The 57,911-nt window shown below is 36.7% G+C and overlaps 2 protein-coding genes across 4 annotated transcripts; both read right to left on the reverse strand.

Annotated features, from left to right (window-relative positions):
- Positions 1 to 743: 743 nt before the first annotated feature.
- Positions 744 to 18,850, reverse strand: akt2l (v-akt murine thymoma viral oncogene homolog 2, like). Of its 3 annotated transcripts, none has more exons than XM_073829017.1 (14): positions 18,645 to 18,850; positions 16,755 to 16,846; positions 16,552 to 16,680; positions 16,365 to 16,476; positions 16,146 to 16,296; positions 15,933 to 16,064; positions 12,666 to 12,731; positions 12,509 to 12,577; positions 12,317 to 12,439; positions 10,894 to 11,022; positions 4,804 to 5,018; positions 3,319 to 3,406; positions 3,135 to 3,237; positions 744 to 1,119 (listed from the first exon to the last, which is right to left on the reverse strand). In XM_073829017.1, exons 2-14 carry the CDS (start codon positions 16,798 to 16,800, stop codon positions 1,040 to 1,042), a joined length of 1,443 nt encoding a protein of 480 aa, XP_073685118.1. In that variant the 5' UTR covers positions 16,801 to 16,846; positions 18,645 to 18,850; the 3' UTR covers positions 744 to 1,039. The 3 variants fall into 3 exon arrangements, with proteins under 3 accessions (XP_073685118.1, XP_073685119.1, XP_073685120.1); XM_073829018.1 differs by having other exon boundaries at positions 16,755 to 16,849; XM_073829019.1 differs by lacking the exon at positions 18,645 to 18,850 and adding an exon at positions 18,478 to 18,611.
- Positions 18,851 to 20,207: 1,357 nt separating this feature from the next.
- On the reverse strand, positions 20,208 to 41,762 carry vaspa (vasodilator stimulated phosphoprotein a). The gene is made up of 14 exons (XM_073829993.1): positions 41,650 to 41,762; positions 41,445 to 41,532; positions 32,264 to 32,435; positions 31,517 to 31,691; positions 28,252 to 28,321; positions 27,766 to 28,072; positions 25,726 to 25,868; positions 25,440 to 25,488; positions 25,101 to 25,134; positions 24,959 to 25,010; positions 21,176 to 21,244; positions 21,038 to 21,092; positions 20,894 to 20,951; positions 20,208 to 20,804 (listed from the first exon to the last, which is right to left on the reverse strand). Exons 2-14 carry the CDS (start codon positions 41,447 to 41,449, stop codon positions 20,767 to 20,769), a joined length of 1,227 nt encoding a protein of 408 aa, XP_073686094.1. The 5' UTR covers positions 41,450 to 41,532; positions 41,650 to 41,762; the 3' UTR covers positions 20,208 to 20,766.
- Between the last annotated feature and the right edge of the window lie 16,149 nt (positions 41,763 to 57,911).

The raw sequence follows: 57,911 nt of genomic DNA on the forward strand, positions 1-57,911 counted from the left end.
ATCGACCCTTGTGACTGGTTTTGTGGTCCAGGGTCACATATCTTTTGAAATGGAGCAGTTTATTGAACCTTGAAACAAAAACAGAAAAATATGAATTTGCTGCAAATACTGATATGATGAAATACTGAAAATCTATTTATCAGTGGTCGCTCTATATCTCCAATAATATGTCTCCGTAAGATTTGAAGATTGAAATGATCCAAACATATAATGCAATGCAATCCAATGATGATTGAGAGATGAACAAATAAACATTCCTCAAAAGATGTGAGATGTTTTGAAGGCTTGGGAAGATCCTTCCTCCATTGAGGAACAGTGAAAGTAGAGCTTCTGGAAACAAACGCTCCTCAAAAGATCCTGATGATCAGATTTGAGACTAAAAAATGAAGCCATGTGCATAGTAAATATGATACAGTAGCTTTATAGGTTTAATAAGCCAAAATATGAGACGTGAAATTGCTCTAGTTTTGTTTTGGCTGTTGTGGTTAATAAACGTGATGTGTTTAGTTTCTATTAAGATCAAACTGTTTACATCGGAAACAAAGATGATATACTATAGTGAATGATGCCAATTATTCTTTATAATCTTTGGCTGTTGTCATGTTTTTTATGAAACATTTAAGCCAATCAGATCAAGGGTTTTAGGGTGAAGAGATGAAGCAGATTTGAAGCTAAAACACAGGAGTATAATGAAAGGAGACATTGGTGATCACTGGTGCACTGAAGGCTCAGAGAATCTGAAGGACAGGCTGAAAGTCTTTAATGTTTGTAGATTGTTGCACTTCTAATCAAGACACTTAGTGTTTCTCTGTGACCTCGAGAGTGAAATCACATGCTGGACATCCTGACGTATGATTATGAGATGGTAATGACAGCAGTGTGTTGGGTTTTACATTCTGAGCACCGGAAGTTGATCGATACATTCATTGAGTGAGAGATCCATCTGTACACTGAAACACACTGACTTTAGCTTCATCTGCGCTGTCAGTCACTCAGAGTCCACCATGATGCATTATGGGACGGCCGTCAGCAGAGCCGGTCACTCTCGTATGCTGGCGGAGTAAGAGAACTGAGGGAAGTGAGCGCACGGCCCGGTGTCCTCCACATCCTGACGGCTCACTGAAACACAAGCACAGCACAGTCACACTTCAGTACTGCTCACTTTATCATGCACACAGCAAACAGGAGAGAGAGGCAGGGATCGACGCTTGCAAGAAGCATACTGCAAAACGTGCTTTAATCATTAAACTATTGCATTTGTTTGCAAAACATCTGCATTTGTTCATAAAACACGTTCGCAAAACATGTTTATTTGTAAAACAATTGCATTTGTTTGCAAAATATTTGCTTTTGTCCATATAAACATGTTTGCAAAACATGCGTTTATTCATAAAACATTTGTGTTCGTTTATAAAACATTTGCATTTGTTTGCAAAACATCTGCTTTTGTTCGTAAAACCTGCATTTATTTGTAAAAACCATTGCATTTGTTTGCAAAACATTTGCTTTTGTCCATAAAACATGTTTGCAAAACATGCATTTATTTGTAAAACAATTGCATTTGTTTGCGAAACATTTGCTTTTGTTCATAAAACATGTTTGCAAAATATGCATTTATTTGTAAAACAATTGCATTTGTTTGCAAAACATTTGCTTTTGTTCGTAAAACACGTTCGCAAAACATGTTTATTTGTAAAACAATTGCATTTGTTTGCAAAATATTTGCTTTTGTCCGTATAAACATGTTTGTAAAACATGCGTTTATTCACAAAACATTTGTGTTCGTTTATAAAACATTTGCATTTGTTTGCAAAACATCTGCTTTTGTTCGTAAAACCTGCATTTATTTGTAAAATAACTGCACTTGTTTGCGAAACGTGCATTCAATCATAAAACATTTGTGTTTGTTGACAAAACACTTGCATGTGTTTGCAAAGCATTTGCTTTTGTTCATAAAACATGCGTTTATTTGTAAAAACCATTGCATTTGTTTGCAAAACATTTGCTTTTGTCCATAAAACATGTTTGCAAAACATGCATTTATTTGTAAAACAATTGCATTTGTTTGCAAAACGTGCATTCATTCATAAAACATTTGCGGTCGTTTGCAAAACATTTGTATTTGTCCATAAAACATTTGCTTTTGTTCATAAAACATTTGCTTTTGTTCATAAAACATTTGCTTTTGTCCATAAAACATGTTTGCAAAACATGCATTTATTTGTAAAATAATTGAATTTGTTTGCAAAACATTTGCTTTTGTTCGTAAAACATGTTTGCAAAACATGCATTTATTCATAAAACAATTGCATTTGTTTGCAAAACGTGCATTCATTCATAAAACATTTGCATGTGTTTGCAAAACATTTGTATTTGTTCGTAAAACACTTGCTTTTGTCCATAAAACATTTGCTTTTGTTCGTAAAACATGTTTGCAAAACATGCATTTATTCATAAAATAATTGAATTTGTTTGCAAAACATTTGCTTTTGTTCGTAAAACATGTTTGCAAAACATGCATTTATTCATAAAACAATTGCATTTGTTTGCAAAACGTGCATTCATTCATAAAACATTTGCGTTCGTTTATAAAACATTTGCATTTGTTCATAAAACATTTGCTTTTGTCCATAAAACATGTTTGCAAAACATGCATTTATTCGTAAAACAATTGCATTTGTTTGAAAACGTGCATTCATTCATAAAACATTTGCGTTCGTTTATAAAACATTTGCATTTGTTCATAAAACATTTGCTTTTGTCCATAAAACATGTTTGCAAAACATGCATTTATTCGTAAAACAATTGCATTTGTTTGAAAACGTGCATTCATTCATAAAACATTTGCGTTCGTTTATAAAACATTTGCATTTGTTTGCAAAACATTTACTTTTGTCCGTAAAACAATTGCATTTGTTTGCAAAACGTGCATTCATTCATAAAACATTTGTGTTTGCAAAACGTTTGCGTTTGTTCATAAAACGTTTGCATTTGTTTGCAAAACGTGCATTCATTCATAAAACATTTGTGTTTGCAAAACGTTTGCGTTTGTTCATAAAACATTGTGCATTTATTTATAAAACATTTGCACGGTTTATGGATGCTACAGTTGTTTTCAGAACTGAGGGACTTACGCTTGTCTGGCGGTGTAACAGTGATGCTCTGCGCTGTGAACTCGTCATCAAAGTAGCGTGTGTCCGTCTCAGACGTCACCTGCGGTTTAAAGAGCGGCACCAGCTGCGGAACAAACCAGAAACCAGACGTCAGCACGACAACCTTCATACGAACTCTTCAACGCAAACTCACGATCAGAAGCACCTTCTTCAGCAGCACATCCTCCCAGTGAATACAGGTGAAGAACTTATGCCCCATCACTTCTCTGGCATCATCAGGACCGCCTCCGAGCCTGCAACCAATCAGAAGCGTTCACAATGTCACCTGATCACACCATCATGAGCTCCAGTCATATATACATTGCCTTGCAAAAGTATTCATACCCCTTCATTTTATTCACATTTTGTTTTGTTGCAGCATTATGTTAAACTGCTTTAAATGAGTTTTTGTCCACATCAGTTTACACTCCATACACCATAATAATGACAAAGCACAAACCAGATTTGCTAAATTTGACACATTTATTAAAAATAAAACGGTTAAATAAGCACTTTGCATAAGTATTCATACCTTTAACTCAGTCCATAGTTGAAGCAGCTTTCCAGCCTCAAGTGTTTTTGGGTCTGATGTGAGCATCTTTGCACATCTGCATTTGTCAATTATCTGCCATTCTTTGCCTCAGCTTTTCACCTCTCCATCTCTGTCAGCTTGGACATTTTCTAGAGTCCTAGTTGTTCCAGTCGTCTTCCATTATGGAGAATGCTTCTGTCAACCTTCAATGCAGCAGATTTGTTTCTGAACTCTTCTCTAGATCATCGCCTTAACGCAAGTCTGTCTCTGAGCTCTACAGGCAGTTATCTTGGTTTTTGCTCTGATCTGCATTTTCAGCTGTTAGACCTTTTCTGAGAGGTGTGTGTCTTTCTAAATCAGACTCATTCAAATGAATTTGCCACAGTTTAACTCCACTCCAAGTGTAGGAACATCTAGAAGCAATATGAATGCTCCTCAGATACATTTCGAGTGCCCCAGAAAAGGGTGTGAATACTTATGCAATGGGATCTTTTCAGTTTTTTATTTCTAATAAATTTGCAAAGTTGTTAAAAAACCTGTTTTGTGCTTTCACTGCAAAAAATGCTTTTCTTACTTAGATTTTTTTGTCTTTGTTTCCAGCCAAAATGTCTAAACATTCTTGAATCAGGAAGGATTTTCTAGACAAGTAAAAATTATTGTCTTGTTTTTAGTAAAAACAAGTCAAAATTAAGTGAGTTTTTGCTTAAAACAAGCAAAATAATCTGCCAATGGGGTAAGAAAAAAAAACTTATTTCAAGCAGACAACAAGATTATTTTTCTTACCCCACTGGCAGATTATTTTGCTTGTTTCAAGCAAAAACTCACCTAATTTTGACTTGTTTTTACTAAAAACAAGACAATAATTTTTACTTGTCTCCAAAATCCTTCCTGATTCAAGAATTTTTAGATATTTTGGCTGGAAACAAGACAAAGAATCTAAGTAAGAAAAGCATTTTTTGCAGTGTTGTCATTATTGTATGAGATGTAGATTAATGTGAAAAAAAAAAAAAAAGTAATTTAAAGCAGTTTAACAATGCTGCAACAAAACGTGAAAAAATGAAGGGGTATGAATACTTTTGCAAGGCACTATATATGTATATGATGAGATATGAAGCTGACCTCTGTTTGGGGTCTTTCCTCAGCAGGCCGGTCAGCAGCGCTTTGGCTTCGGGCGAGAGGTTCCTGGGGAAACGGATCTCCTCCATCACGATGAGCTCGAAGAGCCGCTCGTGGTCCTGATTGTAGAAAGGCAGGCGTCCGCACATCATCTCGTACATCACCACTCCCAGACCCCACCAGTCCACCGCACGACCGTAATCATTGTCCTCCAGCACCTGAACACACACACATCTGAATCAATTTTAAGGGGTAAAATGATCTGTTATCATCTACTCACCCTCATGTCATTCAAACCTTTATGACTTCGCTTAATCTTCAAAACACAAAAAAACTGATCGAGTCACAATTCATAGGGCTTCGATTCACAATAAAATTTGATGCGATTCGATGAACGATTTAATTCTGCATACAGTGTTTTCACAGGAGTAGTTAAATGCTTGCCCTAAATTCTTTATCTGCTTAGGGGGCAAATTACATGGTACTTCTTTTAGTCACAACGCTCCAAAAGTGTCTTCCAAATGAAGTGAGAGTCCACTTTTATTCATGTCTTTAAAAAGCGTTAAGACACACCTCTTTAAAGTTGCTCATGAGCATAATAGTTTGTGAAGTGTGTGCATTTTTGCATGTTTTTATTTGATTTATTTTTAATGTATTTGCTTTATATATATATTTTTTCTTTGTACTTATGTTTTATTTTCACATTTTTCTTTTGATTTGCTTATATTTGTTGAAACATTTAAAGTTTTTATTATTTTATATTGATGTTTTTTTTTTATATATATATATATATATATATATTTGTTTTATGCCTGTGAAGCACTTTGAGTTGCATTTATGTATGAAAAGTGCTATACAAATAAATTGTTATTATTATGATTATTATTATTATTATTATTATTATTACACTGCAGTCTTTATGGAGTCATAGAATGAGGGCAAAAAAACAAACAAACAAAAGCACATTTGTCCACTGTTAGATGTTAGTTTAATGATGCTATGGTATGACATATAGCGCATGTAGAAATGTACCCTAGTGAAAAGTAATATTTAAAATACATTTATTTCAAACTAAGTATAGTTCAAATCTATTAAAATATTTACTGATATATCCCTCTAGACTTTGATATAAAAATTATAATTAAACTTTATTTGGAGTACTACATTTGCACAATGCACATTTCTTCATAAAATGTGTTTTAATGTCACTATTGCATTGCCTTTGAATAAAAAAAAGGTCTTTAAATGCAAGATATTAAAGGTGTACATGAAATATACTTGCAATAGTTCCACTTTAGCACAATCAAATATACTTCAGCTCATTTAGCACTATATTTTCCAATTTAGCACACTTTATGCCAGTTTTGTTTAGGCTACTAAAAGTACAATCGCAGGGTATTTATTATTTATTAAGAACATGAATATGTATATTTATTTGCAGTGTTGGAGAAAGTTACTTTTAAAAGTAATGCATTACAATATTGAGTTAGTCCCTAAAAAAAGTAACTAATTACGTTACTTAGTTACTTTTTATGGAAAGTAATGCGTTACGTTACTTTTGCATTACTTAAATCTGGGCAGGGCTTGCTTGTTTGTTTTTAATATAAAAATGTCTATTTTTGTCAAATGTAAAAGCCTTTTCACACCAAAAAGAGAACAGTAAATTGGCGTCTGTACAAAAGACCGCAGAAGAACAAATGTCAACTCTTCAGCAATAAAAAAAAGTTAAACAAATGTTCGATTATCTTAAGTAATTTTTGTTTATTAGTCTGGATGAATTGATCATCGAAGGTCGGCAGCAAAGACATCAGTTCATAAAATGGGATTAAATACATAAAGGATATTTGTATTATTTAACATATTTAATTATTGCAGGCTTGCGTTGAATTTCACAGTTTTTATTCATTTTGAGGAATACTGTATTTGTTAATTTAGTAAGTGAGATAATTTTTTTGCATGTTCACATTTATTCTAGAACTAACGTAACATCTTACTCACAATTTCTCTCAACATGGGGAGCTTTTAATCAATAAATGGGGAAAAAGTAACTGGCTTTTTATTTGAAAAAGTAACTCAGATATTTTCTTGTCAATTAAAAAGCAATGCGTTACTTCACTAGTTACTTGGAAAAAGTAATATTTTTACATAACTTGCGTTACTTGTAATGCATTACCCCCAACACAGTTTATTTGTAGTATAATTAGCATAAAATACGTTTCAAATACATTTTATTTCTCTCTAGGGTAGCTTATGTACGCCAAGATTCAAAAAAGGCCTTAAAAGTAGGCTATTGTGTAGCATACTGTAAATGTATAGGGTAACATTTTATATCACACCTTGCATGATGTGAGCTACCTTGTCTTATTTTCATAAAATAAAATGCTACAGAATTTAAACTTTTCCTTTCTATCTGCAAATGATGATTCTAATGATGTATTATACAAATGCAACTTCTATGCATCTGATTGACATAAATCTCACGGTTATTTTAACCGTTTCCTTTGTACTTTCAGTTTCACGACTAAGTTAAAAAGTCATTTATCATTCAATGGAATTGTGCATATGCTTTTAGACTCTTACATTGTTTTTGCTCTGTCCAACTGCTCAGGTAATGTCAATGGTATGAGAGCCACTGAAAAAATACAGAAAAGTAAAAGTACTTTAATAGAACAACTACTTCTAGCAGTACTGGCCACAAGTACTAAGAAGAGATGACACTTTGGCTGCTCAAGCCTCAAATAAATATGTCAGTGAGACGCTAAATGAAGCGTGTGAAGGAGAGATGTGAGGAAATAAACAACGCTGTTCAAGGTCACCATTAATTCAAGCTTGTAGTATTTAATGTGTATATTTTGAAGCACTGAATCGCTATAGAAAATCACAATTTATTTGATTTTTAGTGTTTTAAATCAATTACTTTGATGCAGATTGATGCATATGCATCGTCAGGTTTTATAATCAAAGCATCGAGAAAACGAGTGAATCATTACACCTCGACAAAGAAAGTATGTTTTGAGAGGTTTCTGTCCTTCCATTGAAAGTCCAAATATGAAGGGACATAAAAACACCCAAGAAGGTTATAAAGGTTGCGTAAAACAAATTCATATAAACTGAATGGTTCAATCGAAAGTCTTGTGAGGAGACACAAGTCTAAATTTGTCCTTACGTCTGAGTAAATAAGCTTTCCATTGATATATTGTTTGTAAGAATAGGACAATGTTTGTCTGAGATAGAAGTATTTGAAAACCTGGAATCTGAGGGTGCAAAAAAATCTAAATACTGAGAAAATCACCTTTAAAGTTGTCCAAATGAAGCTCTTAGCAATGGATCTTACTAATCAAAAATCAAGTTTTTATATATTTATGGTAGAAATTTTACAAAATATCTTCATGGAACATCATCTTTACTTAATATGCTAATGATTTTGGAATAAAAGAAAAATTTATCATTTTGACCTATACAATGTATTTTTAGCTATTGCTACAAATATATCCGTGCTACTTAAAAGTCCACTGAAGTGCCTTGAAACACGCAGCGTTATTCTATGTGGTGACGTAATTTTAACTGAAACAAAAACATATCGCCCAGCCCCGCCCACTTCTTTTGACTAGCCAATAGCGGTCCATTTATATCTGCTCGGGCCAGAGCCGTTGAGCTGGGTAAAGCTGCATTTGTAAGCTTATGACAGCAAGAGTCTAATAAATTACCCCATAGATTTAATATGAAACTCTTGTTAAAACAAAATAGTGATCATAATCATGCTGAGGCATATGATCTTAGCCGCAGATTCAGCGTCTATTTATAGTGTAGGGGGCGGGACACTACGGACTCTAGAGAGCAGCTGATTGGTCAGAACGTTTGATGAGAAGCTGAAGTGCACGGTGATATCATCAAAATCGTTGATTCATATTGGCGGAAGTGACGAGACTGTAAGTTTTGAATGCCCATATCTTGTAAACGCGAATTTTGTCGTTGTTTTGAAGCACACTAGCTTATAGATAACCTTAAGGCTAATATATTCATACTAATAGCCAAAAAACTTTAATTTTGATTTCATGGGGACTTTAAGGCTGTTTTTGTGCTCCAGGGTCACATATAATATGTAAATAAAATGATAAATCAAATCTTTTTGATTTGTAAGGAAAAAATTCGTAATTTTAATTTTGAAGATCGACCAAAGTCAGGTTTGGAATGACATGAACATGAGTAAATAATAATAATCTGTGATAATTTTAATAATAATCATTTTAACCCTTGTGCATTGTTTCAATTTACAACCTTTCGTTATGTTTCGTGGCTGAAAACAGCCACTACTTTAAACTGCTGTAAAAATGTATCAGATAAATATTTTTTTCAATTTTTTTTGCATAAATCTATTAATCAACCTCAGTTCTGCTCAAAAATACTAAATGTTTAAAAAAAATCAGGATTTTAACTCTTTAATTGCCAAATTCCTAAATGATGTCACTGATTTTGGAAAAAAAAACCCACAAAATTACTAATTTTCAATATAAAAGGTAATTGTGGCCTGGATTTTTTTTTACCTTTTTAACAGTCTTGGACATGTGAAAGATTAGTAAGAAGATTGGCTTTCATGCATTGTTAGTTTTGGCGCAGCATCTGATTTTCTTTTTTTATCCCTCATTTATTGTTTGTGGCTGTTTTTGCCCCATTGACTTCCATTATAACCACATTTTTTGATTGCAAAGCCATGACACCATATAATGCTGAATTCTTGATTGTTTGTGGTTTTCCCTGTTGGGAAGGGGTCAAATTTGTAAATTGTACTGTTGATTATCAGTTGGCCCCATTAACCCTTTAGATAGGCCTTTGCAAAAAAAAGCTTAGTTTTACATAGAGTTCTATGGAGTTTAACGGCATATCATAGTGTGCGTGTGTGTATGTGTGTGTGAGCGTGTGTGAGTGTGTGAAAGTGTGTGAAAGTGTATGAGAGTGTGTGTGAGTGTGTGTGAGTGTGAGAGAGACCTCTGTGCACCTTGATACATCTCAGAAAATCAAAAAAAGCACTTCAGCTCTCAGAACTATATGGTAAACAAATGCATAAATATACTTTCTTTATTTTTGTTTACTCCATGTCGTTCTTAGAGCTGAGGTGCTTATTTTGATTTTCTCAGGGGTATCAAGGTGCACAAAGGTCTCTCTCACACTTTCACACACTTTCACTCACTTTCACACACTCACACACACACACACACACACATACACACACGCACACTATGATATGCCGTTAAACTCCATAGAACTCTATGTAAAACTAAGCTTTTTTTTGCAAAGGCCTATCTAAAGTGTTAATGGGGCCAACTGATAATCAACAGCACAATTTACAAATTTGACCCCTTCCCAACAGGGAAAAACACAAACAATCAAGAATTCAGCATTATATGGTGTCATGGCTTTGCAATCAAAAAATGTGGTTATAATGGAAGTCAATGGGGCAAAAACAGCCACAAACAATAAATGAGGGATAAAAAAAGAAAATCAGATGCTGCGCCAAAACTAACAATGCATGAAAGCCAATGTTCTTACTAATCTTTCACATGTCCAAGACTGTTAAAAAGGTAAAAAAAAATCCAGGCCACAATTACCTTTTATATTAAAAATTAGTAATCTCGTGGGGTTTTTTTCCCAAATCAGTGACATCATTTAGGAATTTGGCAATTAAAGAGTTAAAATCCTGATTTTTTTTTTTAAACATTTAGTATTTTTGAGCAGGACTGAGGTTGATTAATAGATTTATGCAAAAAAAATTGAAAAAATATTTATCTGATACATTTTTACAGCAGTTTAAAGTAGTGGCTGTTTTCAGCCACGAAACATAACGAAAGGGTAGTAAATTTGCCCACAGTGTACTGTTGAGTTTTTGAAAAATTTCAAAGCATTTTCCCAAAATATGTATCAAAATAAGATTAGTCACCAAAAATCATTCCATTTGCTTTAACAGAGAAAAAGATGTGGCCAAATTAAGACTCAACAGCACCCCTCAGTGGACGAAAACGTCCCTAACAACACATAAGGGTTAAATTGCCCCTTTAAGTCATCTTGAGGGCCAGGGGCCACTGGGTCGTTCAGTACCTCCGGTGCAAGGTATTCTGGGGTTCCACAGAACGTCCTCATGGTGGCCTCATCTGTGATTCCCTCCTTACAGAGACCAAAGTCTGTGATTTTGATATGTCCGTCTTTATCCAGCATGAGGTTCTCCAGCTGAGTGGACAGAAAACACGATCATCATCAACACAAACCGCAGCTTCACTAAACTGAATGAATACTGATCTGAATAACAACACTGTTGTCTTCCATATAACTGCTTTACTGCTGGTTCATGTGACTTTATACTACATTTTAAACACAATCTTGTCATTATTATTATTATTTTTTGATCAATTTTGCAAACGAACATGGTTCCAATCAAGAAATGTTCCAAAACAAAAATTCACAGATAATTTACTCACCCCGTTGTCATCAAAGATGTTTATGTCTTTCTTTCTTCAGTTTTGAGGAAAACATTTCAGGATTTCTCTCCATATAGTGGACTTCTATGGTGCCCTGAGTTTGAACTTCCAAAATGCAGTTTAATGCAGCTTCAAAGGACTCTAAACGATCCCAGCCGAGGAAGAAGGGTCTTATCTAGCAAAATTATCCATTATTTTCTAAAAAAATGTACAATTTATATACGTTTTAACCTCAAACGCTGGTCTTGTCTAGCTCTGCGATGCATACTCCGGATCTAAACAGTTAGGGTATGTTGAAAAACTCTCATTTCATTTTCTCACTAACTTCAAAATCGTTCTACATCGCTGCAGAAGTACCGACCCAGTGTTTACCAAGTGAATGCAAAAGAAAAGTCAAACACCTTTTACAAAAAAAGGTAAAACAGCGATTTAGAATGATTTTGAAGATAGAGGAGAAAATTAGTTTTTCGACATACCATAACTGTCTTGAACCAAAGTACACACAGAGCTAGACAAGATGAGCATTTAAGGTTAAAAAAAGTATATGAATTTTTTTTTTTTTTTTTTTTTTAAATAACCAATCGTTTTACTAGGTAATCATTTAGAGTCCTTTAAAGCTGCATTTGGAAGTTCAAACTCACGGGCACCATAGAAGTCCACTATATTAAGAAAAACATTTTCCTCAAAAAACAATTTCTTTACGACTGAAGAAAAAAAGACACAAGCATCTTGGATGACAAGGGTGTGAGTAAATTATCTGTACATTTTTGTTCTGGAAGTGAACTTCTCATTTAAGCAGTAGTGATTCACTACAGAATGAACCCATGGTTTTTGAACGAATAGAGTGAGTCAATGATTCAGTGACTCATTCATAAAGACAACTGCTTCATTTCTGAATGAATCAGATGTTTAAATTAATCAGGTGACTGAATGATTTAATGACTCACTCATTAAGACAGTGACTCTGTCATTGAAAAAAAAAGGAATTCAGACAGTTTATGCACTAAAAAACTGATGAAGCAAACAGTTGTTAGTGTGCGTCTGACCTTCAGGTCCCTGTAGACGACATTCTGTGAGTGCAGATAGTCGAGAGCGGAGACGATCTCAGCGCCGTAGAAGCGCGCTCTGTCCTCAGAGAAGACACGCTCACGGGACAGATGGAAGAACAGCTGTGGATGAAAGACACATCAGAACCACACAAGAGAAAACAGCAGTGTGTGACTGAAACACTCTCATACCTCACCACCGTTTGCATACTCCATCACAAAACACAGCCGGTCAGGGGTCTGGAAGGCGTACTTAAGAGTCTGGAACACAACAGAAGACAGTCAAACATATACAGACGTATTCATACATGTGTGACACACACACACACACACACACACACACACTGACCGTCAGGAAAGGGTGTCTAGTGTTCTGCAGAACTCGACTCTCTGTGACTGTATGTGCAACTTCATCCTAAAAACACACACACGTTAAAAACACAGATCAACCAAACTTCAGGTTTATTTGCTTTTATAACTGTACTGCCTTAATGGCTTGATTTTTTTTACTGTTTAATAAAAAAAATCTGCATCAAAAGGTTTGCGAACCCAGTGCGAAGCTCAGATCCAAATCAAATGATTTGCCGCTCAAAAGTCCCGAACTGAATCAACCATTTTTACGAAATCCGCGCAGAAGTCCTGAATTGAATCAAATGATTCACAAACCCGCTCTGAAGCTCCGATCTAAATCAAAAGATTTGTGAACCCACTCCAAAGTTTAAAATTTAAATCAAACGACATTCCGACTTCACTCTCGAGACATTGCGACTTCACTCTCGAGACATTCCGACTTCACTCTCGAGACATTCCGACTTCACTCTCGAGACATTCCGACTTCACTCTCGAGACATTCCGACTTCACTCTCGAGACATTCCGACTTCACTCTCGAGACATTCCGACTTCACTCTCGAGACATTGCGACTTCACTCTCGAGACATTGCGACTTCACTCTCGAGACATGCCGACTTCACTCTCGAGACATTGCGACTTCACTCTCGAGACATTGCGACTTCACTCTCGAGACATTGCGACTTCACTCTCGAGACATTGCGACTTCACTCTCGAGACATTGCGACTTTACTCTCGAGACATTGCGACTTCACTCTCGAGACATGCCGACTTCACTCTCGAGACATTGCGACTTCACTCTCGAGACATTGCGACTTCACTCTCGAGACATTGCGACTTCACTCTCGAGACATTGCGACTTCACTCTCGAGACATTGCGACTTCACTCTCGAGACATTGCGACTTCACTCTCGAGACATTGCGACTTCACTCTCGAGACATTCCGACTTCACTCTCGAGACATTGCGACTTCACTCTCGAGACATTGCGACTTCACTCTCGAGACATTCCGACCTCACTCTCGAGACATTCCGACCTCACTCTCGAGACATTCCGACCTCACTCTCGAGACATTCCGACTTCACTCTCGAGACATTCCGACTTCACTCTCGAGACATTGCGACTTCACTCTCGAGACATTGCGACTTCACTCTCGAGACATTCCGACCTCACTCTCGAGACATTCCGACTTCACTCTCGAGACATTCCGACTTCACTCTCGAGACATTGCGACTTCACTCTCGAGACATTCCGACTTCACTCTCGAGACATTGCGACTTCACTCTCGAGACATTGCGACTTCACTCTCGAGACATTGCGACTTCACTCTCGAGACATTCCGACTTCACTCTCGAGACATTCCGACTTCACTCTCGAGACATTGCGACTTCACTCTCGAGACATTGCGACTTCACTCTCGAGACATTCCGACCTCACTCTCGAGACATTCCGACCTCACTCTCGAGACATTCCGACCTCACTCTCGAGACATTCCGACTTCACTCTCGAGACATTGCGACTTCACTCTCGAGACATTCCGACTTTACTCTCGAGACATTGCGACTTCACTCTCGAGACATTGCGACTTCACTCTCGAGACATTCCGACTTCACTCTCGAGACATTGCGACTTCACTCTCGAGACATTGCGACTTCACTCTCGAGACATTGCGACTTCACTCTCGAGACATTCCGACTTTACTCTCGAGACATTCCGACTTCACTCTCGAGACATTCCGACTTCACTCTCGAGACATTGCGACTTCACTCTCGAGACATTGCGACTTCACTCTCGAGACATTGCGACTTCACTCTCGAGACATTCCGACTTCACTCTCGAGACATTCCGACTTCACTCTCGAGACATTGCGACTTCACTCTCGAGACATTGCGACTTCACTCTCGAGACATTCCGACTTCACTCTCGAGACATTCCGACTTCACTCTCGAGACATTCCGACTTCACTCTCGAGACATTCCGACTTCACTCTCGAGACATTCCGACTTCACTCTCGAGACATTGCGACTTCACTCTCGAGACATTGCGACTTCACTCTCGAGACATTGCGACTTCACTCTCGAGACATGCCGACTTCACTCTCGAGACATTGCGACTTCACTCTCGAGACATTGCGACTTCACTCTCGAGACATTGCGACTTCACTCTCGAGACATTGCGACTTCACTCTCGAGACATTGCGACTTTACTCTCGAGACATTGCGACTTCACTCTCGAGACATGCCGACTTCACTCTCGAGACATTGCGACTTCACTCTCGAGACATTGCGACTTCACTCTCGAGACATTGCGACTTCACTCTCGAGACATTGCGACTTCACTCTCGAGACATTGCGACTTCACTCTCGAGACATTGCGACTTCACTCTCGAGACATTGCGACTTCACTCTCGAGACATTCCGACTTCACTCTCGAGACATTGCGACTTCACTCTCGAGACATTGCGACTTCACTCTCGAGACATTCCGACCTCACTCTCGAGACATTCCGACCTCACTCTCGAGACATTCCGACCTCACTCTCGAGACATTCCGACTTCACTCTCGAGACATTCCGACTTCACTCTCGAGACATTGCGACTTCACTCTCGAGACATTGCGACTTCACTCTCGAGACATTCCGACCTCACTCTCGAGACATTCCGACTTCACTCTCGAGACATTCCGACTTCACTCTCGAGACATTGCGACTTCACTCTCGAGACATTCCGACTTCACTCTCGAGACATTGCGACTTCACTCTCGAGACATTGCGACTTCACTCTCGAGACATTGCGACTTCACTCTCGAGACATTCCGACTTCACTCTCGAGACATTCCGACTTCACTCTCGAGACATTGCGACTTCACTCTCGAGACATTGCGACTTCACTCTCGAGACATTCCGACCTCACTCTCGAGACATTCCGACCTCACTCTCGAGACATTCCGACCTCACTCTCGAGACATTCCGACTTCACTCTCGAGACATTGCGACTTCACTCTCGAGACATTCCGACTTTACTCTCGAGACATTGCGACTTCACTCTCGAGACATTGCGACTTCACTCTCGAGACATTCCGACTTCACTCTCGAGACATTGCGACTTCACTCTCGAGACATTGCGACTTCACTCTCGAGACATTGCGACTTCACTCTCGAGACATTCCGACTTTACTCTCGAGACATTCCGACTTCACTCTCGAGACATTCCGACTTCACTCTCGAGACATTCCGACTTAGTAAAGAGGTTAGTAAAGAGTCTGTCACCTTAGCAATGATGACTTCTTTCCGCAGGATCTTCATGGCGTAGTACATCCCCGAGGCCTTCTCTCGCACCAGAATCACCTTCCCAAACGTGCCTTTACCCAGCAGCTTCAGGTAATCAAAGTCATTCATCGTCTGAAAGCACAAACCATCATCAGCAGTGCAAACCAATGATTGATTTCTACGCTTGTAACAGTAATAATCAGACAGACGCACCACTCTAGCGCTGTTTTTAGCCAGAGCCACCTCCATGTCCTCCAGACCGCTGAGGTCCCCAGGTGAGCTGTACTTGATGTCCATTGGTTCATCTGCTTCCCGTGCCTGCAGCCCATTGGCCACGGCCTGGATCGCACACATCCACTCGTCCCTTCAGACAGAGACAGCAGTCAGACTGAGCTACAGTGATCAGAAGTGTGTGTTGGAGCTCAGGTTCACCTCTCGTCGCTGCTCTCCACGTGGAAGGTTCTCTCGATGACGCTCGTCCACTGCAGGCAGCGGATCATGAATGTGTTTGGTCGCGGACGCTCGGTCTTCATCAGCTGACACTCTGGAAACACATGGCCCGTTCACACACACAATCATGCGCATTTATCACAGCTTCAGCGTCTCCAGCAGCACTCACCTTCCACTGAGAAGTTATTGAGCGGAGCCGAGTTCTGATCCGTCAGCTCGGGCTTCTCCTTGTAGCCCATGAAGGAGCCGTCACTCTTCAGGATGAAGTAACGCGGCCTCCATGTCTTTATGTACTCACCTGTGTGTCACAAACACACATATCAGTGACATGACATCACATGCCACAGCTAAACACGTAGGAATCTGCTGTACCTCGTTTGTAGAGCCAGCCTTCCTTCACCACACTGACGTCCGTCATGATGGGCGGGGCTTGAGGATGATTGACAAACGGCACCCTTCAACTACTGCTGAACCAAAACATTTATTGTCAAATGCTTTCATTTACAGGAGATACCAGGTAAACTGCTAACATGTGGCATGCATTTTTTATTTTAGGGGAGACACTGCAGGCAAAAAGCACCTGTCCAACAACCATTTTTGGTTGTTCATAAAGCGTTTTTTCAGACTAGTGGAAAGAAAACATCGAAGTGTTTGTTTTATAGCACTTTATCTATTTGTGTCAATAGATTTCATATACAATCCATATTTTTAAAGGCAATGTGTTTTTTCTCCTACACTGAGCCATAAATCTCCACTTCAGTAGCACTTACACACATCACACTTTACATTTTTATTCCTGTCTATATCCTGAAGGTTCATATATAATTAGCTTGATTTTATACAAGATTTTATTCCTCAAAAAACTGTGAAAAATATATTGTTTTCTGCCTTTTTGAAAAAAAGTTTAAACTTAGAAAATATTATTTAAAAAATTGGTTTATATTATTGTCAGAATATTTAATGTCTTTTTTTATTTAAAAAAAACTATTTAAAAAGAGTTTACACTTAGAAAATATGGTTAAAAAATTGGTTTATGTTATTGTCAGAATATTTAATCTTTTTTTATATAAAAATCTCTAAAAGAGTGTGCACTTAGAAAATATATAAAAAATGGTTTAAATTTTCTGAGAATATTTAATCTCTTGTTTTTTATTTAAAAACTTTTTTAGAGTTTAAACTTAGAAAATGTTATTTTAAAAACTGGTTTGTAATATTGTAAGATAATTTAATCTTTTTTTTTATTAAAAAAAACTTTTTAAAAGAGAATATGATTTTTTTTAATTTGGTTTAGATTATTGTCAAAATATTTAATCTTGTTTTACTTTTTAAAAGAGTTTACACTTAGAAGATATTATTTAAAAAAATTGGGTCATATTATAGTTAGAATATTTAATTTAATTTATATATATAAAAAAACATTTTTAAAAAGTTTTCAATTAGACTTGGTTAAATGGTTTATATTATTGTCAGAATATTTTTTATTTATTTATTTTTTTAAAAACCTTGAGTTTAAACCTAGAAAATATTTAAAAAATGGTTTATAATATTGTTAGAATATTTAGTCTTTCTTATTAAAAAAATTTTTTTTAGAGTTTAAACTTATTATTATCTAAAATATTATTTTAAAAATTGGTTTATATTATTCCCAGAATAATTAATCTCTAACATTTACTTTGGCTTGACCAGAACATTATTTTTTAATTAAAATCGAACTTTCCAAAAGAGTTCAAACTCACAGAAATACTATAGTATTACAAAAAGGTACAGAGGTGTTGTCATATGGCAATATCATGGTACTTTGACACATACCATGGTACTGAAAGATCACCATATTCAAATACTAAGATATTTACAAGGCACTTCACAGAATATCACGTTACTGGCACGGTAAATGAGCAAACACCATGATATTACCATAGTACGGTTAAAAAAACATGGCTTTCAAGACTAGGCAATGTAAACTTCATAACTGAGTTAAAACACATGTAATCATGTCATGAAAGGGTTTGTGCTCAAAATCGCCAGATGAAGGTTTAGTTTAGTTTAGTTTAGTCGTGTGAAGCTGGTAACGTTAGTTGAAGCTAAGCTAACTTACCTGAACAAACTAACACAACATGAACTTTGAGCTTCAGCGAGCAAACCGACTTCAACAGTCACGCACCGAACACTCGCTCTTTTTCTGATATTACCAACACATTATCTCTGATTTTACCGTCAAACACACCGGTTAAATGAGGTAATTTAGTGATTTATCCAAACTACCTGTTTACTGTCAGTGTTGAGCAGTTCTTTAGCACACAAACTGTCGGTTAACCATCGCTCCGCTCGTATTGTGATCAAACACGAGCACTTTGACGGCTGTCTCGCCTCATTTGTCGCGTCCTGATCCGGATTGAGTGAAAATTCAACACGCTTTTGCACGACTGACTCTCGTGTTCAGAGTTCACCAGCAGCACACTTCGCTTCACGGCGCGTGACGTCACCGCGCCCCGCCCCCCGCGCGCGTGCTGATCTCCGGTCAGTCGAGGGCGCGCGTCCCCGCTGCGGCTGTAATGAGAAAGAGGCGGAGACACTGATCCGGGATCAGCCTGAGGCTCCAACGCCTTCAAACAGGCCGAACGGCTTTATTTGCACTTTCAAGCGCTGCATAGCGGATCTCTTACTGTAAAACAACGCATCATACACACACTTTCCACTCATAAAAAGCACTTTGGTGGTACCATGGTAATACTACAGTACTTTTCTGTTAATGACATACAAAAAAACACATTAATACATAGTTCCTCATTCACATTCAGACTTTCAGAACAGCTGTGCATCCCTGAGACTCACATCTGGATCATCTTCAATCATATTATAGTACATGATTTAACAAACTCAGGGGTTTTCAATCTCCTAATGTGCCACGGACCGTTAGCATTTAGAAGGCAGCAATACATGTATATTAAAAAAAAAAACTATTATAAATATGCACAATTTGTTTAAATTTTAAATGTATTTTGTAGTTTTTTTATTTTATTCAAATCGATTTTCATTTGCATTTTTTGCTCACTAGAATACTGTGCTGTAGATTTATTTTACATGTGTAAATCAATTTTAAAAAAATGTATCTTAAAAATGATTTTTAAATCTATTTTATTTTTAAACAAATTTATTTTAATAATTGTTTTATTTTATTCAAATGATTTGTTTTTTAAATCAGCCTATTTTTATTCAAATTGTCAATTTTTTATTTTAATTTTTTGTTTTTAAATAATTTTAATGTAATTATTCAAATTAATAATTTTAATTTATTTTTAACATCTCTTTAATACTGTACTGTAGATTTATTTCACTTTTTATTTCACTTAAATTTTTATATATTTTTTTCATTTAAATTTGTAATTTTATTACTAATTTATTTTAGTTATTTTTATAAATTATTTATTTTAAACAAATTTATTTAAATACATTTTTTTAAATTATTCATTTTGTAAAATCACATTTTATTTTATTTTAATTATTTGTTTTTAAAATCATTTTATTGTAATTATTCAAATTACTAATTGTATTTAATTTTAATTTTTTAATGATAGAATTTTTTACAGTAGATTTATTTCACTTACATTTTTAAATAAATGTATTTTTATCAACCGTTTATTTTATTTAAATTAGTAATTTGTAAACCAATTTTAAAAAATAATTTGATTAATTTTTAAATCACTTTATTTTAATCAACTTTATGAATTATTTATATTTAAACAAATGTATTTTAATCAATTTTTATTTTATTCAAATGATTTATTTTTTTAAATCATTTTTTTTAAACAAATTTTAAATCACATTTTTAATTTATTCAAATTGTTTGTTTTAAAATCATTTTAATTTAATTATTCAATTGATTTATTTTAATTTATTTAACCTTATTTTCCATATTTACGTATTTTAACACCATTTCGCAACGTTCCATTGTGGGTTGCAGGACCCGGTTTGAAAACCCCTGCCTGTCAAACATGGTTTACATAACAGTGCATGATAAATAATCTGCAATTACACATAATCCCATGTATTCTGATCATTACTGACGTAAACAACTAACTAGTGACACCGTTTCTAGATGCAAGTGGTACATGTAAGAGCACTACATGTAAACAGATGAGATTAAAACACAAATGCAACAGACAGATGAAACGCTCCACACAGCAGCGGACCAGAAACATATTAATATTCAGTAATCTTCATTAATATTCACAAAGAAGAGAAGTGAAGGCAGCTACGAGAGTAAAAGCGAGTGTGTCGGGGCAGGAGAGAGTTTCTTGCATCTTGAAGCGTGTGCACATGAGAAGGAAGCAACATGTGTTTGTGGTTCTGTGCAGACATTTGCGCAGATCTTCCTGATCCACAGCTACCCCGTATTGATCTTCTGCAGCTCCTCCAGCAGAGCTGTGGATGAAGCACAACAATGGCAGTGTCAGAGCGGGAACACATCACTGCATTTCTGTGAAGAAGAACGGAGGAAGCACACGACTGACCCCCGATGATCTCCTCCTTCACTTTCTGCAGCTCCTTGCGCATCTCCTCCAGAATGTCCTGCGATCAGACAGTAGTGTTTTAGATGAGGTGTGTGTGTTTAGAGCAGGAGTGTGTGTGTGTGTTTGTGTGACGATGTTGCTGACCTGTTTGAATTTTTCCATGTCTGTGGAGTCTCCTGTGCTGCTGCCGGGCCTCGTCCTGCAGGAAGAAACCAAACACATAGATCTTCAGCAGGCAGATGCTCAGAAGAGCAGAAATCACTGAACAGAAGTGTGACGTACCTGCTCAACGGAGCCGCGGTCGCAGGAGACACCGGGCTCTTGTCCTGACTCTTAGACGCTGAATTCACCCTGTTCAAAATCATTATTGTTAAACAAAACTAGAGCTATTAAAACATGCTTGTTAACTGACATAAAGTTAACATTTTCTATATTAAAAAGCTATTTAAAAAATAAACAAAAATGTAAAAATATTACCTGGCAACTTATTGTACAACTGAGTTTTAGTGGCACGTAGAGTAAAGTCGAAATACTACAAGAGTAAAGTCGGAATACTACGAGAGTAAAGTCGGAATACTACGAGAATACAGTCGGAATACTATGAGAGTAAAGTCGGAATGCTACGAGAATAAAGTCGGAATATTACGAGAATACAGTCAGAATACTATGAGAGTAAAGTCGAAATACTACAAGAGTAAAGTCGGAATACTACGAGAGTAAAGTCGGAATACTACAAGAGTAAAGTCGGAATACTACGAGAGTAAAGTCGGAATACTAGAGTAAAGTCGGAATACTACGAGAGTAAAGTCGGAATACTACAAGAGTAAAGTCGGAATACTAGAGTAAAGTCGGAATACTACGAGAGTAAAGTCGGAATACTACAAGAGTAAAGTCGGAATACTACGAGAGTAAAGTCGGAATACTAGAGTAAAGTCGGAATACTACGAGAGTAAAGTCAGAATACTACAAGAGTAAAGTCGGAATACTACGAGAGTAAAGTCGGAATACTACAAGAGTAAAGTCGGAATACTACGAGAGTAAAGTCGGAATACTACAAGAGTAAAGTCGGAATACTACGAGAGTAAAGTCGGAATACTAGAGTAAAGTCGGAATACTACGAGAGTAAAGTCGGAATACTACAAGAGTAAAGTCGGAATACTACGAGAGTAAAGTCGGAATACTACAAGAGTAAAGTCGGAATACTACAAGAGTAAAGTCGGAATACTACGAGAGTTAAGTCGGAATACTACGAGAATAAAGTCGGAATACTAGAGTAAAGTCGGAATACTACGAGAGTAAAGTCGAAATACTACGAGAGTAAAGTCGGAATACTACGAGAGTAAAGTCAGGAATACTACGAGAGTAAAGTCGAAATACTACGAGAATACAGTCGGAATACTACGAGAGTTAAGTCGGAATACTACGAGAGTTAAGTCGGAATACTACAAGAGTAAAGTCGGAATACTACAAGAGTAAAGTCGGAATACTACAAGAGTAAAGTCGGAATACTACGAGAGTAAAGTCGAAATACTACGAGAATACAGTCGGAATACTACGAGAGTTAAGTCGGAATACTACGAGAGTAAAGTCGAAATACTACAAGAGTAAAGTCGGAATACTACGAGAGTAAAGTCAGAATACTACGAGAGTAAAGTCGGAATACTACGAGAGTAAAGTCGGAATACTACGAGAGTAAAGTCGGAATACTACAAGAGTAAAGTCGGAATACTACAAGAGTAAAGTCGTAATACTACGAGAGTTAAGTCGGAATACTACGAGAGTAAAGTCGAAATACTACGAGAGTAAAGTCGGAATATTACGGGAATAAAGTCGAAATACTAGGAGAGTAAAGTCGGAATACTACGAGAGTAAAGTCGAAATACTACGAGAATACAGTCGGAATACTACGAGAGTTAAGTCGGAATACTACGAGAGTAAAGTCGGAATACTACAAGAGTAAAGTCGTAATACTACGAGAGTTAAGTCGGAATACTACGAGAGTAAAGTCGAAATACTACGAGAGTAAAGTCGGAATACTGCGAGAGTAAAGTCGTAATACTACGAGAGTTAAGTCGGAATACTACGAGAGTAAAGTCGAAATACTACGAGAATAAAGTCGGAATATTACGAGAATAAAGTCGAAATACTAGGAGAGTAAAGTCGGAATACTACGAGAGTAAAGTCGGAATACTACGAGAGTAAAGTCGAAATACTACGAGAATACTGTCGGAATACTACGAGAGTAAAGTCGGAATACTACGAGAGTAAAGTCGGAATACTACGAGAGTAAAGTCGAAATACTACGAGAATACAGTCGGAATACTACGAGAGTTAAGTCGGAATACTACGAGAGTAAAGTCGAAATACTACGAGAGTAAAGTCGGAATACTACGAGAGTAAAGTCGGAATACTACAAGAGTAAAGTCGTAATACTACGAGAGTTAAGTCGGAATACTACGAGAGTAAAGTCGAAATACTACGAGAGTAAAGTCGGAATACTACGAGAGTAAAGTCGGAATACTACGAGAGTAAGGTCGAAATACTACGAGAGTAAAGTCTGAATACTACGAGAGTAAAGTCGGAATACTACGAGAGTAAAGTCGGAATACTACGCGAGTAAAGTTGAAATACTACGAGAGTAAAGTCGGAATACTACGAGAGTAAAGTCGAAATACTACGCGAGTAAAGTCGGAATACTACGAGAGTAAAGTCGGAATACTACGAGAGTAAAGTCGGAATACTACGAGAGTAAAGTCGGAATACTACGCGAGTAAAGTTGAAATACTACGAGAGTAAAGTCGGAATACTACGAGAGTAAAGTCGAAATACTACGCGAGTAAAGTCGGAATACTACGAGAGTAAAGTCGGAATACTACGAGAGTAAAGTCGGAATACTACGAGAGTAAAGTCGGAATACTACGCGAGTAAAGTTGAAATACTACGAGAGTAAAGTCGGAATACTACAAGAGTAAAGTCGGAATACTACGCGAGTAAAGTCGGAATACTACGAGAGTAAAGTCGAAATACTACGCGAGTAAAGTCTGAATACTACGCGAGTAAAGTCGGAATACTACGAGAGTAAAGTCGGAATACTACAAGAGTAAAGTCGGAATACTACGAGAGTAAAGTCGGAATACTACGAGAGTAAAGTCGGAATACTACGAGAGTAAAGTCGGAATACTACAAGAGTAAAGTCGTAATACTACGAGAGTTAAGTCGGAATACTACGAGAGTAAAGTCTGAATACTACGCGAGTAAAGTCGGAATACTACGAGAGTAAAGTCTGAATACTACGAGAGTAAAGTCGAAATTTTATGAGAATAAAGTCTCAATGTTTAGAGAAGACATTATTATTTCCAAGCATACTGTCCCTGTGAGTATGACTTTGTATGATTTTTGCTAATAATTCCACGTATATTAGTAGTGTACTAAAAAGGGTAAAATAAGAGAGCTGGTGCCCCCCAAAGGAATGTCTATTGGCTGTGTGAGGTGAATAAAAAGCTGTTCCTGCTCAGTCTGTTAATAAATATCAGATTCTTGATATTAAGCTGTTTCTGAGAGTCCTTAAAATGGACTCTTCCTCATCCCAGTAAGATGATGCAACCGCTCGGATACAACAATATTCAAATAAATTCCGGTGACCTGGAAACTTCTCCTGGTGATCTCAATCTTGGCCTTTGTATGTGCAATATAAACTATACTCTCAAAATATTAGAATTTTAATTTTAACAATTTAAATTCTCAAAACATTTTGACATTATTCTCGAAATATAATTTTATTCTAGTTATTCTATACTTTATTCTAGTAGTACTTCGACTTTATTCTTGAAAATATAACAACTTTAATCTTGTAATCTTTAAAAAAAAAATCAAATGGCACTAAAATGCTGTAGAATAGTAAAACTGTTTAGAATATTTTTTTAAAAGTAATAGAAATGACAAAAGCACATAAACAAACAACTAAGATGAAAATAAAAACTGAAAATATAAAAGTGTTTAAGTGTAAAACACCCCTGTCTGAATCACACAGCAGGTTTATGGAAGCGTCAATCATCCTGTTTTTACCGTGACACAGACGACGGTTTCTCCCAGGGCTTCTTCACCACGTCTGATTTGTCTGAATGAGAAACATGCAGAGCATTTGAGGTCATGATGTTTCACCGTAAACAGGAAGTGCAGTGAGATGATGAAGTGATTTGACTCTCACCTGCAGCTTTGGAGTCACTGTTCACAGAATCAGCCTGAGAACAAAGAGAGAGAGCAGAGAGAAATTAGATGAACCTTCAGACACATTTTTATTAACTCACACACACTGATATTCCTATCATTATGGGTTCATTCCATAGGCGTAATGGTTTTTCTACTGTACAAACTGTATTTTCTATGTATTACATTTTAAAAACACTATGTTCTGTGTGATTTATAAGCTTGTTTTTTTTTCCAAAATTGACTGGTATTACTATACTTGTGGGGAAATTTGGTCCTCATAATGTTGGGTATAGCAGTACAGACACACACACACACACACACAGAGAGAGAGACTCACGCTGCTTGTTTCTTCCTTCTTGACCACTGGACTGTCAGAAACTTTTCTTCTGTAACACACACAGAAGAAGATGTTGAGCTGCTGTAGTGTTGCTCCAGCAGCATCAGTTTCAGATTGACTCAAAACGACACATAAGCAACTGGAGAAGAATTTTAGATGGCTGCTTCCTGTTTAAGCGAATGGTTTCAGACTAAATTTATGTATATGCATTTATGAATCTACGTATACGTATATATATTTCTACTGAGGAGCAAACATCATATGATCATGGTAGTGTTAAACTGACCGTCGAGCGAGAATTGCACTCATTTCTCCCATCAGTCCTCCACCTCCACCACCGCCGCCGCCTCCTCCTCCTCCTCCTCCTCCTCCTCCTCCTCCTCCTCCTGTGCTGGCAGGAGCTGCAGGAGCTGCTGACCCACTGTCCTCCTGCACACACACGCACAGTCATGAAAAGTCATGCAAATTTATTGGTTAGAGTAAACATTAGATAAAATATATTACAAGAAATTAGACATAAAATATATAAAATATGACAAATATGTGACCCTGGACCACAAAACCAGTCTTAAGTCGCTGGGGTATATTTGTAGCAATAGCCAAAAATACATTGCATGGGTCAAAATTTTTGATTTTTCTTTTATGCCAAAAATCATTAAGAAATTAAGTAAAGTTCATGTTCCATGAAGATTTTTTGTAAAATTCCTACTGTAAACATACCAAAATGTAATTTTTGATTACAAAAGCTTATTTATTGAGCTTTCATATGATGTATAAATCTCAGTTTTGTCAAATTTAACCTTATGACTGGTTTTGTGGTCCAGGGTCACATATAATAAAATCTAATAATACATATACATATATATATATATATATATATATAAAGATGCACTAAAATGTACAAGATTTCTTTGCCGATTCCAATATCTGATTATCAAGAATCATCTGCCGACACCAATACCAATAGCCAATTGTCCAGAATGATTTCTGCTGATACCGGCTGCCAATAGCCAATTATCCCAAATATTTTTTGCAGATACCGATATCCATTAATTTAAAGTGATATCTCCCAAAACCAGCTGCCAGTTATAAAGAATAATATCTGCAGATACCGACATCCGCTTATTTAAAATATCTGCCGATACCAACACCAATAGCCAATTATCCAGAATGATTTCTGCTAATACCGATATACGATTATCCAGAATGATATCTGCCGATACAACTGCTGATTATTTAGAATAATATCTGCCAATTCCAACAGACAATTATCTAGAATGATATCTACTGGTACCAATAGCCAATTATCCTAAACAATATTTTTCCTATACCAATATCTGATTATTTAGAATGATATCTCCCGATAACGGCTGCCAATTATCCAGAATGATATCTGCCGATACCAATTTCGGATTATTTAGATTGATATCTGGCGATACCAATACCAATAACCAATTATCCAGAATGATTTCTGCCAATACCACTAGCTGATTATGAAGAATGATATCTGCCGATACTGGTTGCCGATTATTTAGAATGATATCTGCCAAAACCAATGTCAATTATAAATTATGATATCTACCGATACAGATATCCGCTTATTTAAAATATCTGCCGGTAATAATACCGATATCCAATTATCCAGAATGATTCTGGATTTCTGCTGTTACAGATATCCAATTATTTAGAATGATAGCTACCAATACCGGCTGCCAATTATCGGGAATGTTATCAGCTGATACCATTTTCGAGTTATTTAGAAGGAAATCTGCTGAAACAATGCCAATAGCCAATTATCCAGAATGATTTCTGCTGATACCGATATCTGATTAGCCAGAATGATAACTGCAGATACAACTGCTGATTATCTACAAATAATATCTGCCGATACCTATATCCGATAATTTAGAATGAATATCTGTCAATAGTGATTGCCAATAATCAAACATGAAATTTGCCGATATCAGCTGCTAATTATCCAGAATCATATCTGCAGATACCGATATCCACTTATTTAGAATGATATCTGTCAATACCAATACCAATGGCCAATTATCTAGAATGATTTTTGCAGATACCAGTTATTTAGAATATTTGCCAATACCAGTGCCAACAGTCAATTATCCAGAATGATTTCTGACGATACTGATATCCGATTATTTACAATGTTATCTGTAGATACTGGCTGCCAATTAGCCAGAAAGAACCTACTCACCTGTCAATCAAGCACTACAACACAGGAAAGCTTAAAAAAACATGCATCTCATTAACCATCAGATGATCATGATCAATAAAGCTCGACTTGACTTGGCTTGATGTGACTGACCTTGGCCACTTTGCGTAGTTTAGCTCCAGCAAGCGCCGCGGCCAGACCTCCATCCTCACCTCCTCCTAACCCTCCTCCTCCTCCTCCTCCTCCTCCACCTGAGGGTGGGGGTGGAGGGGCCGGTGGGCCTCCTCCTGATGGAGGTGGTGGTGGTGGGGGAGGTGGAGGTCCTGGAGCAGGTGGAGGTCCGGGAGGAGGAGGAGGTGCAGAGGTGGGACCGGGAGCAGGAGGAGGAACAGGAGGCGGGGCCGGAGCAGCAGATGCCTGTCTTTCTCTCTCCTGTCTCTCTCTTTCTTGCTGCTCCTGCCTGTGGAGACACACAGTTACACTTTCACTTCCATAACATCATACATTTCACAGCTAAACAGGATGTTTGTTTCTCAGGATTCACAGATGAATAGATAGTTCAATAGAAGAAAAACTAAAAGTAAAAGTAAATCAGGGTTGATTTTCATGTCATGATGAAGATGAAGATGATGGTCGTACCTCCTCTTCTGCTCTATCTCCTCAGCGCTCGGGCCGTTCTGAGGTGGTCGAGGAGGAGGAGGACACGCGCCTGTGAAGACAAACCAAAAACTCTCAACATTCAGGTTACACTTAACATTCTGACAACGCTTAAAAACACTTAAAACTGTTGGATAACACTTAAAACACTTTAAACTATCTGATAACACTTAAGAACACTTAAAACTGTCTGAAAACACTTAAAACACTAAACTGTTTGATATCACTTACTTAAACACTTCAAAACTGTCTGATAACACTTAAGAACACTTTAAAATGGTCTGTCAACACTTAAAAACAGTTAGAATGGTCTGATAAAACATTTAAAAACACTAAACTGTCTGATAACACTTAAAACACTTAAAACTGTCGGATAACACTTAAAAACACTTTAAACTGTCTGATAACACTTAAAACACTTTAAACTGGCTGATAACACTTAAGAACACTTTAAACTGGCTGATAACACTTAAGAACACTTTAAACTGTCTGATAACACTTAAGAACACTTCAAACTGTCTGATAACACTTAAAACACTTTAAACTGGCTGATAACACTTAAAACACTTTAAACTGGCTGATAACACTTAAGAACACTTTAAACTGTCTGATAACACTTAAAACACTTTAAACTGGCTGATAACACTTAAAACACTTTAAACTGGCTGATAACACTTAAGAACACTTTAAACTGGCTGATAACACTTAAGAACACTTTAAACTGCTGATAACACTTAAGAACACTTTAAACTGTCTGATAACACTTAAGAACACTTTAAACTGCTGATAACACTTAAGAACACTTTAAACTGTCTGATAACACTTAAAAACACTGAACTGTCTGATAACACTTAAAACACTTTAAACTGTCTGATAACACTTAAAACACTTTAAACTGGCTGATAACACTTAAGAACACTTTAAACTGGCTGATAACACTTAAGAACACTTTAAACTGGCTGATAACACTTAAGAACACTTTAAACTGGCTGATAACACTTAAAACACTTTAAACTGGCTGATAACACTTAAGAACACTTTAAACTGGCTGATAACACTTAAGAACACTTTAAACTGTCTGATAACACTTAAAAACACTGAACTGTCTGATAACACTTAAAACACTTTAAACTGGCTGATAACACTTAAGAACACTTTAAACTGGCTGATAACACTTAAGAACACTTTAAACTGTCTGATAACACTTAAGAACACTTCAAACTGTCTGATAACACTTAAAAACACTGAACTGTCTGATAACACGTAAGAACACTTCAAACTGTCTGATAACACTTAAAAACACTGAACTGTCTGATAACACTTAAAACACTTTAAACTGGCTGATAACACTTAAGAACACTTCAAACTGGCTGATAACACTTAAAAACACTGAACTGTCTGATAACACTTAAAACACTTTAAACTGGCTGATAACACTTAAAACACTTTAAACTGGCTGATAACACTTAAGAACACTTTAAACTGGCTGATAACACTTAAAACACTTCAAACTGTCTGATAACACTTAAAAACACTAAACTGTCTGATAACACTTAAAACACTTCAAACTGTCGGATAACACGTAAGGACACTTTAAACTGTCTGATAACACTTAAAAACACTGAACTGTCTGATAACACTTAAAACACTTTAAACTGTCTGATAACACTTAAGAACACTTTAAACTGGCTGATAACACTTAAGAACACTTTAAACTGGCTGATAACACTTAAGAACACTTTAAACTGTCTGATAACACTTAAAACACTGAACTGTCACTTTAAACTGTCTGATAACACTTAAGAACACTTTAAACTGGCTGATAACACTTAAAAACACTTAGAATGGTCTGATAAAACATTTAAAAACACTAAACTGTCTGATAACACTTAAAACACTTCAAACTGTCGGATAACACTTAAAAACACTTTAAACTTTCTGATAACACTTAAAACACTTTAAACTGGCTGATAACACTTAAGAACACTTTAAACTGGCTGATAACACTTAAGAACACTTTAAACTGGCTGATAACACTTAACACTTCAAACTGTCGGATAACACTTAAAAACACTTAGAATGGTCTGATAAAACATTTAAAAACACTAAACTGTCTGATAACACTTAAAACACTTCAAACTGTCGGATAACACGTAAGGACACTTTAAACTGGCTGATAACACTTAAGAACACTTTAAACTGTCTGATAACACTTAAAAACACTTAACTGTCTGATAACACTTAAAACACTAAACTGTCCGATAACACTTAAGAACACGTAAGAACACTTTAAATTGTCTGATAACACTTAAAAACACTTAACTGTCTGATGGTCCCCACATTTGGACCAGCCCTCTGAACAATGCCAGAGACGTATTTTGAAAATGTAGTTTTAAATATATGTTTTACTTCTATCATGTCTGTATTTGATAATAAAGGTTGGCTTTCAAACTAAAATGTCCCTTAGTTATTAACATAGCCTTGGTTGTGCATCTTTTTCTTCTACACTTTTTTCTTCCACTCAACTTTCTGTTAACATGCTTGGATACAGCACTCTGTGAACGGTTAGCTTCTTTAGTAATGAATGTTTGTGGCTTACCCTCCTTGTGAAGGGTGTCAATGATTGTCTTCTGAACAACTGTCAAATCAGCAGTCTTCCCCATGATTGCGTAGCCTAGTCAACCAAACTGAGACCATTTTGATGGCTCAGGAAACATTTGCAGGTATTTTGAGATGATTAGCTGATTGGCATTCACCATATTCTAATTTGTTGAGATTGTGAATTGGTGGGAGAGCCAAATCATCACAATTAAAAGAACCAAAGACTTAAACCACTTCAGTCTGTGTGCATTAAATTTAATACACAAGTTTCTAATTTATTGAGATGCACCTGTATATCTTTTGAAAATAATTATCATTTGTGTGGTGCATAACAAAATAATATACTATTCTAGCATTAAAAGGAATAATAAATACAGGTAAAATCATAAAATAATAATAATAATAATACTAGTAGTCAGTCCAGCCCATGGAATTTCCTTTTATAAACCGACCCGGCCACCCCTCAAAGAAAAGAAAATGATGTGATCCTCTCAGAAAAAAGTTTGGGGACCCCTGCTTTAAAGCCTTCTTTCTCTTACTTTTTAGTTTTATTGCATTCTGTTTTCTGAAGGTTTGTTCATATATCATTCACACTGATTTATTTTTTTCTTCAAAACATGTTTTTTTTACTCTAAAGAACTCTCACCGGTGTCTCCGCTGAGCATGTCTAGAGCGTGCATCATGCCGCTGGCAAACTGAGCCGCGTCGTCTTTACTGCCGAAGTTCAGACCCCAGACCTGCCGCGCGTCCCGCCACTGGTGAAACGTAGGAGTCGCCTGGTTGTATTTGATCCCGCGGACCAGAGGACAGTTGATGACCACCTGAGAGACACATGGATGTTGAACATCATCAAAACACACTAGATCAAACAACACTTGTGGAAACCAGCAGCTTTGGCCATAAAACGAGGGCTGAGTGAGTTGATGAATAAATATATATTCTCAGAGAGACATAAATAATAGCAGTTATGTAGACTTCACTCATGTTTATATTCTCATCTCTGAAACATAGGTCAGAATCTATCGAATGCAGTAGAATGATCATCTCATGAACTGTCCATTGAATCGATTGCTGCGTGTCTGTTTGTGGTATTGTGCAGTAGACGATTTACAGGAAACGAAAAACAATTCAGAAGCTGTGAGACTGAAACGTCTCTGAGATAAACCACTGAGATCTGTGGCTGCTGGGACGGCACACAACACGCCGCTTTCCCATGATGCCCAGCAATCACATTCACACCAATGACAAAATCCTTCACACGTTCCAGAACAAACACATACACACACACTTCCTCTGTGGCTTCACACATACAAACACACACACGCTTATCTTCTGATGATCGTCTAAATTCGTCTCAGACTTTAAAGAGAGTTTTTAATATCTGCTGAGTTACCTGCTGATCGGCCTGTTGTTTGCGTCCCACCACCCTGAAGCTGTTGTTACTGGGGTTCTGGAAGATGTGAACCCTGCTGACCGCCTGAGCACCAGAACCGGCCGGTAACCAGCGCTTACTGCCATCATCGTACATCATGACGGTGGCCCGCGCCTGACAGATGCTCTGCTCACTGCAAAACACCACAAGAAAATCACACACCGTATAGAGACTTCAGCCAGCACACCTGCAACATGAACATGCTGAAAAATGATCCACCTGGTTAGGTTACACACTGCAAACTGTGATCTTCTTCAATATGTATTTATCCATACATTTACTGGAGATGCATGAAGTGAGTTTATGATTAAAACAATAACAAATATCTTGGGACAGAAAATAAACTTAATTCCAAGGCAAAACAAGATTTTTTTAACCACACTGTCTGATAACATTTAATAACACCCAAAACATTTAAAAACTGTCTGATAATACTTAAAAACACTTAAAACTGTTGGATATCACTTAAAAACCCATAAGAGTGTCTTTTTTAAAGTGTATGAGAAAACTCTTACAACACTAAATAATAATACTATACTAAATACTAAAACACTTAAAATACTTAAAACGGTCTGTTAACACTTAAAACTGTTGGAAAACACTTAAAAACCATAAGGAATGTCTTTTTTACGTGTCTTAAAAACTTAAAAACTCTTATAACACTTTAAAAATATCTGATAATACTAAAACACTTAAAATACTTAAAATGGTCTGTTAACACTTACTTAAAACACAACTGTCTGTTAACACTTTAAACTGTTTGATAACAATTAAAAACAATTAAAACTGTCGGATAGCACTTAAGAACACTTAAAAACGGTCTGTTAACACATTTACAAACACTTAAAACTGTCTGATAACACTTAAAACCACTTAAAACTGTCTGATAACACTTAAAACCACTTTAAACTGTCTGATAACACTTAGGAACACTTATTTAAAAACACTTAAAAACACAAAACGGTCTGATAACACTTAAAAACACTTTAAACTTAAGAACAATTAAAAGTGCTCTTTTAACACTTATTTAAAAACACTTAAAACTGTCTGATAACACTAAAGAACACTTAAAAACATTCTGTTAACACATTTACAAACACTTAAAACTATCTGATAACACTTAAAACCACTTTAAACTGTCTGATATTACTTAAAACTGTCTGATAACACTTTAAACTGTTTGATAACAATTAAAAACACTTAAAACTGTTGGATAGCACTTAAGAACACTTAAAAACGGTATGTTAACACATTTACAAACACTTAAAACTGTCTGATAACACTTAGGAACACTTATTTAAAAACACTTAAAAACACAAAACGGTCTGATAACACTTAAAAACACTTTAAACTTAAGAACAATTAAAAGTGCTCTTTTAACACTTATTTAAAAACACTTAAAACTGTCTGATAACACTTAAAACCACTTTAAACTGTCTGATGTTACTTAAAACTGTCTGATAACACTTTAAACTGTCTAGTGGTCTGTTATTACTTACTTTAAAACACTTTAAACGGTCTGATAAGACTTAAGAACGCTTAAATGTGGTCTGTTATTGCTTACTTTAAAACACTTTAAACTTTCTGTTAACACATTTACAAACACTTAAAACTGTTTGATAACACTTAAAAACACTTAAGAACGCTTAAGAACGGCCTGTTATTACTTACTTTAAAACACTTAAAACTGTCTGATAACACTTAAGAACGCTTAAAAGCAGTCCGTTATCACTTACTTTAAAACACTTAAAACTTCTGGATAACACTTAAGAACACGTGGCTAATACAGTTTTTCTGAATTGCTAAAAACATTTTTTGAAAGCATCACTCATTTTCTCAAAACCTTAAACACAAATACAAATGTTCGAACTAAATTCACAGAACCCCTGACTCTTCCGGCAAAATCAAACAATCGCTCCAAAACCATTTCACCTGTACTCAAAACCAAACAAAGCTTTCAAATCATACACACATTAGTCAATACTGTATGCACTACAGATCATTCATTAGACACTACATCAAAAAATGGAGAGCACAGTGTCAAGTGCATGTAGTTAAAAAAACAAGAATGTTTACTGTATATAGTAATTATTTTGCAAGAAAAAAAGATAAATAAACACACACTCAAAACACATACACAGACTCGAATTCTGAATTATTGTGTAAACGATGACAGCCGTGTTGCAGTTGTGCTTAACGTTTGGTTTCTTGTGTTTAGGGTTTTGCATCACAAGTTCATCACAGAGCAAACTGTGTCTTTGTGAGTGAGACTGTGTTTAGAGTTTTCCAAAAAGATCTGCAAACAGTGTCTAAACTGCCTGAACTGATTTAAGGTTTTGCAGAAAGAGTGATTTATTTGACTAATTGGTTTAGGCGATTCAGAATTTGGTTCAGAAAATGGCGTTCAGTGTTTTAGTGAGTGTGAAAAACTGTAAGAGAACAACTGTGCAGTTTTATTTGTCACCATTTGAGCTGTTGATAAAAATATAAAGCTGATGGTCGAAAGAGAAGAGATGTGAAACAGCAGCACGTTCACACATATAGAAACTGATCACGCTCTGTAAACACACGCATGCGCTCCGACACGCTGGTAATGCGCAGAAGTGAATGTGTGTGAGAAAGAGAGAGGATGTGGGAAACCTCGTCTGTCCTCCTGTGCAACACTCTCAGTTAAACAACGTAACACAATACTTGACTTCCGCTCAAATACGACAGCTTCACCTCCGATCAGAATGACTAACAATCAACCCCCCTGAAAACAAGACAATCACATCTGTATCTGACTGAGAGTCGCTCCGATTACAGTAAAGATGCACAAACAGCCGTCCACTAAACACCAGCTGAATCAAACCCACTGAGACTCAAACGAGATGTTCAAAAAGAGAAAAGATCCTTGATGTTTTGTTTTTGGGGTCACTCTATGTTATAAAGAACCATTCGCCGAATACGGACTTTAAATGTGTTGAGAAGAGGAAGTGAGAGTAATAAGAGATAGCATGAGGAAGCAGATGAGCAGAAGTGCAGCTGAATAGAGGCCTGAGACGAGTCATTGACCTGATGCTCAGATCAGACTCCAGAAGACAGAAAGACATCGGTCATGGCAGATCAATCACACGACACTAACCGGATCACAACCAGACAAAAGGAAACATTCTGGCAAGGTTTTTAAGGTTACAAACAAACGTTTTTTCAGTAATGTTAATAGAATGTTTGTTCAGTGTTACACATTCTTTAATAATGTTATTAAAACATCTGCACACACACAAAAAAACATTATATTTATACTTCATTAATGAATTTTTTTTTCGAAATGCTCTAGTTGAACATTTTTTAAATGTTACTGTTTCAGAACATTCAAAATTAAATGTAACATTCATAAAATGTTTGGAAAATGACTAAATGTAACCATAGTTGGATTAAAAAAAGTACTTAATTACTAGTTACTAATTACATCTTCAAAAGTGTAATTAGATTGCTGTACAAATTACAAATTACAACTACATAAAAAGTAAAAGTAATTAAATTACAGTAACTGATTACTTAGTAACTAGATAAAAAGTTTGTGGTTGACTTGAGAAAGCCTAGCTTGAAAGTTTAAAGCAGCTGTAAAAGCCTATAGTTTTAAACTTTAAATAGATTAGATGATTAGCATGTTGCTAACGTGATTTTAATGTAGTTATCATGATTCTAACATTTTTCTAGCATGTTTAGTATGTTTCTAGCATGATTAGCATGTTACTAGCATTTCGTTAGCAAGTTTCTAGTATGATTAGCAGTTGCTAGCATGTTTCTAGCATGATTAGCAAGTTGTTAGCATGTGGCTAGCATGTTTCTAGCATTATTAAAATGTTACTTGCATTATTAGCATATCATTAACGATTGCTAGTATGTTTCTAGCATGATTAGTAAATTATTAGCATGTTTCTAACATGTTTAGCAAGTTACTAGCATGTCATTAGCATGATTAGAATGCAGTTAGCATGATTCTAACATTTTTCTAGCATGTTTAGTGTTTCTAACATGATTAGCATGTTACTAGCATTTCGTTAGCATGTTTCTAGCATGATTAGCAAATTATTAGCATGTTTATAACATGTTTAGCAAGTTACTAGCATGTCATTAGCACGATTAGAATGCAGTTAGCATGATTCTAGCAAATTTTTCTAGCATGTTTAGTATGTTTCTAGCATGATTAGCATTTTACTAGCATTTCGTTAACATGTTTCTAGCTTGATTAGCAAGTTGTTAACATGTGGCTAGCATGTTTCTAGCATTATTAAAATGTTTCCTGCATTATTAGCATATCATTAGCAAATTATTAGCATGTTTCTAACATGTTTAGCAAGTTACTAGCATGTCATTAGCATTTTTCTAACATGTTAGCTAGCATGGTTCTAGCATATTTAGCAAGTTTGAAGCATGTTTCTAGCATGATTAGCAAATTACTAGCATGTTTTCAGTATGATTAGCAAGTTGCTAACATGTTTCCAGCATGATTAGCAAGTTTCTAGCATGTTTCTGGCATGATTAGCAAGTTGCTAACATGTCTAACATGTCACTAGCATGATTAGCAAGTTACTAGCATGATTCTAGCATGATTAGCAAGCTACTAGCATGTTGCTATCATGATTAACATGTTACTAGAATGAATAGCAAGTTACTAGCATGATTCTAGCATGATAAGCAAGCTGCTAGCATGTTACTATCATGATTAATGTTACTATCATGATTAGCAAGTTGCTAGCATGACTGAAAAGTTACTATCATGTTTCTAGCATGATTAGCAAGCTACTAGCATGTTGCTAGCATGATTAGCAAGTTACTAGCATGATTCTAGCATGATTAGCATGATTCTAGCATGATTATCAAGTTACTAGCATGATTGTTGTTGCTAGGCTAGGCTAAATAGTTAAATAGATTAGAAATAGTTGATAGAAGGGAAGATTAATTTAGTCTCAAGGGATTTTTGGGAGTTTACATTTGAATTTTGACAGTTGGAGTTTGAATTTTGACAGTTGGAGTTTGAATTTTGACAGTTGGAGTTTGAATAGTGTTGATCATTTGAACATTCCGTCAATGTAAGTCTATGGGATTTTGATGATTTTTAATCTGCAATTTAATAAAAACTATAAGTGGGTCAGTCTGAAAAGATAGAGCACACTAAGTGAGATCAGTCTGAAGAATAAAAAGCTTTAGTAGCAGATCAGATCTTTCTCAAACCAACCTAACTAGTTACACCCAACACTTACTGTAACACTCACATAACCAGGAAACATTGAAGAAAGTTCAGAGAACATTCAGAAATAACATTTCCGTAACTTAATTTAGGTTATAAACATTACTAAAACACTAAAATGTCTGGTTTTCTTTTTGTGATTGTAACATTATTCGAAAGTTTGCTAAATGTTTCCTATAACATTCTACTAAGTTTATATTCACCCAAAATATAATGTTATTTGAATGTTTAGTTTTAATATTCCAAGAACCTTAAAATGAGACAATGTTGTTTGTTAGCTTGATAAATACTCAGCACTTTCTAGACTTCCGGATTACATTTCTTCATTGGGTTTCTCTTGATTTCATGAATCTTAAAACTCTGTTTCAGATTATTTATTAAAGTTGATGCAAACGAACATTCAGGCTCAGAGATCAGCAGTACCTCCAGAGATGTGTTTCTGTCTAAGACAGCACAAAGGTAAACGGGAAGCGTCTGACGACTGACTGTGAAGCTCACGCTCATCTACAGACAGATTCAAACACAAACTACTCCCTCACGACAGATCAACATCTCATGGAACAAACACTGACTCACCACTGACACTTCTACATCTGATCAATAATTAAACACACGTATACTAAATGAGGACATGCACTTCTACTAGTTCTTATACAGCTATAATACTGTAATCAAACTAACTCTACACTGTCAAAAGTTTACAGTGACTTAAACTTAAAAACCTAAGTTCAGCAGCTGCCTTAAATGTTTAAGTTAAAACAGCTTAAAACTACAAGTCATTTTAACTTATTACAATAAAAATGAGTTGATATTATATGTGGGTTTAAATGACTTAAGTTGATTTAACTTAAAATTTTAAGGCAGCCGCTAAACTTAAGTTGAAACTGGCAAAAACATTTTACAGTGTATCAGAAATCTCAAACTAAAAAATGTATTAATTTATTTACCATTATATACAGTTTATTCAAAATATGGTGAAGTACACGGTAAAATTGTATTGCAATCACATCAGATACACTGTAAAAAGTTTTCACCGGTTTCAACTTAAAAAACTTAAGTTTAGCAGCTGCCTTAAAATTTTAAGCTACATCAACTTAAGTCATTTCAACTCACAAGTTAAATCAACTAATGTTTATTGTAATAAGTTCAAATGACTTGTAGTTTTAAGCCGATTCAACCTAAAATTTTAAGTTATATCATCTTAAGTCATTTCCACTCACAAGTTAAATCAACTCATTTTTATTGTAATAACTTAAAATGACTTGTGTTTTAAGCCGATTTAACCTAAAATTTTAAGTTATATCATCTTAAGTCATTTCAACTCACAAGTTAAATCAACTCATTTTTATTGTAATAACTTAAAATGACTTGTGTTTTAAGCCGATTTAACCTAAAATTTTAAGTTATATCATCTTAAGTCATTTCAACTCACAAGTTAAATCAACTAATGTTTATTGTAATAAGTTAAAATGACTTGTAGCTTTAAGCCGATTCAACCTAAAATTTTAAGTTATATCATCTTAAGTCATTTCAACTCACAAGTTAAATCAACTAATGTTTATTGTAATAACTTAAAATGACTTGTGTTTTAAGCCGATTTAACCTAAAATTTTAAGTTATATCATCTTAAGTCATTTCAACTCACAAGTTAAAGCAACTAATGTTTATTGTAATAAGTTAAAATGACTTGTAGCTTTAAGCCGATTTAACCTAAAATTTTAAGTTATATCATCTTAAGTCATTTCAACTCACAAGTTAAATCAACTAATGTTTATTGTAATAAGTTAAAATGACTTGTAGCTTTAAGCCGATTTAACCTAAAATTTTAAGTTATATCATCTTAAGTCATTTCAACTCACAAGTTAAATCAACTAATGTTTATTGTAATAAGTTAAAATGACTTGTAGCTTTAAGCCGATTTAACCTAAAATTTTAAGTTATATCATCTTAAGTCATTTCAACTCACAAGTTAAATCAACTAATGTTTATTGTAATAAGTTAAAATGACTTGTAGCTTTAAGCCGATTCAACCTAAAATTTTAAGTTATATCATCTTAAGTCATTTCAACTCACAAGTTAAATCAACTAATGTTTATTGTAATAACTTAAAATGACTTGTGTTTTAAGCCGATTTAACCTAAAATTTTAAGTTATATCATCTTAAGTCATTTCAACTCACAAGTTAAAGCAACTAATGTTTATTGTAATAAGTTCAAATGACTTGTAGTTTTAAGCTGATTCAACCTAAAATTTTAAGTTATATCATCTTAAGTCATTTCAACTCACAAGTTAAATCAACTCATTTTTATTGCAATAACTTAAAATGACTTGTAGTTTTAAGCTGATTTAACTTAAAAATTTAAGGCGGCTGCTAAACTTACGTTTTTTAAGTTGAAACTGGTGAAAACTTTTACAGTGCATCTCTGACACATATATCATGTTACTGAGTGATTATCATATTCACATACTATAGTAGTTAAAAGGTAATCCAAGATACTTCCTTCCTTTGATATTTCCGTGGTACAGTGCGCAGAAAGACATTTTAGAAACTTCTTGTTTTCTTAGAATGTTCATGGAGTACAAATTACATCATTAGAATTATTTTTAAATGTTTTTTCCTCTGCATTTTTAAGTAGCACGGGTGTATTTCTAGCAAAATGATCAATTTTACTTTTATGCCAAAAATCACTAGGATATTAAAGATGTTTTATGAAGATATTTTGTAAATTTCCTACCAATATGTAATTTTTTATTAGTAATATGCATTGCAAAGAACTTCATTTGGACAACTTTAAAGTTGATTTTCTCAATATTGAGATTTTTTTGCACCCTCATATTGCCATTTTTCAAATAGTTGCATCTCAGCCAAATATTGTCCTACACTCTTAAAAATAAAGGTGCTTTAAAAGGTTCTTCACAGCGATGCCATAGAAGAACCGTTTTTGGTTCCACAAAGAACCATTCAGTCAAAGGTTCTCTAAAGAACCATCTCTTTCTTACCTTTTTATAATCTGAAGATGTTTCTTTGTGGAACCATTTAGACTAAAAAGGTTCTCCAGGGTCACATATATCTAATATTTATAAGGTAAGAACGTTCCATAACCATTATTTCAGAACGTTTTGTCCTAACATTCATATAACGTAAGTGAAAGTTGTGAGAATGTTTCATAATTGATTTGGCAACACTAACACTGCTGTGTTCCTGTTTCTCACTGAAGCTGCTACTGTACTGCAATCTGTACTGTATACAGCGCTATAGAAATAAACGTGACTTTACTTATGCGTTATGTGATTATTATATCTGTGTGCATGTGTGTGTGTTCAGAATTATAATTCACACAATCAAATAGTAAACTAGCAGGAAGAGCAGAGTTAGTTCACTCGAGTGTGAGTTTGCTGCTTCACTTCCTCAATGCTGGAGAATGAAGCAGGAAGCAGATGAAAGTCAAACTGTGTCAGAAATTCAATAATTCGTGATCATTCAATTGAACTCACTCACAGGCTGGACACTGAATCCAGAGAGTTCACTAAAACACATCATTATATATAAATTCTCATCTGTGTCATTTTTCTAAGCTGGACAAACTCCTCTCGATTACAAATTAATGAACCTCTGAGCTTGAATTAATGAACTGAACGATGCTTATATGAAGAGATCAGCAGTCTCTTGAGTTCTAATGAAAAACACACAACTGCGCTAAAGTTTAGAAGTTAGAAACATCTCAAATACAGAAAGTTTCTTCTGTAGTTCACAAATACAGTTCAGACGCTAAATCGACTTAATAACAGCTCATATTTGCACTAAACACGCAAGTCATCAGGTATACATCAGAATGAAGATTTAATGACACTCACAAGAGTTTATGAAACAGAATTCGGATGAAATATGCTATAGTTTTCACTCACCCCATTATGGATGGAGCTCGATCTCACCCGCGCTGCTGATGAAGATACCAGAGAGAAACCGAACATCCGCTGAACATCAAACAGTTTCCTGGTTTCAAAGAGGGAAACACAATCAAACACTTCAAGAACGGCTAAACAATAACGCATCATCTAAGAATGAAACACAAGAATGGCTGAGTAACAAATGAGATCTGGAATGACTGACAGGAGCGAGGCTGAAGAGCATCTCCAGAGGTTCAATCCTGCAGCTCAGCTTTTGCGCGTTCTGGATGTTGAACGCACGAGAACACGCACACACTCACGCGCGCACAAGCACACACACCTGACGATATCAGCTTAATAATAAACAGCGGAAGTGAAATGAGGGAGACATTAATAAGCAGTTCTGAGTCCTTCAGAATTAGCACAGCCAATGAAATATGTTTAAAAACGTTTTTCTGAATGTTTTCTTGACAGTCGTTTAAAACGTCTATTAAAAACCTTCCATTCCGTAACTTTGCAAACATGAGAACGTTACTTTTGAATGAAATAAGTAATGACATTTCAAAAAATGTTTCTGAAATAAAACGTTCCATTAAGGATATATAATTCATGTTTTATACTGTTTTGAGAACACGAAAGTCTGATCAATTTGAACGGAGGATTACTTGTTAACTTTAACTATAACTTTGAGAGAACCTTGGCGGAACGTTCTGAGAACGTTCTCTGTCAGCTGTGAGGATTGACAGTCAGGGATCAATACAGTCTTCTAATCTAGACCTCTATTAGTCATCAAATAACCAGATGAACTGAGAGCTTTTTTTTATTCGAGCTCTTTGCTGACCTCTTGTGGATGTTTTGTGGAATTGTCACTTTACTAAGCAATAAACGGATCTGGATGCTGGTTTTAGCTGGTGTATGCTGGTCCTTTGCTGGTTTATGCTGGTCCTTGACCAGCAACATGACCAGCATAAACCAGCAAAGGACCAGCATACACCAGCTAAAACCAGCATCCTAGCACCAAAACCTACCTAACCAGCATATGCTGTTTTTTTCAGCAGGGCTTGTAGAGATCCAACATTTATAAAGCAGCCCAGATGACAAAAACATGTCCTAAGAACGTTTTGACTCATGAAAACGAGATTTGAGTCATGAAAACAATTTTAAAATGTTTTTTTTTTTTACTTTTGTTATACGCGAATAAACTACCCATTCCATTTTAGCAAGAGTGTAGGTTTGATTCTGGCATTGGTGGGTACATAACGGCAGACAACAGACATTTAATAGTTTAATAGTTTATTGATAATTTAGGATTGTGTGTATTTTGGTAGAGACATGTCATAGTGTCTCCACTAAATTCTACACCCTTGAAAATCATAACAAATGATGTCCGACTTTGGAAACTATAATTCTCTCCTTAAATATGAAGAGATCAAACAACAGATTCATGAGTTCGTCCAAATGTCACAAAAAAAGCTTGGACGTGAATCTGGCTCTAAACCTCTATTTTCTTCATTCAAAGTTGATCTAGACGCGTTTGTTACTATACTTTTACTTTAATAAAACCATTTGGTTAATTTTGTATTTGTAGCTATTATGGATTTGTATTCTATCTGTATTTTTTTTTCTTTTAATGTTTTCATAAATGTACTGCCTTAATGGTATGATGTTTTACTGTTTAATAATACAAAAAAATAAAGGGGGGGGGGGGGTTGCGAATTGCGATACTCGCACCGAAGTCCCGATCTAAAACAAATCGACCTAAATAAAATGATTCGCGCTCTAAAGTCTCATCGATCTGAATCAAATGATTCGCGCTCTAAAGTCTCATCGAACTGAATCAAATGATTCGCGCTCTAAAGTCTCATCGATCTGAATCAAATGATTCGCGATCTAAAGTCTCATCGATCTGAATCAAATGATTCACGCTCTAAAGTCTCATCGATCTGAATCAAATGAATCGCGCTCTAAAGTCTCATCGATCTGAATCAAATGATTCGCGCTCTAAAGTCTCATCGATCTGAATCAAATGATTCGCGCTCTAAAGTCTCATCGATCTGAATCAAATGATTCGCGCTCTAAAATCTCATCGATCTGAATCAAATGATTCGCGCTCTAAAGTCTCATCGATCTGAATTAAATGATTCGCGCTCTAAAGTCTCATCGATCTGAATCAAATGATTCGCGCTCTAAAGTCTCATCGATCTGAATCAAATGATTCGCGCTCTAAAGTCTCATCGATCTGAATTAAATGATTCGCGCTCTAAAGTCTCATCGATCTGAATCAAATGATTCGCGCTCTAAAGTCTCATCGATCTGAATCAAATGATTCGCGCTCTAAAGTCTCATCGACCTGAATCAAATGATTCGCGCTCTTAAGTCTCATCGAACTGAATCAAATGATTCGCGATCTAAAGTCTCATCGATCTGAATCAAATGATTCACGCTCTAAAGTCTCATCGATCTGAATCAAATGATTCGCGCTCTAAAGTCTCATCGATCTGAATCAAATGATTTGCGCTCTAAAGTCTCATCGATCTGAATCAAATGATTTGCGCTCTAAAGTCTCATCGATCTGAATCAAATGATTCGCGCTCTAAAGTCTCATCGATCTGAATCAAATGAATCGCGCTCTAAAGTCTCATCGATCTAAATCAAATGATTCGCGCTCTAAAGTCTCATCGATCTAAATCAAATGATTCGCGCTCTAAAGTCTCATCGATCTGAATCAAATGATTCGCGATTCGCGTTCTAAAGTCTAGATCGATCTGAATAAAATAAATTGCGATTCGCGTTCTAAAGTCTAGATCGATCTGAATCAAATGATTCGCGCTCCGCGCTCCGAAGCCCCGATTTGAATAATGATTCGCAAACATCATTTTTAGATGAGGACTCGGAGCGCAGATAATTAAATTCGCGAAACTGCTTCAATCTTCATCAAAAGATTCGCGACAGGCGCTTTGAAGATCCAATCAGAAACAAATGATTCGCCATGTGCGATCCGACATTGAATCATTTTGCAACGCTATGGTTTAACTGATTCGGAGTTTCGATAAGCTCAGTTTCACCCATTACAAACAATGTCGAAATTCAAAAATGGCTTTTTTGATCTTTTTTTGTATTATTATTATTATTTTGCTAGCAAACAGCTTAAAATTAATGATCGAATTGACGAGTTTGAATCAATCGGAGCGGTAAATGACTCACTCAATTGAATCGGTTTGTCTGTTCCTCCACTTTTCGCGTCTTCAGGCATGTTTACACGACACTGTCAGTACTAATACAGGCTTAGCTCGCTAGTTTTAATACATTAACACAAATAAGCGAAAAAGTATTATGTTTACAAATAAAATAGCAGTATTTCAAATTTCAAAGATAACATGCAACACAAATCTAGGAACATATTGAGGTGAGGTAAGCGGTTTACTGCTAACTAGTGAAACACTCCATTAATAAGAGCTGCAGCTCTAAATAACGTTACATGTTAGATGGAAACACTGTGCATTAAGATGGAGTTTGTAGCTTAATTCACTAGATTTGAAGTAGTTTGAGCTGCAGTTCCGTTGCTAAATTTTCTCCGAACTTTCAGAATCTAGTAAAATGTAAATCTAAATTAAACATTTCAGAAATAGAACATTCCATTAAAGATTTATAACGTTTCTGTTGATTTTCTGTACACCTTGCCTTGGTTCTGAACGTTCCCGTTAGCTGAGAGGATGGACAATCAGTGATCAATACATGGATTTCTATCTTTCTTGAGCATGAGTGTATAATACTTGAATGATTCAGCTATTCATTTTGTGATCTGAATGTCTTCAAATAACCGGATGATGAATTGATTTGACTCGAGCTCTTTGCTCACCTCTTGTGGATGTTTTGTGTAAATGTCACTAGTTCACTTGATCACTTGATTGTTGATATCCAACATTTATAATACAAGAGACTTAAAATATACATACAATATTAAATAAACACGTGCCAGTTCTCATCAATCACAGTATGCACTGTATTTTTAAGGTAAGAATATTTGTATTTTGAATGTGCAAGACTTCCAGTGACAGCCTCTTTCATTTTTCTTAAAAAACCAAAAACCAGTTTGTTATGCTGTTTGATACTGCAGTGCAAACTGTTGTTATAATCAGAAACACAAACACACTGGTTTGTACCACAGATAGTTTTACAGTTTACTGCACTTCTGTATTCTTAGTTATTTACAGACAGCAGCTAATAATGAACCGGAAGCCTCGCACATTCACAGAAAATAGCTTACTATTTCTGTTAGATTAGCTTATCTCTTATTCACAGCAGTCACACAAACTAAACAAAACACTTCTAGACTGCATATGAATGTAAAGAATTTGTTTCTACTTTCTTTATCCACCTAAAACAAAAGCGATTAGCCAAGTCATTTGCACAGGTGACTCGCGGCCCACTAGCAGTGAAATGAATCTGAAAGAACATGCATAAGTTACGCACAATCCAAACACACACCAGGTCAAAACAGAGTTCAGGTAAAGTACAGAATGTGAACAGATTTATTTATATACACATTTATTTCTATTAACATTTGTGCAGGTGGAGAAAGCAGCAGTGATATGGCAAGCTGTTTTAACATTTAATTATAAAAAATATAAGCCATACTAGTGTCTATTGTCATGCTACTAGTACTTATTTTTTAGATACAGAAGTCAACATTTGAAGTGGATCAAAAAAGTAAAATAAAAAATACTATTATCTATTAAAAAAGTACTAGTATCTAATGAATAAATACTAATATCTAATAAATAAGTACTAGTGTCTATTAAATAAGTACTAGTATCTAAAGAATAAGTACTAGTATCTATTAAATAAGTACTAGTATCTAAAGAATAAGTACTAGTATCTATTAAATAAGTACTAGTATCTAAAGAATAAGTACTAGTATCTATTAAATAAGTACTAGTATCTAAAGAATAAGTACTAGTATCTAAAGAATAAGTACTAGTATCTATTAAATAAGTACTAGTATCTAAAGAATAAGTACTAGTATCTATTAAATAAGTACTAGTATCTAAAGAATAAGTACTAGTATCTATTAAATAAGTACTAGTATCTAAAGAATAAGTACTAGTATCTATTAAATAAGTACTAGTATCTAAAGAATAAGTACTAGTATCTAAAGAATAAGTACTAGTATCTATTAAATAAGTACTAGTATCTAAAGAATAAGTACTAGTATCTAAAGAATAAGTACTAGTATCTATTAAATAAGTACTAGTATCTAAAGAATAAGTACTAGTATCTAAAGAATAAGTACTAGTATCTATTAAATAAGTACTAGTATCTAAAGAATAAGTACTAGTATCTATTAAATAAGTACTAGTATCTAAAGAATAAGTACTAGTATCTAAAGAATAAGTACTAGTATCTATTAAATAAGTACTAGTATCTATTAAATAAGTACTAGTATCTATTAAATAAGTACTAGTATCTAAAGAATAAGTACTAGTATCTATTAAATAAGTACTAGTATCTAAAGAATAAGTACTAGTATCTAAAGAATAAGTACTAGTATCTAAAGAATAAGTACTAGTATCTATTAAATAAGTACTAGTATCTAAAGAATAAGTACTAGTATCTAAAGAATAAGTACTAGTATCTATTAAATAAGTACTAGTATCTAAAGAATAAGTACTAGTATCTATTAAATAAGTACTAGTATCTAAAGAATAAGTACTAGTATCTATTAAATAAGTACTAGTATCTATTAAATAAGTACTAGTATCTATTAAATAAGTACTAGTATCTATTAAATAAGTACTAGTATCTATTAAATAAGTACTAGTATCTAATGAATAAGTACTAGTATCTATTAAATAAGTACTAGTATCTAAAGAATAAGTACTAGTATCTATTAAATAAGTACTAGTATCTAAAGAATAAGTACTAGTATCTATTAAATAAGTACTAGTATCTAAAGAATAAGTACTAGTATCTATTAAATAAGTACTAGTATCTAAAGAATAAGTACTAGTATCTATTAAATAAGTACTAGTATCTAAAGAATAAGTACTAGTATCTAAAGAATAAGTACTAGTATCTATTAAATAAGTACTAGTATCTAAAGAATAAGTACTAGTATCTATTAAATAAGTACTAGTATCTAAAGAATAAGTACTAGTATCTATTAAATAAGTACTAGTATCTAAAGAATAAGTACTAGTATCTATTAAATAAGTACTAGTATCTAAAGAATAAGTACTAGTATCTATTAAATAAGTACTAGTATCTAAAGAATAAGTACTAGTATCTATTAAATAAGTACTAGTATCTAAAGAATAAGTACTAGTATCTATTAAATAAGTACTAGTATCTAAAGAATAAGTACTAGTATCTATTAAATAAGTACTAGTATCTAAAGAATAAGTACTAGTATCTAAAGAATAAGTACTAGTATCTATTAAATAAGTACTAGTATCTAAAGAATAAGTACTAGTATCTATTAAATAAGTACTAGTATCTAAAGAATAAGTACTAGTATCTAAAGAATAAGTACTAGTATCTATTAAATAAGTACTAGTATCTAAAGAATAAGTACTAGTATCTATTAAATAAGTACTAGTAGCTAAAGAATAAGTACTAGTATTTAAAGAATAAGTACTAGTATCTATTAAATAAGTACTAGTATCTATTAAATAAGTACTAGTATTTAAAGAATAAGTACTAGTATCTATTAAATAAGTACTAGTGTCTATTTAAGTATGAAAATAGATACCAGTACAGTTTATAGATTAAATGTTATTACGGCTTGCCATAAATTTTAAATTTGTTACTAGTAATAACAGAATAGTTACTACTCACTATTGAAATAAGTACTAGTACTTTTAAAAGATACTAATGCCTAACGAATAAGTACTAGTTCTTAATGGAAAAGATACTAGCATCTAAAAAACAAGTGCTAGTAGCATGAAAATATATAGGTTATAGATTAAATGCTAGAAAATATAAAGATTATAGATTAAATGCTAAACCGGCTTGCCATAGCAGTGAAGGGTTGAATTACTGTCAGAGCCGCAGGTTGTGAACAGATAGAGGACACACTGGAACAGTTGTGGGCGTGTCCTTCAGCTCGTCTGATTTGCATACGGTGACGCCACATCACTGATCTGAGAACAGACTGAACTGTAGACAGTGAGATGATACAAAAGCAGTTTTACCAGTGACTTTTCATAAACAAAAACACATTATGTCCATCATTTGAACAGTGTATTAACTTTGTCCAAATAGTGAAATAAAGCAATCAGTGAGTCATAAAGTGACACAAATCCGCCATATATTCCTCAAAACCATATTCAGATTGAAATAGCTTAAAAACACACACAGAGACAGTGGTGCCGCAGTGAATGGCTGTTCGGTGTGTAGCGTGAAGGTGTGTTTGTGTCCAGCGGGTGTGGTTCACATTACAAACAGAGACATTTCCCAGTCAAACGCGCTCCCGTCTTCATGTCTGAGCAGGCCAGCGCTCAAAGAAACATGCAAATGATTGTGGAGTCGCTGTGTGGACTGTTTGACGTCTGTCTCCTGTCAGCTGTATGCGGTTCGGCTCGCAGCTCCTCTCTGAAAGCTCAGCTCAGCGCAGATGCAGCAGCTCAATTCTTTCATTGCGCGCGAGACGCGGCGCGTCAGACGCGTCTCAATCCCGCCGCGCGTGCCTGCTCTCTTTCTCTTTTTCTCTTTCTCTGAACACATTTGCATACAGTTAGAGCGAGTGTGTGGATGACGGTATCTAGTGTACCTGTGTGTCCTTCAGCAGCACAACACCGAAACATCAATTAGTGCTTTACATTTGTTCTAGTAATACAGTTTATCTGACTTCATACATCTGCATAAATGACATGCTTACTGAAGTTTGCATAATAGCACAATGATGGACACCGGGATTTATTTGTTGTTCAGAATCACACTGCAGTGCTATGTTAGTATCACCGAATCATTGTTTTCATTTCTATATTATTTTACTTTAAGGACAGACACTTGTAGCAGTGTGGGATGGGCTTCCCTTTTCTTTTCTTTTCTTTTTGGGTGGTTATCCCTTTAGGGGAGGGAGCAAAAGGGGATAATTAATGTCGGAGTATTTAAATGCATGGACAGGAAGCATTAGATCATAGCCTCTGTTATACCCATCCCTTTTCCGGTCTTCAGCGTCAAGGTAGTTGAGGTAGGTGATGGGTGATTTATGCGTGCATGCATTTGTGTGGTTTTAGCCGTTATAGTAATGTTTGTTTTTTATTGTCAAGATGTGCTGTAGCTGTTCCGGCTAAGACTTCAGTGAGTCGCGTTGAGCGCTCGTTGGAAGTTTAGGTATGCAAGCTATGGTATTACTACGCGTCTTTGTTTGTATTGTTAGTTTGAAGTGTTTCTTTTGTGCTTTAGTGAAACTATTTATGAAGGCGTCCTTACATCCTATGCTTGTGAAGTGGCGGATTTGAGTATGTATGATTCTATTATTGTTTAACATTAGGTTGTTTGGGTTGTTTGATTTTGTTGTTTTGTTTTGCAGCTGTCCGCAGTGTATTGGACGATCTACTGCGGGTCGTGCTGCTGTTTTTCATAGTTGGTTCTTTATAAACATAGCGTTTGTGTTGTTTTGCGTTTTTGGGTTTGAGTATGATGACCTAAGTTGAATAGTTTGAACTGAATTGGTAGCGTGTCCTTTATACAAAACCTACTAGTTGAGTTTGGTTTATTGCCATTGAGAAAGGACGCTACATCATTCCATCAGTCAATCCCTTGAGTCATCAGCTGTGATTTGTTTTCTTTTCTTTGTGTAATTATTTGGTATTTTGTATTTGTACTGGACCCACTAACTTTTCTTCTTTTTTTTCCTAGTTTGGCTCAAGGCTGGGTGCACCGAGGGGGAGGCTAGTCACCTGGGTGGAGCACACTGTTGTGAGTTTGGAGCACCAGGGTTTGAACACCTCTTCCTATTGTTTGCTGTGCACACATGTTTGGTTGAGAGCACAATTTATTTCAGCTAGTTTGCCACCCCTAAGGTAAGCTTTAGCCTTGTCTTTTTTTCTCTAATAAATTGTTTATATATTGGTTCGTGGGGAAGGTACAAAATTTATTTTGATTATGGATGCGTAGTAAAATATTGTTCTTATTGTGAACCTTTTTTTCTATTTTGTAATAAAAGAACTTGTTAATTTAGAAAGTGTTATATTGGTTTATTTATATATATATTCTTTTCTCCTTTATTCTTTTTTTTTGAATAAAGTTCTGTTTAGCTGTAATCACGTCTCCGTCTTCTCTTTATACCATTGGACCGGTGGTCCTTATATTTCCTTGGGTGTAATTCCCAGGGTGGCGTAGTCATTTAAGGTTATCTAAAAGTATTGCCCTGGTCACAATCTGGCGTAGTCGGCAGGGTCGGTTATATAGTAAAAGCGGAGACGTGAACTCTGAAGTTGTTGTTTTTGTATGTTTTTTTTTTGTGTGTTTCGTTTTGTGGAATTGTTTATAGAGGTAAAAGGGAAAAACAGCAGCCGACTCTGAGCCATGGATGGCGAACTGGCAGAACTCCGAGATATGGTGGCACAACTGCGAGCCGAAAATGAACGTCTGCGTCAGGATCGGGTGGTCCTTGCAGCAACAGACTCTGTTCCGGCTCTTTGTGATGACACCGCTGTAAGGCCATCTACTAATGCTGAAGGTATTCCAACTGCTATTGAGAGACTTGTTCTTGTTCCTCGGGACAGAAAGTGTCCTATGTTCCGAGGCAGATCTGGCATTGGTATTGACGAGTGGGTCGAGGAGGCCCGTGCATGTATGCGAGCTCGTCATTTGGCTCCAGCTGAAAAAGCCTTTTTTTTGTTTGATCATTTAGAAGGGGAGGCTAGGGACGAAATTAAATTTCGTTCAGGTGCTGAGCGGGGAGATCCTGAAACAATTATTAAAATTCTACTAGAACTGTATGGTTGTTGTCAATCATATGTTGCTTTGCAAGAGGCTTTCTTTTCCAGAAAACAGCAAGAGGGGGAGAGTCTTCATGAGTTTTCTTTGGCTTTGATGGGTCTCATGGATCGTGTAAAACGAGTTGCACCAGTGGGTATGTTGAACTCTGAGGTATTGTTACGTGATCAATTTATTGAGCATGTTTGTGATGGCTCTCTTCGTCGAGAGCTAAAGCAACTAGTACGTCGTCAGCCTACGGTTACGCTGTTAGATGTAAGAGGGGAGGCTATTAGATGGGAACGGGAGGGTATGCCCGGGGGTGTTCGGGGTCGTAGTTATTCAGTTCCATCGGCCTGTGGCCTCCAGTATGGGGTTCAGGGGGGGCCTGCTACCATGCAATATGATGGTTCATTTGGGTCCGAGTTAGGGGATCTTAAAGAGACTTTGAAACAACAGCAGGATCAGCTTAATCAGTTGACACAAAGTATTGCCGTACTTCAGAATAATCAAAGGCGCACTAGACTGCCTAGAGAGGGGCCTGTCATTTGCAGGAGGTGCCAGCGTCCTGGGCATTTTGCCAGGGAGTGTGATGGTGATAGGGTTTCCTTCCGCCCTCGATCTAATTCTGTAGTTCCATCCTCTTTGTCTGTTGTTAGGCCCCCTGCTCCCCAACAGGAGTCGGAAAACTAGTGCCCACCGAACTGTTGAGCCACGGTTTGGGTGGGGCCCCTATTGGCTCTACTGTTATGAATAGTCTGAGTACAACAGCAAAATTAATGTCATCTTGCCCTCATGTAGATGTCTCTATGGGGGGAGTTAAGGTGTCTTGTTTATTGGACACCGGTTCAATGGTGTCCACGGTTACCGAGAGCTTCTTTCTGCAACATTTGAAGACAGGCCGTTTACAGGCCTGTCGGTGGCTTCAGCTTAGGGCTGCTAACGGGTTAGCCATCCCTTATTTAGGCTATCTAGAATTGGACGTGTCCCTGTGTGGAAGGGTTATACCTGGTTGCGGCATACTCGTAGTAAAAGATCTTCCGGGTGGTGTTAGTGTCCCAGGGGTTCTTGGGATGAATATCATTAGCAAGTGCTATGAGCTTTTGTTTTGTCAACATGGGCCTGCTTTATTTGAGTTGCCAACAGTGTCCCAAGCGCCGGGTCCAGTACTTCAAGCCCTTCAGCGATGTCATCAGGCAGATGGTAGTCCTCCACCCGACTTGAGGAGTAGTGTGAAACTATGTCAAGGGAGGGTTCAGCGTATCCCAGGGGGTGTGACTAAGTTTGTTGCTGCAACTTGTTCAGACCAGTTTTCTGGTGGTTTTGCTTTATTTGAGCCTCTAGACTCTGGTCTGCCTGGAAGCTTGTTAGCTTCCCCTGCTTTAGTTAGGGTGTTTAGGGGGACAGTTTACATTCCTGTAGTGAATGTTGGTACCACTGACATTGTGCTTTATGCTCGCACACAGTTAGGTCACTTATGTAGCGTGGATGTGGTTAGTCTGCCTAAGGGAGTAGCTGAGTTGAGGGCTATTGAAGCTGCTAGTTCTTCTCCTAATCCAATTTTAAGCCAAATTGATGCTCTTGATTTATCTGGTGTTACTAGCGAGGATAGCCATCAGGTTAGGACGTTGCTACATAGATATCAGTCTGTGTTCTCTGCCCACGAGGGTGATTTAGGCTGTACCAGTCTTATATCACATGAAATCCCTCTGTTAGACGAAGTTCCTGTTAGGCAACGTTATAGGCGCTTGCCGCCATCAGAGTACGAGGTGGTTAAAGCCCATATCGATCAGTTGCTTGAGGCACAGGTCATTAGGGAGAGCTGCAGTCCCTATGCTTCCCCCATTGTGTTGGTGCGAAAAAAGGATGGTAGCCCTCGTCTTTGTGTGGACTACCGCCAGTTAAACCAGAAGACTCGCAAGGACGCTTTTCCTTTACCTCGTATTGAAGAGTCTTTGGATGCACTCTCTGGGGCCTGCTGGTTTTCTACTCTTGACTTAGCCAGTGGCTACAATCAAGTTCCGGTTGCTGAAAAGGATAAGGCCAAGACTGCTTTTTGTACTCCGTTTGGACTATTTGAGTTTAACCGTATGCCGTTCGGTCTCTGTAATGCCCCTAGTACTTTCCAGCGTCTTATGCAGCGTTTGTTTGGGAAACAACATTGTCAGTCTCTCTTGCTCTATCTTGATGATGTGGTGGTATTTTCTTCTACCATTTCACAGCATCTTGAACGACTAGAGGGGGTACTGAGCCGACTGGAGCAGGAAGGACTTAAAGCCAAGCTGGAGAAATGTGCCTTCCTTAAGCAGGAGGTTGGCTATTTGGGACATGTGATTTCCAGTGCTGGTGTTTCTACCGATCCAAAGAAGATTGAGGCGGTGGCAAAGTGGCAACGTCCAAGCCATGTGTCCGAGCTGCGATCGTTTCTAGGGTTTGCCAGCTATTATCGTCGCTTCGTCGAGGGTTTTTCTAAATTGGCAGCACCCCTGCATAAGTTAGTGGCTGAGTTGGCTGGTACGAAGTCTCGAAAAGGGACTGGACGAGACTTTGCGGTGGCCTGGACGGAAGCCTGTGAGCAGAGCTTTGAGAGACTGAAAGCTAAACTTATTTCTACCCCAGTTCTGGCTTATGCCGACTTTGCGTTGCCTTTTATTTTAGAGGTAGACGCTAGCTATAGCGGCTTGGGGGCAATACTGTCACAGGAACAAGAAGGTAAGGTCCGGCCGATAGCATATGCGAGCCGCGGCCTCCGCCCACCAGAACGTAATATGATAAACTACAGCTCAATGAAGTTGGAGTTCTTGGCTCTGAAATGGGCAGTCACTGAAAAATTTCGTGAGTACCTTTTGGGGCATAAGTGTATAATTTACACTGATAACAATCCGCTAAGCCACCTCACTTCTGCCAAGTTGGGAGCAACCGAGCAGCGATGGGCAGCCCAGCTTGCATGTTTTAATTATGAAATTCGCTATCGATCTGGCCGAATTAACAAGAACGCTGATGCTCTCTCTCGGCAGTATTTACCAGCTGTTACTACCACTCCTGTCCCAGAGCCTCTGCAGCAGGCTGTGGCTTTACAACAGCAGCCTCATGTTACTCAAGCTGCCATTTGTGTTTTACCTCATCACTCTGCCTCTGATATGTGTTCTCTGCAGTGGGCTGATCCGGATATACGAGCTGTGATAATCCTTCTGAGACAGAGGAAGCGCCCTAGTTCATCGGCGCGCCAAGCACTATCCACCTCGGCTCTGGCTCTGCTGCGCCATTGGGATCGTCTAGTAGAGAGGAATGGCGTATTGTATCGTCGGATTCTTCGACCTAATGGTGGTGAGGAGGTTTTCCAAATAGTTCTTCCAGCCTCTTTGAAGAAGGATGTACTCACTCAGCTACATCAAGATCATGGACATCAGGGGGTAGAGCGAACGACAGAACTCGTCCGCCAGCGTTGTTTCTGGCCCGGAATGACTGCTGAGGTGAAGCGCTGGTGTCAAGAGTGTGAGCGGTGCCAAGTTGCTAAGGATACTAACCTCGCTGTCCCTAGTTTTATGGGGCATTTGTTGGCCTCGCGGCCTAACGAGATTCTAGCCCTGGACTTTACAATTCTGGAGCCTACCCATCATGGCCTGGAAAATGTGCTGGTTATGACTGATATCTTCAGTAAATTTACTTTGGCCATACCCACTCGGGATCAGAGGGCCTCTACTGTGGCCAAGGTCCTTGTGACTGAGTGGTTTTGTAAATTTGGGGTGCCTGGCCGTCTCCATTCTGATCAGGGTCGCAGTTTTGAGAGCAGTCTTATTCAGCAATTGTGCCAGCTGTATGGAGTTACACGGACTCATACAACACCTTACCATCCAGCTGGTAATGGACAATGCGAACGGTTTAATAGGACTATGCATAATTTACTGCGTACGTTACCTGTTTCAAGAAAGCGAGACTGGGCCTCCTGCCTTCCCCAGTTGGTGTTTTGTTACAACACCACTCCACATCAGTCAACTGGCGAGTCTCCACACTTTCTTATGTTCGGTCAAGATCCTCGGTTACCAATAGACTTCTTGTTAGGCAGAGTGCAGGAGTCTGAGGTTGGCACTGTCCATGACTGGATTCGAGAGCACCAGGCCCGTCTACAAGTTGCATTTGAAGGGGCTAGGGAGAGACTGATGAGTGCTGCCTCTCGCCGTAAGGATCATCACGATCAGAGGGTGAAAGAAGATCCGCTATATGAAGGCCAGCGAGTGTATCTACGGAATTTTGGAGTAAAAGGCCGCCATAAAATTCAAGATCATTGGCGTTCTGATGTATATCAGGTGGTTAAGGCACCTAAAGACAGAGGTGCTGTGTATACGATTGCACCTGTGAATGATCTCGGGAAGATTCGACACGTACATCGGACTATGTTGAAGGCCCAACTTCAGCCAGAGGCTCGAGATATTGGTGAGGCTAACTTGTCACCAACAGCTGAACTATGCCAAGAAGATGTTAGCCGAGAAGATTTTAATGACGACCTGTTTTTAGTATCTACCAGCATGGATGGTCTTGTCACTTCTAGTAGTTTTCCAGTGTCCACAGAGAGTCCAATACCGTGTACAGTTAACGCGGAGGTTCAGGAATCAAGACCATCGACCTCCCTTCCTGATCAGCCTGACTATCCAGTCCCAAGCTTGTATACAGTGACCCAAGCCCCATTGCGACGTACGGCACGTTCGACAGCAGGGCAGCATTCAAACCTGCACCATCTTCCCCAGGCAGTGCGGGGGGTTGCTAGTGGGACTGTCCTCTCTCCTAGGCCGGTGTCGCAGGCAGTTTCTGTTTTGTTTAGGCCCTGGAACTAGTTTTATGATGTTTTAATGGGCTACCCTATGTTACTCTTCTTGAGGTCAGCTTATCGTCGGGGCGACGAAAAGAAGAGGGGGGATAGATTGTAGCAGTGTGGGATGGGCTTCCCTTTTCTTTTCTTTTCTTTTTGGGTGGTTATCCCTTTAGGGGAGGGAGCAAAAGGGGATAATTAATGTCGGAGTATTTAAATGCATGGACAGGAAGCATTAGATCATAGCCTCTGTTATACCCATCCCTTTTCCGGTCTTCAGCGTCAAGGTAGTTGAGGTAGGTGATGGGTGATTTATGCGTGCATGCATTTGTGTGGTTTTAGCCGTTATAGTAATGTTTGTTTTTTATTGTCAAGATGTGCTGTAGCTGTTCCGGCTAAGACTTCAGTGAGTCGCGTTGAGCGCTCGTTGGAAGTTTAGGTATGCAAGCTATGGTATTACTACGCGTCTTTGTTTGTATTGTTAGTTTGAAGTGTTTCTTTTGTGCTTTAGTGAAACTATTTATGAAGGCGTCCTTACATCCTATGCTTGTGAAGTGGCGGATTTGAGTATGTATGATTCTATTATTGTTTAACATTAGGTTGTTTGGGTTGTTTGATTTTGTTGTTTTGTTTTGCAGCTGTCCGCAGTGTATTGGACGATCTACTGCGGGTCGTGCTGCTGTTTTTCATAGTTGGTTCTTTATAAACATAGCGTTTGTGTTGTTTTGCGTTTTTGGGTTTGAGTATGATGACCTAAGTTGAATAGTTTGAACTGAATTGGTAGCGTGTCCTTTATACAAAACCTACTAGTTGAGTTTGGTTTATTGCCATTGAGAAAGGACGCTACATCATTCCATCAGTCAATCCCTTGAGTCATCAGCTGTGATTTGTTTTCTTTTCTTTGTGTAATTATTTGGTATTTTGTATTTGTACTGGACCCACTAACTTTTCTTCTTTTTTTTCCTAGTTTGGCTCAAGGCTGGGTGCACCGAGGGGGAGGCTAGTCACCTGGGTGGAGCACACTGTTGTGAGTTTGGAGCACCAGGGTTTGAACACCTCTTCCTATTGTTTGCTGTGCACACATGTTTGGTTGAGAGCACAATTTATTTCAGCTAGTTTGCCACCCCTAAGGTAAGCTTTAGCCTTGTCTTTTTTTCTCTAATAAATTGTTTATATATTGGTTTGTGGGGAAGGTACAAAATTTATTTTGATTATGGATGCGTAGTAAAATATTGTTCTTATTGTGAACCTTTTTTTCTATTTTGTAATAAAAGAACTTGTTAATTTAGAAAGTGTTATATTGGTTTATTTATATATATATTCTTTTCTCCTTTATTCTTTTTTTTTGAATAAAGTTCTGTTTAGCTGTAATCACGTCTCCGTCTTCTCTTTATACCATTGGACCGGTGGTCCTTATATTTCCTTGGGTGTAATTCCCAGGGTGGCGTAGTCATTTAAGGTTATCTAAAAGTATTGCCCTGGTCACACACTGCAAGCAAAAACACAGTTTGTTCATGCACCTGTCGAGTTTGAGATTTTGGGCTTTTTGGTTTTTCATAAAGTGTTTTTTCAGACTAGTGGAAAGAAAGCATCCAAAAAACCACTGTTAAGTCTTTCTTTTATAGCACTTTATCTATTTGTGTCAATAGATTTCAATTATAATACAGATTTTTAAAGGCAATGCGTTTTTTCTAATACACTGAGCCATAAATCTCCACTTCAGCAGCACTTACACACACCACACTTTACAT

The sequence above is a fragment of the Garra rufa genome, chromosome 23, assembly GCF_049309525.1.
Source record: "Garra rufa chromosome 23, GarRuf1.0, whole genome shotgun sequence".
In the NCBI taxonomy this organism is placed as follows: domain Eukaryota; kingdom Metazoa; phylum Chordata; class Actinopteri; order Cypriniformes; family Cyprinidae; genus Garra; species Garra rufa.

Bases quoted from the DNA above. Each gene is read 5' to 3' on its own strand.
- akt2l (XM_073829017.1), bottom strand. From the start codon at position 16,800: ATGACGGACGTCAGTGTGGTGAAGGAAGGCTGGCTCTACAAACGAG. The intron at 16,065-16,145 runs GTGCGTCTGTCT...TTGTGCTTTCAG, and splicing joins CTAAAAACAGCGCTAGAGTG to ACGATGAATGACTTTGATTA. The intron at 3,407-4,803 runs GTCAGCTTCATA...GATTGGTTGCAG, and splicing joins AGGAAAGACCCCAAACAGAG to GCTCGGAGGCGGTCCTGATG.
- vaspa (XM_073829993.1), bottom strand. The intron at 25,011-25,100 runs GTGAGAGTCAAA...TTTCTCATTCAG, and splicing joins CAGTGACTCCAAAGCTGCAG to ACAAATCAGACGTGGTGAAG. The intron at 20,952-21,037 runs GTCAGCAACATC...GTCTGATCGCAG, and splicing joins ACATGGAAAAATTCAAACAG to GACATTCTGGAGGAGATGCG.